The sequence below is a fragment of the Onychostoma macrolepis genome, chromosome 22 (genome assembly GCF_012432095.1).
Source record: "Onychostoma macrolepis isolate SWU-2019 chromosome 22, ASM1243209v1, whole genome shotgun sequence".
Lineage (NCBI taxonomy): Eukaryota > Metazoa > Chordata > Actinopteri > Cypriniformes > Cyprinidae > Onychostoma > Onychostoma macrolepis.
In genome coordinates, this window is record NC_081176.1 from 34943354 (window position 1) to 35015442 (window position 72089).

General features: G+C 36.3%; 2 protein-coding genes across 2 annotated transcripts; one reads left to right on the plus strand and one right to left on the minus strand.

Moving 5' to 3' along the window:
- Nucleotides 1–8846: 8846 nt before the first annotated feature.
- Nucleotides 8847–14426, minus strand: LOC131530795 (hemicentin-1-like). The gene is made up of 6 exons (XM_058761262.1): nucleotides 14178–14426; nucleotides 13526–13849; nucleotides 9941–10234; nucleotides 9746–9865; nucleotides 9532–9599; nucleotides 8847–9355 (listed from the first exon to the last, which is right to left on the minus strand). The coding sequence occupies exons 1-6, from the start codon at nucleotides 14230–14232 to the stop codon at nucleotides 9302–9304; spliced, it is 915 nt and encodes a 304-aa protein (XP_058617245.1). The 5' UTR covers nucleotides 14233–14426; the 3' UTR covers nucleotides 8847–9301.
- Nucleotides 14427–22315: 7889 nt separating this feature from the next.
- Nucleotides 22316–43514, plus strand: LOC131530797 (uncharacterized). The gene is made up of 4 exons (XM_058761265.1): nucleotides 22316–22485; nucleotides 37275–37598; nucleotides 42946–43251; nucleotides 43333–43514. Exons 1-4 carry the CDS (start codon nucleotides 22431–22433, stop codon nucleotides 43485–43487), a joined length of 840 nt encoding a protein of 279 aa, XP_058617248.1. The 5' UTR covers nucleotides 22316–22430; the 3' UTR covers nucleotides 43488–43514.
- The last annotated feature ends 28575 nt before the right edge of the window (nucleotides 43515–72089 follow it).

Below are 72089 nucleotides of genomic sequence, written 5' to 3' on the forward strand. Positions count from 1 at the left end.
AAAACATTATAATTACTTTGGCTGCCGTAACTGTGCGTTTGTTTAGACGTGTTAATTATGGTACCAAAAAAAAAAAAAAGCCAAAATGTGATCAGGTGTTGGTTATGTTTCAATAAAGACATAATCAGCATATAGTGGCTTGAGTAACTGGTTTAATTTGGAGTGTACCCACTGATAGATTTATTATGTAATCCTGTTATTGATCTTATGATATACATAGTTTAAGATCTGACAGTTTTAAGAGTAATCTGAAAGACTTTTGAAACTTATTCTGCACTGAAAGTTTTGCTTTTCTTCATCAAACAGACTTCAAGAATCAGCGAATGAATCAACGAAGCTCCTTGTTGCAGTGCATTCTGGGAGCACCAATCAAAACTCATCCATGACTCCCAGCATGCAATGACATTATGCAGCTGTTTTAGTATTTTCTTTTATTCTTACTATTTCCTTTTGTTTTGCTATTTTGTGACTTTTAGTAGTGTGTTTTGTGATGTTCACAGTTGATCTGTTTATCTTAGACACAGAATGAGTCAATACTTACTTTCAATGAGATCAGATCACTAATAGATGACTGTTATGAAAAGCACACAACCAACTACTGATCATTTTCTCTGGGTTTTTGAGTTATAACAAACATGTTTGAGAAACACATGATTAGAACAGCCAGAGAAAAAGAACAAAGTAAAAAAACAACTAACACAGACCTCAAGGGTCAAGAGCCCAACTAAAGCAGACACTGATCTCTAACATGGTTACTTCAAATGAAACAATAAATCAACATCTAAACCTTAGTTAATTCTCAATAAGATCTTCTGTAGATGTCTGACAGAAATAAAGTCAGTCTGGTTATTAATAAGTGGAGCTGGTGATGCTGTTTGTGGGGTTGTTTAATCAGGTTTTGAGAGATTTAATGTATTTTATTTCAGTTGATTTCATCTAAGGCTGTGTCTGAAGTCAGTTGTAGTAGTTCTTGTGTTTCTCTTTTCTTCAGTGATTCTGTTCGTTAACAGCAGGTGTTCATCACTAATGCTCAATCAGCACTTAATTAATCACGTAACTGAACTCAACTGAAATATGTTCAGAGCACTCATAATTGTTAGTTTTAAAAACTTAAATGTTTTAAGGCGAGACACTGCAGGTGAATAGGGTACATTTTTTTACTAATAGTTATCATCTTACTTGCCTAGTTGATTGATTACATTGATAATTGTAAACATTTTTTGTATTCCATGTTTTCTAAAATGTTAGGTTTAAATATGCAAATGAGGCATTATTTAATGAAATATGCACTAATTTGCATACATTTCTAGTACAAAAATCTAAACACTGGATGAAGTCAGTTTCAAAATTCTTGTTTAATTTTTTGACATATTACAGTCAAAAGTTTTACAGAGGAATTTTGGGTATATCATTTTGTCACTCCATAATTCAGAAAATACTTAGAACAGACAGAAAACACTATATTTTGACAATTTTGGGGATTAAAATGTTGTATATAATCAAGCAAATTATATATGAACAAATCCTCTGTAAAACCTTCAGGATATAGACATGAATAAAAATGTAAAGTTTGGTGTGTGTAAGTGCTACTGAAGTGGAGATTTATGGCTCAGTGTAGGAGAAAAACTCATTTTGAGAAAACGGCCTTTAAAAATATGTATTGTAATTGAAATCTATTGACACAAATAGATAAAGTGCTATAAAAGAAACACTTAACAGTGTCTTTTGGATGTTTTCGTTCTCCTAGTCTGAAAAAACACCATGAAAAACCAAAAAGCCCAAAATCTCAAAATTGACAGGTGCATGAAAAAACAGTGTTTTTGCCTGTAGTGTCTCCCCTTAAGGCAATCGGTTTACTCAAACGGTTTGAGTTACCCTAAATTGTCGGGTTTTACAGTGTGCAGTGAAATGTGCGCTATTAGGCGCATATCCAATTGTTTGTGCAGAGAGTGGAAGCTGAAGCGCGCTTCAGGACATCAGTGGAAACAAATTAAATACGCCGTAATTGTTGCTCATAAAGGTAATAATAATACATTGTTCGGAACTGTAAAGGGTATATTTTTATTTGTGTGCACTCACAATATCAAGAAAACGTGCTTTTCTAAAATAAAGAAAACTAAAAGGATGCGCTTCCCGTCAAAAATGAACCGTAACTCAGTGAATATTTTCCTTACAGACATGATGAATATATCTATAGAAAGCTTTGAATTACTACAAAACAAAATAAATCATATCCAAAACAAAAACTCTTTCATTATAATCCGTAAAGATACATTTCTTTCTAAAGGCGCGTCCAATGAGGAGATGGCGAGTCAGGATTTTTAACTTCATCTTTGTGACACTGACTCAGAAAACACTAGTTTATTAATAAATAATTCAAATATCTCCTTACTATTTCCCCTAGACACATTCATTGTAACTTTTGCTGGGGCTTTGCGGCAAGCTTTAGCCTAATTAGTGCGCTCATGTCATGCTGCTGTGGGCGCTATGGTCACGAGTGTTGCACGCGTTTTTAACCATTGCAGTTTGAAAACAAGTGATTTAAGCGATTGAAATGTAAGCAACAGCACTATATGCGCGAGCTGTGTGTTTTCTGAGCGTGCTTTCTGCAGTTGGATCGGATCAAGGCCGGTTCATATTCACACCTTAAACAAACCGTACCAGAGTTCATTTGGAAGCAGACAGAGACCACCTCTTCAGCTGGGTCTCGGTACGCTTGTTTGGTCCACTATTGGTGCACACCCGAGTGCGATTGCTGCATTTTCACCTGCCCAAACGAACCACACCAAGAGGGAAAACGAACTCTAGTGCGATTCAACCGAACTAAATGAGGCAGGTGTGAAAGCACCCTTAATTATGGTGTGTACTTACAAAAGTGTACTTACAACTTACATATTTAAGTACACTATTATAACTACAGATTGAACATGCATGTACTTTAAATGTAAGTACAATGTAAGCAGGGGCGTCATGCACTCATTATTTTTGAGGGGGCACGACTTGGGGGGGGCATTTATGTTTTATTTATTTTTTTCCTTTTTATTCGAAACATTCCCAAACGCATTAACTATATCATGAAATATCTTGATTCTCACCTTTTATAGATTATGTTAGTTGATCTAGTGGGCTATGGTCAAAGTAACCTAATAATGTAATCTATTAACTATGCATAAAAACCTGTCTGTTTACTTAATTAACAGATATGGGTGTCATGCCATAACATATTTTAATACGACTGACTTTATATTTAACGTGAATTTAACATTGAAATTTAATGTGAATAAAACATTGTAAGTTAGGCTACTAATCATAAAAAGCAAAGAACATTTTTACTGACAGCTCAAGTACTCTCAAAAACTCCCATTAAAATCACTGAAGCTGTTTACACTATGAAATGAATATCTTACTTACAGATTCGTACACAGATTTGCACTTTGTTGTTTCTGATGAGAGTATTCGCCAGAAAGAGGTATTCAGTCAGCAAGCGAGTGAAGAAAACAACAGCATTTTAGCGATCTGAAGGCCTCTGATTGGTCATTGCATTCATAAGCTCAACAGAATCGTGTGTGATTGGTTTTAATGCGCAGTGCTGTAAAAATGCGTCTGTATCTGTCTCAGCACCAGCAAGCAAATGCATATTTGAATTTAACAGCTGATGATATGACGCGCTGAACGATTTAATCACGCCGGTGTGATTGTATTACATTTTTTGTCTTTTGGAAGCTGCATTCAAAATCCACTTGGCTCAGAAATCTGAGGGGGCACGTGCCCTCTCACTTTGAATGGGCATGACGCCTCTGAATGTAAGTACATTGTATTAAGTGCTTAATGTGACATATACAGGTGCTGGTCATCTAATTAGAATATCATCAAAAAGTTGATTTATTTCACTAATTCCATTCAAAAAGTGAAACTTGTATATTATATTCATTCATTACACACAGACTGATATATTTCAAATGTTTATTTCTTTTAATTTTGATGATTAGAGCTTACAGCTCATGAAAGTCAAAAATCAGTATCTCAAAATATTAGAATATTTACATTTGAGTTTGAATAAATGACCATCCCTACAGTATAAATTCTGGGTATCTCTTGTTTTTTGAAACCACAATAATGGGGAAGACTGCTGACTTGGCAATGATCCAGAAGACGAATATTGACACCCTCCACAAAGAGGGTAAGTCACAGAAGGTCATTACTGAAAGGTGTGGCTGTTTACAGAGTGCTGTATCAAAGCATATTAAATGCAAAGTTGACTGGAAAGAAGAATTTGGGTAGGAAAAGGTGCACAAGCAACAGGGATGACCGCAAGCTTGAGAATACAGTCAAGCAAAGCCGATTCAAACACTCGGGAGAGCTTCACAAGGAGAGAACTGAAGCTGGAGTCAGTGCATCATGAGTCACCACGCTCAGACGTCTTCAGGAAAAGGGCTACCAAGCCACTTCTGAACCAGAGACAACGTCAGAAGCGTCTTACCTGGGCTGTGGAGAAAAAGAACTGGACTGTTGCTCAGTGGTCCAAAGTCCTCTTTTCAGATGAAAGTAAATTTTACATTTAATTTGGAAATCAAGGTCCCAGAGTCTGAAGGAAGAGTGGAGAGGAACAGAATCCATGTTGCTTGAAGTCCAGTGTGAAGTTTCCACAGTCAGTGATGATTTGGGCTGCCATGTCATCTGCTGGTGTTGGTCCACTGTGTTTTCTGATGTCCACAGTCAACGCAGCCATCTACCAGGAGATTTTAGAGCACTTCATGCTTCCTTCTGTTGACAAGCTTTATGGAGATGCTGATTTCATTTTCCAGCAGGACTTGGCACCTGCCCACACTGCCAAAGGTACCAAAAGCTGGTTCAATGACCATAGTGTTACTGTGCTTGATTGGCCAGCAAACTCGCCTGACCTGAACCCCATAGAGAATCTATGGGGTATTGTCAAGAGGAAGATGAGAGACACCAGACCCAACAATGCAGATGAGCTGAAGGCTACTATCAGAGCAACCTGGGCTTCCATACCACCTCAGCAGTGCCACAGACTGATCGACTCCATGCCACGCCGCATTGCTGCAGTAATTCAGGCAAAAGGAGCCCCAACTAAGTATTGAGTGCTGTACATGCTCATACTTTTCATTTTCATACTTTTCAGTTGGCCAAGATTTCTAAAAATCCTTTCTTTGTATTGGTCTTAAGTAATATTCTAATATTTTGAGATACTGATTTTTGACTTTCATGAGCTGTAAGCTCTAATCATCAAAATTAAAAGAAATAAACATTTGAAATATATCAGTCTGTGTGTAATGAATGAATATAATATACAAGTTTCACTTTTTGAATGGAATTAGTGAAATAAATCAACTTTTTGATGATATTCTAATTATATGACCAGTACCTGTAAGTACATAGTTGTTAAGGCCACCTAATATAAAGTGGGATCATCTTTCCTTTGTGTGAAGACCCTTTCTTTCCCTCTTCTGCCTGCTGGTGGCAGTGTAGCATCAATGTGTGTTGTCACTACTAATTAGAGACGTTATGGGCGGAGCTTATAAAAGGTATTCTTGATCTGCTCAAAGATACTTCCTCTGGAGAAACGTGTTCTCCAGAGAAGTCTTTTGCTCCAACTCTTTTGTTGTTTATTTCTTTGTCAATGTTCTTTACCCCACTTGATTATTGTTTTGTTTATATTTATTTAAATCCCTAGACTTTGGTGTTTTTTTTGTTTGTTTTTGTTTCTGTAACCAATAACTTTTTACTTAATAAATAATCTTGCAACTGAAATATTCCTTCACGTCTGCTGCGTTCTCAAAACTCTGGCCCAGAGGTGTAAATTCCAGGTTCAGAAAGTAAAAGGCCTCCCCAGTTTTGTTCCAGTCACCTGGATTTGCTAATTAGCACAGTTTTTTAGCCAGGAGGTCAGAGATGGGACCAAGTCATTCCTTTCAAGTCATAAGCAAGTCTCAAGTCAAATATCAAGTCCTCAAAGAGTTCAAATTAATGAGGTAATTAAGAGACTAATCAAATTATGATTGTGCATTAGTGATGAACACCTGCTGTTAACAATCAGCATCACTGAAGAAAAGAGAAACACAAAAACTACAATTGACTCTAGCCATAACCTTAGATGAAATCAACTGAAACGAAACACATTAAACTTCTCAAGATCTGATTTAGCAATCCCACAAACAACCCCACCAGCTCCACTTATTAATAATAAGTAAAACAATAAATAAAGGCCGATATTAACTCAGGCATTTAGACATGAACACTTATCATACAATCCTCAACAGTGGTGACAATAATTATTCATACTGCAGTGCATAATGGGAGTTTTTACTATGGTACCCAGCATGCATTGCGGCATAAAGCATTTTGTTGATTGTCACCATTTTTGAGATTCATATGCTGGTTCTTGATGTCTGTGTGTTTCTAGATAATATAGGAGTTCAAGTTTTCATATGCGTTATGTAGATTTAATTTTCTTTTAGCTATAACTATGCAAAATCTAAATATGTAAATGAATAAAAGAAAACAAAAAGTTATTATGGATGTAACTGTGCTAGCTCGTTGTCTCATCATATATAAACAGTTAATACCTGCTCACTGTACAGCGCTGATCTCTCTGTTTCACCACACCACATGCAGTGTTACAGAGAGAGATCTAACACAAGAAGTCAAGGCTCAGCGCACGCAGCAGTGGGCAGCCATTTATGCTGCAGTGCCCAGGGAGCAGTTGGGGGTTCAGTGCCTTTCTCAAGGGCACCTCAGTCATGGTATTGAGGGTGGAGAGAGCACTGTACATTCACTCCCCCCACCTACAATCCCTGCCGGACCTGAGACTCAAACCCACAACCTTTGAATTACAAGTCCGACACTCAAACCATTAGGCCACAACTTGTAGTAGTCAATGATTGCTTATATTCCTCTATTGTAAGTCAGTTTGGATAAAGGCCTTTGCTGAATGCAACAATGTAAAAGTAAACAAAATCTAATTAACAATGAGTAATACAAGCCCAGGACTGAACTATTTTGTCCCAGATCACAATAATGAGACTGAAGAATACACATTCACGCACGCACACACATACCCACACACACACCTCTGGTTTGCTATCCTTGTGGGGACTCGCCATAGGCGTAATGCTTTTTCTACTGTACAGACCGTATATTCTATTGCCCTACACCAACCCTACACCTAAACCTACCCCTTACAGGAAACTACAGGCATTTTTAGATTTTCAAAAAACTTAATTCTGTGTGATTTATTAGCTTGTTTACCGTGACACGAGTCCCCATGAGTCTGTGTGTGTTCAGGTTTAAGTCCCCACCTGAATAGAAAAACAGGTACACACACACAGTCATGCACATGGCGGTGTAAACAAGATGCATGAAAGCAATAGTCCACAGGAGAATAATTTCAATCAACAAATAGAAGATACATAACACAATAACCCCATAAAGTGATGAATGCAGACAACTAACAAAACAGGGAGTATACTGTAAATACACGGGATTAACAAGCTTACTTAATGATATGCAGGTGAATAACTAAGGAAACAAACTAAGGCAAGATAAAGACTAATCTGAATGGGTAAAACATGAAACCAAGAAACAAACACAAAACAAGACACGATCTTGACACACACACACACACACACACACACACAAGCAACAATGCAACATACACAAAAAGTCCTGGATAGAAATTAATATCAGTTTATTATTAAATATTTTAGTAATATTCATAAACCCAACAATCCATTTTTTGAATTATGTCAACAGGATTGTGTTAGGGTCAGGTTTAATCATCACCATAATAATAATAACAATAATAATAATGGTCAAACTTTATATTAGGTGGCTTTAACTACTACACAGCAAAACATCCAGAGTGAAATTAACTCTCCTGGGAGCACATGTGAGACCACACTCAAGAGTGTGAAAGTGTTCAAATAAGAGTGTTAAATTAACACTGAAGCAGAGTTAAGGTTAATGAGATAATTAAGTGATTAATTAAGTGATGATTGACCATTATTGAAGACACCTGATGTTAACAAGCAGAATCACCAAAGACGAAAATTTAAATTTTCATGTCACCATTATAGTGCTCAGCGTTTGCTTTAGTTGGGCTCTTGACCCTTACATTTTTAAAGTTAGATTTAGTTTGGCTACTGTAGTGGAGTTATAACAGACAGACAAGCAAAGAGCAAAAGTGGTCATGTGATGTTAGTTTTGTTTTTACATAGCGATCTTTTGATCTGAAACACCAAACTCATTTAGAGCCTAAACCTAAAAAAGTAAGATTTACCTTGATTATAATAGCCCTGTGATTCTACAGTATCCAATTATTAAAATTATTGCACTGCAACATGCTTTTTTGATTGTCACCATTGTTGTGATTCACAGGTTGATTCTTGATGTTTGTGTGTCTAAAGAAAATGCTCTTTTCAAAGATTTTTGAACAAACACCTATTAAGAAATCTCTCTGATTGTATTGAACATGCTGGAAATTCTATGCTAATAAATCACAGGACTGCTATAATCAACAATATAAATCTAACTCAGAGATTTAGGAAAAACAATATACATATATTTAATTTTTCCTTTTTCTCATTGCTTGTCTGCATGTTATAATTCAGTTACAGCAACCAAATGAAACTTTGTATTAAAAAGTCAAGGGTCAAGAGCCCATCTAAAGCAAACGCTGAGCACTATAATGGTGACATACAAATTGTGATTTTCATCTTTGGTGATTCTGCTCGTTAACATCAGGTGTCTTCAATAATGGCCAATCATCACTACAATGAATCACTTAATTATCTCATTAACTTTAACTCTGCTTCAGTGTTAATTTAACACTTATTTTAACACTTTCACACTTTTGAGTGTGGTCTTACATGGAGAGTTCTTTTCACTCTGTATGTACTTGCATCAAAAAATAAGTACAATGTACTCATTGTGGTCATATTGTATTGAAAAACACCTTTGCTGCTACTGAGGTGGGATACGGGTAAGGTTAGGAACAGGTTGGGTGGGGTGGGGTGGGGTGGGGTGGGTTGGGTAGGTTTAAGGGATGGGTCAACAATGTAATTATAGAAATTAATTACAGATGTAATTACATATAGGTATTTTTAAAATTATAAGTACTATGTAAAAACATGTATGTACACAGTAAGTGCATTGTACCAAATGATTCATTTAAATGTGAGTACACAGTAGTTAAGGCCACCTAATATAAAGTGGGACCATAATAATAATAACACAAAGTTGGCAGCCCTTAAACAGAATCAGAGTTTGATCAGGAGTTTGATCAGCGTCTCATGGTGACTCCTGCATACACCACCTCGTCCTCCTCTTGAACTCTCTGAAAGAAACACAAACACACGTTCACATCACACATGTGTTTATCAAAAGCATTACTGGCCATGATCATCACACACAAACACAAACAGAAGCACAAATATCTACACTCAAACACACACCTAAATCTGACTCACTGCTTAAATAATACAGAGACAAAAATACTGTAAATGATCTTACCGTTTTCTGTGTTTTTCTTTTGTAGAATGTTGGATCAGCGTAAGTGATCTCCTCTGAATGAGTCTGAACTGTTTCGACATTAATGACATGTTAAAACAACAAAATCAATTAAATGTATGAGAATTATTGTGGTGTTTTCTCTGGAATAGTTTTTCCACATTATTGTGATGTTAATAAAATTGTTTTAGTAGTATCAGTAGTAGGTAGCACTTGCCTTCTTTGTCTGTTTTTCTGTGTTTACTGCAGATGCAGAATACCCCAAATGCTACAATCATCAGAGATCCAACAGCAGCAGCAGCAGCAGAGATCAACACTATCAGAGAGACTGAGTTATCTGGAAGATGTGAAGGAGACAACCATCAGTGTGAGTGAATGTGTATATAAATACAAAATATTATGATAGACATACATGCACATGGCTGACAGAGTTCAGTGCTGTTGAGAAGCTTAGTCTGGTTGCTGATGGGATTGTTGATCACACAGCTGTAGGTGTTTTTATCCTGATATTCCATCTCCAGAGGTAGAGAGAGACTGATGCTGAGATCAGACGCACTGATGCTGGACAATAAACTGTGTCCTTTGAACCAGGAGAGAGTCACATGACTCACATTCACAGCTGAACACAACAATGAACAATTCTGCTCTGATGATGATGATGAACATTGTGAAGAGTCTCTGTTGATGGCAGGAATGGGCGGACGAGCTAAGAAGAGATATAAGAGAACAAATATCTAGTTGAGTCATGAAATTTGAAATGGCAAGGCTGATTGGTCTTTTACATGCAATCTGCTGGCAATCACATCAATTAGTACAAGTCACAAGCTGACTGGCTCTGGTGATTCTGCAGATAAATAACCATTTGATGCATATTGTATAGCCTACTGTGTAGCATGTATTTGTCTGAAATTCTAGAATTGTCAGTGCATGCAAAGTTAGACCCTTCAGATGGTGAATAATTTCATATGGTTTGGGACTTTGGGACTTTTGGACTGGCCTGTCTGTGCATGCACTTAAAAGAACAGAACAAAACAAAACAAAACAAAATAAAATAAGTGACAGCGTTTTAGTGCCACGTTAAAAAAAAAAAAAAAAATTCTAAGATTACGAGATTAAAGTCGAAATGTTTCGAGAATAAAGTCAAAATATTATGAGAATAAAGTCTAATGCTCTCTTATTTAACCCTTTTTTAATACACTACAAATATATGTGGGTTCATTAGCAGAAATCATACCATGTGTCATACTCGCGGGACAGTATGCTTGGAAATAATATTTCATGTCTTCTATTGCATTTGTTATTTGTAGTGCACCAGCCACCCAATAGCAATAGCTTAAGCTTGTGCTTTTAGTGCTTTTAATATAAAACAAAGTCAAAATCGGTTTTATAGCAAAACACAAATTATGTATCAGATTTGTTAACACACATTATATTGTTGTCTTTTCTGCTGTAAACGTTAAGTGATTATTCACTAACTGTTTTATTCATGGTATACTGTAAATGAGGACATAATATTTAACGTCTTCCATTCATTATTTGTAGCGCACCAGCCAACCAGTAATCGCAACAATTTTGTGCTTTATAACGAAATACAAATTATAAATGTGTTTTTGCTCTTTATTTCAAGTTTATAGCAAGATATAAAGTGAAGGAACATCATAAGGCATGAAAAAAAAAAAACAGTTAAGCCTAATTTATAATGAAAATAATGTCTCATCGTTCATTACTGTAATCGGAAAGATGATTGACCCACATGCCGCTTGACACACACATTATTGCAATATAGCCTACATATTGTTTGTATTTCGCTATAAAACTGACAGATTTTGAAAACTGAGATTTGGAATATCTCCCGGTGCTCCCAATCCGGGCCATTTGCATGCGCAAAAGGCAAGAATAGCCTATCTCAAAATATTATAACTATATAATCTTTATTCTCGAAACATTTCAACTTTATTCTTAAAACATTTTGACTTTATCCTCATAATATTTCAACTTTATTCTCGTAATATTTCAACTTTATTCTCATAATTTTGACTTTATTCTCGAAATATTACGACTTTATTCTCGAAATATTACGACTTTAATCTCGTAATTTTAGATTTTTTTTTCTTTTTTAAGGTGGCACTAAAATGCCGTTGTACATAACATATAAAATAAAATAAAATAAAATAAAATAAAATAAAATAAAATAAAATAAAATAAAATAAAATAAAATAAAATAAAATAAAATAAAATAAAATAAAATAAAATAAAGGCTTCTCTTTCTCATCTAGCTTGCGACATGATATAGTTTTTGTTACAGTCACACACATAGTGCAACTAGGTTCAGGCACACTTTTGGGTCCATTAGCCAAAAGCAGAGGCGGACAAAGTACACAACTTCCTTACTTGAGTGAAAGTACAGATACCACTGGTCAAATACTACTCCACTACAAGTGAAAGTTGTAAAGACAGATTTTTACTCAAGTAAAAGTATGGAAGTACATGTTTCTAAAAGTACTTAAGTATCAAAAGTAAAAAGTAAATGCATTGTTTTATTGTTGCATTATTGTAACTTATACCACAAATGCAACCTACTGAATACACTGATTAGCTTGTATTATCTTTGGAATTAAGAGCTTTTATGTTACAAAACCTATTGAAATGGAACAACTCAATGAAGATAATCATCTTTATTTTTTATTTAATACTCCTACAACTACATTGAACTCATTTTAATACTTGTTTAAAAGTTACAAAGTTCTTTTTTCAAAGAGATATTGAAGTCTATGATATGGTTCATTTTAGGCAAACAAAGCAAACATTGAAAAGAAAACAAACCTTTAGTCTCTTCAGAAAACTGGATCATACTCTCTCAGTATGGCCATGGGTGTGCAGGATGCACCAAAGAACCGTCTTTTTGAATTTTGCCATCAACTGATCAGTGTTCAGAAAATGCTCAGAAATCAGTGAACTTCACAACATGTGGCTAGTGTTGGGTATTGTTTGAATTTTATTCATTCCGATTCTGATTCTGCTTGATTTCAATTCTTATCAATTCCCAGTTTAGGTTCTAAAGTTGTAAAAAAAAAACATTTTGACCTGTATGATCATTTAGCCTACTTATTGATCATTTGTTTGCAAAAATACATGTTTATATATATATATATATATATATATATATATATATATATATATAGTAAAGTGTAGCAGCCATTTTTGATGGATATATTAGCCAACCATTTGTATTGCCGTAGTTTAACTACAAAAAATAAACTATAGTTACTATAATGAATTTAATTAATATAATGAATTTTGTGGTTACTGAAGTTTTACTACAAATAGCATAATTATGGTTACTATAATGAGATAATAGTAAATTTGTGGATACTGTTATTTTACTGCAAATACCATAGTTATGGTTACTATAGTAAAAACATGGTTTAACTACAATGGGCTTTAATGAGTTAACGCATGCCTTTTTGTTTTTTGTTTTTTTGGTTGTTTTTTTTAAAGCGCTTTTAGCTGTGCAGTAGCGCAGACATTTAGATTAGTTTAGCGGGTAAGGTCCCGAGGTTGCCAGATTTGTGTAAAAAAAAAATCATTCAAATGTACATTCAAAGCTCGGCCGAAAACTGCAGGCTTAGAAATACTGTAAGACTTGGCAACACAGGAAGGTCCTGGCAGATCACAGGCCGGATATTCGCAGAAAAAAAAAGTTAAGTGAATCTGAAAGTGCACAGGAAAAACTGCTACATATAACGACTTTTGACTTGGGGACCTTGATATAAATGTAGTTGAGTAAAAACTACGATATTTGTCTTTCAAATGTAGTGAAGTTAATGTCGCAAGTTTCCAGAAAAAATAATACTCAAGTAAAGTACAGATACTCAGAAAGTGTACTTAAGTACAATACTCAAGTAAATTTACTTTGTTACTGTCCACCTCTGGCCAAAAGTGACTGTAACTGAAGAAACAAGCACACATCAAACAGGTGAAGTAAAGCTCTTCTCACCATAGACAGTAAGACTGAATTTGTAGAGTGGGATATTGCTGCTGTTCCTGCTGTATACTTCATAAAGTCCAGTGTGTTCAGTTGTGGTGCTTGTGATGCTCAAAGATCCAGTCTGATCCAGCTCCAGTCTGCCTCTGAATCTCCCACCAGCACTATCATTATGATATGTCCTTTCATTGTTCTCTGTGTTGATTTTAGCTATGAGAAACTGTTCAAACTTCCACTTTAGATCACCTTTCTGTATGTGAGTGAGATCAGGGTTTAGAGTGACAGAATCTCCCTCCAACACTGACACTGACTTCACTTCATCAGCACCAAACACACCTGATCAACAAACACAAACAGTTACAGCAGAAGACTTGGAATTGTAGTTGTTTTGAAACAATCTATCAGCTTTTCACTCCGCACTGATTTAAATGTAGACTTTCATAGTTCTGGAATTTGCAACAAATTAAACTTTCCATTTGACATGAGGGGAAAATCTGAAAGTTCAGAGCAGCAGCATGAACAGAAATGAATATATTAAGCTGATAAAAGTTGAAAATATTATAAACAAAATGGATGATGGAAAAAATAAAGAATAGAGTGATGTATGGGAACAAATGATAGTATACACAGAACTGAAGCTTGATAATAAAATAATGAAACTTACCAGACATGCTCCACAAGCAGAAGAAAATAAACATGTCAAACCTTTTCTTCAGCATTTCACTGAATAGTTCCAAATAAAAACAGTCCTTAATTGTCCTTAAAAAATAAAAAATAAAAAAGGCTACATGTAAAACTAACCAAACATAAATACAGTGAATGTTTCTTAAACTGACAGAAGAGCTGAAGAGAAGAGCGGTTTAGTGAAGCTCTACAGTCGATGTGAATAAACTCCTCTAGTAGGCGTCTCACTTAAGAGATCATATATGCCTTCTTAAACAAGACTGTTTGATCCATGACAAAAGAAGAGAAAGCAAACTTTTTTCTGAAGACATGATTTAAATATTGGCTTCACTGTAAAAAAAAAAAAAAAAAATGCGCTGTAAAATAATGGTAAAATGCTGGGAGCTGTGGTTGGCAGCATTGTACTGTTAATTTACAGTTCTTCATTTTTACAGTATGTTACCATCATTATACGATGTGGTAACTCATTTCATTTTGGAAACCAGTTGCTTCAAACCATTCGAGTTTTAAAAAACTAGTGTTTATATGCCGTTAGCACACTGACCTTATTTCATTTGAGTTCACTAAGAACAAATATTTCTTAATGTATAACAGCAAACACTTAAAGTGTAATAAAAAAGCAGCCAAAACATAACTTTTACCCAAATCTTTGTAGACCATTATTAACCAGCAATAGTACACATTTATGTACTAAAATGCTTAATAAAGAGATCATCACTGTATCAGCAACTCTACAGTTACTGTCTTTAAATAAAACAGCAGAACGTCAGTGTTTGTGGCTCATCATTGACTGAAGCACAGGCTCTACTCTCCAGCACAATGGTGACCCACAAAACTACATTAAACTAACAGATCTCTCTTGTACAAAAACACATTAATACAGTTCAGTTAAATATTTACTCTTCTTATCAGTTCATGACTTTGCATAACTGTTTTCTATGAACATTCACTAATATTTTAGTGAAATGAACTTGTTTTGTTTGGTAAATCTGACTGTTATGTTTTAAAGTATATTGCTGTTTTTTTCCTTGAATTAACGGTATACTGGCAGCTCTGGTTGCCAGCATGTTACTGTTTTTCTACAGTGTGTTGCTATAAATTAATTACAGTATATTAATGTTAAATTACACTTCATGCTGTTTTTTCTTCATCTTACCCTTTAAACCCCACAGCAAAATCCTCAGTTTTAAATGAACACTTATACCCCCGGTTTCACAGACAAGGCTTAAGCCTAGTCCTAGACTAAAATGTGTAAGTCTGAGCTGTTTCAACTGAAATAAACTTGCACTGACTGATCATAAAATATATCAGTGCATTTGCTTTGTCTCAAAATTCACCACATTAAAGTTTTTTTTTTTTTTTTTCAAAGGCATATTTATAAAAATTACTTAAATGTCCTAATTGAACTATGGCTTAATCCTGGCTTAGTCTAAGCCCTGTCTGTGAAACCAGGCCATAATGTGTCCACACTACAGAGTGTTAGAGTAACACTGAAGCAGTGAAGTTAATGAGATAATTCTGTGATTAATTAAATGATGATTAGTGATGAACACCTGCTGTTAACAAGCAGAATCACAGAAGGAAAGAGAAATACAAGAACTACAACTGACTCCAGCCACAGCCTTATATGAAATCAACTAAAATAAAAGACAAAATCTCTCAAGATCTGATTGAACAACTCCTAAAACAGCTACACCAGCTTCAGATTATTAACCAGACTTTATTTCTACAGAAGATCCAGGGGTCAGAAAGTAAAGGTCCTGCCATGTGTTTATTCCACCCATGAACTCAGCAGCTGATTTCACCAGAGGAGGAACCAAGTCATTCCTTTCAAGACACAAGTGTTGTAGAATTTTCCTTGTTCAAAATAAATTGCCAGAGAGGTTTTGAAGCAGTAGACTTTATTGACCATACAACAAATTCGAGTTACGGTTTGCAAAGGTAACTCCAGAATGTTTGTTTTACACTCGTGTATATGCCTGAAGCTGTTCCACAGTATTCCATATATGCTCCATTGTATTTTGGGACAGGTATCTTTTACCATATATGTGTTCTTGATGGTGATTAATAACTTGTATTTCTAGCTCCTGAACAAAGTCTTTTCCATCTATGGGTTTTTCAAACTTTAAATAGTTCACTCAGTTTGCAGTCTCACTGCAATCCTTAACGCACACCTGTTTCACACAGTCAGACTAATAATAAAGACTAATAATAGTAGATAATAATAAAATAGTTTCTTCTAAATAGGCATAATTCTATGTATTATATTTCAAGATTAATAAAAATCTTCTACACAAGCAAGTCTCAAGTCATATCCCAAGTCCTTAAAGAGTTGAAGTTAATGAGATAATTAAGTGACTAATTAAATGATGATTGTGCATTAGTGATGAACACCTGCTGTTATTGAGAATTACAGAGGATCAGATGTTGATGTTTTATTGGTTAAAATGATGCCACCATCATGGAGAGAAGTGTTTGCTTTAGTTGGGCTCTTGACCCTTGACTAGTGGTGGACAGAGTGAGGTTTCGTGAAACACTGAAGTAGTTGAAGCAAATTTGTTGAGGCTTCTAAACACTTTGATATCTGTCTCTATGGTGACTCTTAGTGGTCATTTTCAAGTATTGCTCTGAAACAGCATCAACAAAGAAACAGTTAAGCGTTTTATAGTTTATGTGGTGTTAGTGGATTCACCAAGTGATTTGGGGGAGTGGTTAGTGTTTTCAACTGGCATGCTGTCACCTTGGTTTGAATTCTGGGTGACCAGTCATCTTGACAAAATTATAAAAAACAATTAAAATGTGTGCTTTTATTGTTCTGTTCTGTTCTGTTCTTGTTATGTGTTGAAACATCAGTCTGACGTCTGAATGAATTCTTTGTGAATAAGTAAGTGTTATTTTGGTAATGAAAAATATACAATAAAGTACATCGAGCCACTTTTTTTAAATATTAATTGTTCTGCTGTTGATAGACTTAGCCTACTTCTTTTTTACACATAATTTCTCCAGCCTTTGAAAAAATCCTCTCACAAGGGACATTTGTCACTGGCATGCACAGATATTTTTTAGCTAGAATGTACAGATTAGGAAAAATGACAGCTCTCTCCTTCAAGTACTTTAGGGGATCTTCCATTCTGGGCAGAAATGCATCTGTGAGGTACTTTTTTACTTCCACTGTGGCATCAGCTGTAGCACTTTGCGTTGTGTGGGATTCACGTACACGATTAGCAAAAAGTTCCCATAAACAGTTCTGGCTTTCTGCTGCTGTTGTTGATGATGATGATGGACCTGATGCTGACCATTGTGGCTCTGATTGAAAAAGTGAAAATAGCAATTACTTACAAAGCCTAAACTCATCTCATATATGAAGTTACATAATTATACAGCTGATATAACTCCATAAAATTAGATGAAGATTGAAAGTGCTCACCATGAGTTGGTGGGTTTGAACGCATCAACGAAGCACACTCCAGTGTGAGGTGCTTTTCAGCCTCCTGGCCTTTGGCAGGATTTCCAAAAGCCACAATTTTGAATCTTGGGTCCAGCAGTGTAGCCAATGCCAAGGCTCTGAATGACTCGTACCCTCCACATCTGGACTGCAGACCTTCTTGCAGGTGTGAGCCTGTGCAAAACAGGAGCAAAGCATATTAATTATATTAATGACAACAATATGACACTTATGGCCAATGACATTGGCAGTATGGCCATTGTGAATTACCTAATTGAACAGCTGAATCCTGCTTTGCAAGGCCTTTTTTCTCTACAAGCTTGTGCTGCAACATCTTGTAAAGCGGCATAAGTTTTGAGGCGGACACTCTGTTCCTCTGACAACTCTGTTGTTGCAAGTTTAAACGGTTGCAGTAATGACAATGATTCTTGAATAATGTCGTACTCAGAACTTGTCAGCAGAGCAGTATCACTGTTTAAACTGGAAATCGCAGCAGCCACTGGCTCTCGTTGCTCATATAAGCGTTTCAGCATGTCAAAATGCTGTTCCATCTCGTTTCAACCTCCTGTATCAGTTTCAGAGTTTGTCTGCCCATCAAGCCCTGCATCTCCACAAGTTTGTCCTTTGCTTTGCAGCTGGATCTAAACAACCCCACTATCTTTCTGGCTTTCTGGCGTATTTCATTGATGAGTGCGGTTTGATCTAGGGCCTTTTTCACAATCAAATTTAGGTTATGTGCAAAACATGGGATATGTCGAAGGTTGAGTAGCTGGGCACTTAAGATCATGTTGGATGCATTGTCAGTCACCATACACTGAACTTTGGAGGTAATTCCCCACTCAGACATGAGCAAGGTTTTAGCCTCCATGAGATGCTGGGCTGTGTGGGTTTGGTAAAACCTCCTTACACCCAACAGCTGTTGCCATCTTTGCTTCTGGTGTACTGTAGTGGCAAGTTACACCAAGGTATCCGTCCATATTAATGGATGACCACATATCAGCCGTAAGGCTAACAAATTCTGACTTTTGTAGGTCTCTCATTTACTTATCCTTGGTGCTGTTGTACTTTTCAGTGACCATCGTTTTAAGTGCCTTCCAGTGGGGAGCACATAGCTTGGATCAAGCTTGTTCACAAAGGCCCTGAAACCCATATCCTCCACAATAGTGAAGGGCTGCAAATCCTTCACCACCATGTCTACAAGAGCCTCATCCAATTCCTTTTGTCTGCCTTTTAAAAGAGAAGAATAAAACCTACTTTCAGTCAAATACATTTCAATTGTATAGATGGAAATGGTCCACAGCTATAAAGACTAATCTGTTGGTTCATTAGTTTGAAGCCTTCCTGAACAAAGAAGTGTGTGTACACACACACAGACATATACATACATACATACATACATTATATATATATATATATATATATATATATTAATATAGAACTATATTGAATACAGTGGCTAAGTTTGTGAGGTGTTATTTTTAAATATTCTCAGTGAAGCTATTTTGAACATGATTGTTAATTGTGATTGGGATGTTAAATTGTAGGACTTAGGTTGACATAGGCCTAAGTCTATTTAAAAATATGGATTTTCTAAACAGCGTCTCAACACTTTGTGATCTGAATTAGATTGCATACAATGCATACCTTGCTTAGATGGCCCAGCAGTGTCAATAGCAGGCCTAGGTACAGGGACAATGTTACCATCCTCTGCACCCCCCAAAAGGGCAGGATGAGCACTCCTCAAATGGCGCATCATGGATGATGTATTATTACAGTAGGCTAGCTATCTATCACAATACATACATCTCACTTTATTTTGTGTTTCCAAATGGAAATGCTCCCACACCACAGATGCACAACATCTCTTGCGTGGAGCTTCCATTATGTAATCTATCAATATGAAATAATCTATGTATCAACTAGCCTATGATATCCTATCTCTAACTTATTTGAATGTATATGTATGCCTATATGAATGTACCAGTATATTTATCCTAATTATCTGTCAATGTCTATAGCCTATCTATCAATATCTTAATAATAACTTTTAATGTAGCCTAAATATAAATAACCAAATTACACTATAAATATCACTATATCGCAAAATCTCTCTCCTTTCCCAAAAACCCACGAAGTGAAGATGCGTTAACTCCGCTTTTCTACTTTGTGGGAGTTAGGTTGAGACAGATGTGCGATTGTGTGATTTGTTACCGACCCTGTCAATCAAACGCAGATTCGGCAGGTATGCCACGTCTCGAAACACTTGTGACACGCCCTGATGCTTCGATCGCCTTAGTCACGTGACATGGGTGTTTCGAATCACGCTTCGGAAAAGTGTTTCGAAACATCTGCGCTTTGGGATCTCGACACCATGTCGAAACGTCAGTTTCGCGTCAGCCATCCCTACCCTTGACTCCTGTGTTAGATCACTCTCTGCAGCAATGCATGTTGTAAAGCAGAGAGCTAGTCATTAGGTGCTTGCCTGATTATGGCCAATATAGTCATCATCATCACCATAATAATAATATCAATAATAATCAACTCTGTGATACTACGGCATGCAAGGAAAGTGTCACTGTAGTTATAGTGATTTAATATGAAATCTACTGTATGTAATGTATATAAATATTTGAATTTCTGTGGTATTTAGACACGCACAGACATCACTGTGAGATTTGGAGAGAAGACGACTTATTTTACAATAATGCAACAGAATACATACTACTAATAATAATTTATTGATTGATTGTCAAATTAATCACAGTGTGTTTGTAGCCTAAGTTACTCTTTTTGGTAAAGCTTCTTTAGATTTATTAATGGTAACGCTTTAGATTACGACCCACAACGTACTGCGTAAGTAAACAGAATTTACAGTGTAACTTTTTTGTAATTATACACTCAGAAAAATGATTCGGTCTAAATTTACATTTTATGTAATTCAATTGCATAACAATTTTCCATCCATTTAGATTACATAGTTTTAACATAAACAAATCAATAGACTTAATGTGATTCATATGCATCAGTCATACGTGAATGAAACAGGTAAGATTTATGTAATAATTCACAGCAAAGTCCCCACACTGCTCAGTGTTCATGTGTTTCCACACTACAGAGTGTTAAAGTAGAATTGAAGCAGTGCTGGAGTTAAGAAGATAATTATGTGATGATTGATCATTAATGAAGAACAGCTGCTGTTATCAAGAAGAATCACCGAAGGAAAGAGAAACACAAGAACTACAACTGACTTCAGCCACAGCTGAAGATGAAATCAACTGAAATAAAAGAAGATTTAAGACATTAAATCTCTCAAGATCTGATTAAACAGCTTCACAAACAGCATCAGACTGACCAGATTGACTTTATTTCTGTCAGACTTCTAGAGAAGCTCTTATTGAGAATTAACAGAGGTTTAGATGCTTTATTGTTTTGTTTGAAATCACCATCAAAGAGACCAGTGTTTCCTTTTGTTGGGCTCTTGACCCTCGACATTTTAGTGTTAATATTACACTGGTTGGTTTAATTGTGTGTTTATATAAAATACGCTTAGATTAACCAGCAAGACCAAGCAAAAAAAAAGAGTTGTGGGCAAATAATCTACCGACCTCATTTCAAATCCAATTTCTGATTATATAGATGTTGTATCGCTTTAGATTTGTTTATAGCTTTAGATTTTGCAGTACTGTAAATAACAGATTAGAAAAATGTACAAATCACTTTGTGCACAGAAAGTTTTCATCTGTAGCATCACAAAGACCACAGACATCAAGAATCAGCGTATGAATCTCAACAATGGTGACAGTCAACAAAATATTCAGATAAAGCTCTGAACATCAACACAAGCTACTAAAAAGTAAAACTAAAACAGCAAACGTAAAATAAAATAGTAAGAATAAAAGAAAATAGTCAATTCAGCTGCAATGCATGCTGGGATACATGGGAGAGTCTTGAACTATGCTGGTACCCAGCATGCATGTGGAAATGCTGATTGTGTTTATGTTTAATTCAACATCTTCGCTGTTTCCCGTAGCCTACATATAAGCAGCTTTCTCTACCACAAAGGAGATTATAATGCAGAATATAACACTCTGAGTGTGGATTATATATACACTGGGGGTTTTACTGTGTTGTTGCACCAGTTGTTTGTAAGGTAGCATGTAGTTGGTAGTTTGTAAGCTCTCTGTAAAGTAATGCGTAGTTGCATAATATGATGTTTATACTAAATTATCAAATAGAAGCCCTCAAATGCATGACCAGAACTTGTTTAAATGCTGTGAATTTCAATTGATCCTTCTTTCTAACTTATTTTGCCTCATGTAACTAACGGTGAAAAAAAAAGTTTCCATTAGAAACGATACTACTAAATCATGAATTACATAATATATTTATATGTAAATAACATTAATAAACTGAATTGAAAAAGGATCAATAAATACTGAAAAAACATAAATAATGACATTTGATCACAATCATCATAAGAATTTGATGTTTCCCCATTCAAAGAGTAGAGTTAGGCTATGCTTCAACTAAGTGCAATGGTACAACGAATAAATATGGTGCAACCAGCCCACGGTGTTGTACCACTCTGTGCGCCTCCCCCACATGTTTTGTCGCCTGGAGGCGCTTCACACTTTGAAAACCCCCGAACTAAACTACTTGAGTGTAGACCAGCAGCACACTCCTCCTCAGCTCATCTATTGCTATATTAAACATATTTCTGCCCTATCTGTTTTACGTTAGGCTAATTTGGAAATTAAGGACTGTTTTTATTTGGAACTATTCAGTGAAATGCTGAAGAAAAGGTTTGACACGTATATTTTCTTCTGCTTGTGGAGCATGTCTGGTAAGTTTCATTATTTTATTATCAAGCTTCAGTTCTGTGTATACTATCATTTGTTCCCATACATCACTCTATTCTTTATTTTTTCCTTCATTCATTTGCTTATGAAATTTTCAACTTTTATAAGCTTACTATATTCATTTCTGTTCATGCTGCTGCTCTGAACTTTCAGTTTTTCCCCTCATGTCAAATGAAGGGTTTAATTTGTTGCAAATTCCTGAACTATGAAAGCAGGGCCTAAAACTAACTTTTTGCCACACCTGCCAATGGCCGGTGATGTGATAAAATTTACCAGCCAAAATATTTTTTTACCGGCCATGAAACTCTTTTTGCAAAAACAGGCAGTCATTACTACAACAATGACTAAACATATTTACAATGTTTTTAATTTGTCCTTTACTTTACTTACAAAAAAAAATCAAACAAGAGAACAGATTTATTGATTTATCTTTTTTTTTTTTCCCTAAAAACTTTTTAGATTCTTGTCCTTTGCATGTTTGGAGCAGGCCATCGTGTTACGCCTGTTTCACACATACTCAGTTTGCTGTGCATATGTGGTGTGTATTTTTTTTCTGCACACACGTTACCGTATTAGAGCAGGGCTATTCAGCTTCATTTGAGGGCCGGATTATTGAACTGAAAATTTTAAGGCAAGGCAAGTTTATTTATATAGCACATTTCATACACAGTGATAATTCAAAGTGCTTTACAAAAAGGAAGTGAAATAGTCATTAATAATAATAATAACAAGGAATTAAAAATAATAATAATCACAACAATAAAAACAAAGTGATTTAAAAATTGATTTAAAAAGAATTTAAAACATTTAAGAATAGAAAATGATTATACATAGTGCAATCAGTTGGGACGTAGCACAGTGCTCATTCAACAAATGCACAGCTAAACAGATGAGTTTTGAGTCTGGATTTAAATGTGGCTAATGTTTTAGCACATCTGATCTCTTCTGGAAGCTGCTTCCAACTGCGGGCGGCATAATAGCTAAAAGCAGACTCCCCTTGTTTTGTGTGAACCCTTGGTATTTCTAACTGACTCGATCCTAATGATCTGAGTGGTCTGTTAGGTTTATATTCAGTGAGCATATCTCCAATGTATTTAGGTCCTAGGCCATTTAGAGATTTATAAACGAGTAAAAGTACTTTAAAATCAATCCTAAATGTAACTGGAAGCCAGTGTAAGGACCTGAGGACTGGTGTAATATGCTCAGATTTTCTGGTTCTAGTCAGAGTCCTGGCAGCAGCGTTCTGGATGAGCTGCAGCTGTCTAATGGTCTTCTTTGGAAGGCCGGTGAGGAGACCATTACAAGGGGGCCAAAGGGGTGGGGGCCGTCCCAATCTCTTTCAGGGGAGACCTATAATATTAGAAATTAAAACTGAAATCTAAAATCTACACAGTAAAACCTCCAGTGTTAAATCAACACTCCCAGTGTATATATAATCCACACTCAGAGTGTTAAAAAAGTAACACTGAAGCAGTGTTAAAGTTAATGAGATAATTAGTTTAGTAATTGAGTGATGATTGAGCATTAATGAAGAACACCTGCTGTTAACAAACTGAACCATCGAAAGAAAGAGAAAGAAGAACAGAAAAAAAGAGACGAGACGAGCAGAAATACAAGAACTACAACTGACTTCAGTCACAGCCTTAGATGAAATCAACACTAGATAAAAGCAATTAAATCTCTCAAGATCTCAGCAGAGGATGATTAAACAACTCCATAAACAGCATCACCAGCGTCACACGTTACTAACTAGACTGACTTTAGATTTTGATGTTTTAGTTTTGTTTGAATTACCATTATCGAGGTCAGTGTTTGCTTTAGTTGGGCTCTTGACCCTTGACTTAAAACTTTACAATTACTTTGGCTGCTGTAACTGCGTGTTTGTTTAGACATGTTAGTTATGGCGCAAAGAAAAAAAGGCAAGCGAAAATGTGATCAGGAGTTGGTTATGTTACTAAAGACATAATCAGTGTATAGTGGCTTGGATAACTGGTTTTACTCCGAGTGTAGTCACTGGTAGATTTATTAATTAATTTTGAGATTGTGTAGTTGAAGACCTGACAGTTTTAATATTAATCTAAAAGACTTGAAACTTATTCTGCACTGGAAGTTTACTTTTCTTCATCAAACAGACTTCAAGAATCAGCATATGAATCTCAACAATGGTGACAATCAACATAAAGCTCCATGTTGCAGTGCATTCTGGGAGCACCAATCAAAACTCATCCATGGCTCCCAGCATGCAATGCGACATGAATAAATTATGCAGCTGTCTTAGTATTTTCTTTTATTCTTACTATTTCCTTTTGTTTTGCTATTTTGTTGTGACTTTTAGTAGCGTGTTTTGTGATGTTCACAGATGATCTTTTTATCTGAATATGTTGATTATCACCATTGTTGAGATTCATACGCTGAGTCTTGATGCCTGTATGATAATGCAGTTTGGACTTTTAGTGCTGATTTACTTTTAAAAGTCTTTCAAATTAATCTTAAAACTGATGGATGAAGCTTCATATTTTATGCGATCAAAATAAAAAAAAGTAATCAATCAATGACATGCTCTGAATGAAATCAGTTACAGAAATCACTAAATGTTGGTGATTTCTTTATAGAAGTCTAACCATCAACACCCATCAACACCCGAATGCCATAACTAACATGTCTAAACAAACACGCAGTTATAACAGCCAAAGAAATTGTAATGTTTTAAGTCAAGGGTCGAGAGCCCAACTAAAGCAAACACTGACCTCGATAATGGTAATTTAAACAAAACTCAAGCATCAACATCTAAAGTCAATCTGGTTAGTAACGTGTGAAGCTGGTGATGCTGTTTATGGAGTTGTTTAATAATCCTCTGCTGAGATCTTGAGAGATTTAATTGCTTTTATCTAGTGTTGATTTCATCTGAGGCTGTGGCTGAAGTCAGTTGTAGTTCTTGTTTTTCTGCTCATCTCGTCTCTTTTTTTCTGTTCTTCTTTCTCTTTCTTTCGATGGTTCAGTTTGTTAACAGCAGGTGTTCTTCATTAATGCTCAATCATCACTCAATTACTAAACTAATTATCTCATTAACTTTAACACTGCTTCAGTGTTACTTTTTTAACACTCTGAGTGTGGATTATATATACACTGGGAGTGTTGATTTAACACTGGAGGTTTTACTGTGTATAAAAGGTTAACATAGTGCAGTCTGTCAATAGATTAAAAAAAATAATCACACATTTTTCTGTAATTAAGCATGATTAATCGCATATTTGTATTGTCATAATTTCACATTGAACCTCCAAATTATTGTAACAACGTAAATATAATATATTTTAAATATGTTTTTAATGGCATCTTTGTACTAAGTAGCCTATTATTAATGAAGTATTGATACCAATACTGCTACTGGTGTCTCTATTAAATGCATTTTCCCTATTAATTATAGACATTCAACATTACAGTATAATTGAAAGCCATTATTTTTAACATTTAATAAGCTCTGAAATAAAGTGATTTTAAAACAATCTTCACATAAACTATAAATTGTATATGCATAAACTATACAGATTAATCTTTATTAATCAGCGACTAGAGCAGTCGAGTGATTTATCTTTTTCTTTTGTTCTTTGAGTTACATCACTGACAGACTTCAGCAGGTGTTACTTTAAAACAGTGGTTCTCAACCTTTTTTGGGCCAGCGCCCCCCTACCCATTATCCAGGTCCCTTAATCCCCCAATCAAATAAAACAGTCTAATTGTCATCACTGAACATTACAGTTGATTATTATTGTGTTTATAATGAGAACTGTTATTTTTAAAGTACCATTCAAATGTATGGGGTCATTATGATTTTTAAGAAATTAAGTTAATTTAAGGATCCATTGAGTTACTTTTTTTACAGTGAAATATTTGAAAATAAGTGTAGTTTTTAAGCATGTTGGTGATTTTCATTACTACAGTTTCAATGATGTTGAGATCTGATATACCTTGCCCCAAATTTAAACAGACTTGATGAAAAAATAATAATAATAATATTTTGTTTAGATATGTATATATATATATATCCACTGAGGCATTTAAAATAATAAATAAATAAATACAAGATTTTAGTTTGTTCTTCTGTTCCTGGAAATCTTGAACACCCTTTTACTGCTGTAATATGGATGTTTTCAATAAGCTTTCAGTGAAAAATAACAATATTTATCCCTTAGTTTAAAAAAATTCCGCCCCCCCCCCCTTTTTTTTTAAGAATATATTGAATTTCCTTTTTTTTCTGACATAGTAGATATGGTAATTTTGGTGGGTAAATCACATTTACACTTGCGAATGGAAGAAATATAAACCCTCTTTTACTATATTTCATAAATTCTGTGACAATATTTCAAAGTTTGCTTTCAAATACTTCAAAGTACAACCCCGATTTCTGAAAAGTTGGAATGTTTTGTAAAATGCAATATAATCAAGAACCTGTGATTTGTTAATTATCTTTAACTTTTATTTAATTGACAGAAGTACAAAGAAAATATTTCCAATGTTTTTGCTGACCAACATAAATGCATTTGATAAATATAAACAAATTTCAATTTTGATGGCTGCAACACACTCCAATTAAGTTGGGACAGAGGGGAAATAAAAATGAAAAGACTATAGAATATCCAAATTAAACTATTTTGAAACAGTTCACAAGTAAGCAGGTGACCTAGGCCAGGGTATCACGTTTGAGTATAAAATCTCAGTCTCAGTCATGGCTCATCGCTTTGTGCACAGTAAAACCTCCAGTGTTAAATCAACACTCCCAGTGTATATATAATCCACACTCAGAGTGTTAAAAAAGTAACACTCAAGCAGTGTTAAAGTTAATGAGATAATTAGTTTAGTAATTGAGTGATGATTGAACATTAATGAAGAACACCTGCTGTTCACAAACTGAACCATTGAAAGAAAGGAAACAAGAACAGAAAAAGATGAGACGAGACGAGCAGAAATACAAAAACTGACTTCAGCCACAGCCTTAGATGAAATCAACCCAAGTTAAAAGAAGACATTAAATCTCTCAAGATCTCAGCAGAGGATGATTAAACAACTCCACGAACATCATCACCAGCTTCACACGTTACTAACCAGATTGGCTTTAGATGTTGATGTTTTAGTTACCATTATCGAGGTCAGTGTTTGCTTTAGCTGGGCTCTTGACCCTTGACTTAAAACACTACAATTTTTTTTTGGCTGTTATAACTGTGTTTGTTTAGATATGTTAGATATGGCAAAAAAAAGAAAAAAAAACAAAACAAGCAAAAGTGCGATCAGTGTATAGTGGCTTGAGCAATATAAACTCAATTACAAAATTAACTAATACATCTACCAGTATAATTCTATACTAAGTTAAGTCAGTTGACTTAAGTATAGTCACTGGTAGATTTATTAATTTTGTTATTGAGTTTATGACACACGTAGTTTAAGATCTGACAGTTTTAAAACTAATCTGAAAGACTTTTGAAACTTATTCTGCACTGAAAATTTTGCTTTTCTTCATCAAACAGACTTCAAGAATCAGCGAATGAATCTCAACAATGGTGACAATCACATATGCTCCATGTTGCAGTGCATTCTGGGAGCACCAATCAAAACTCATCCATGGCTCCCAGCATGCAATGCGACATGAATAAATTATGCAGCTGTCTTTTATTCTTACTATTTCCTTTTGTTTTGCTATTTTGTTTTGCTATTTTGTTTTGACTTTTAGTAGCGTGTTTTGTGATGTTCACAGTTGATCTGTTTATCTGAATATGTTGATTATCACCATTGTTGAGATTCATACACTGATTTTTGATGTCTGTATGATAATATAGTTTTAAGTTCTTAGTGCAGATTTACATTTTGAAAGTTTTTCAGATTAACCAGTGTAATTTTACTCTGTTTATTAATGTTTTTACTCCACATTTTGTAGTTTTTGGAGGATTTATGATATTTTTTTAAATTTATATAAATAAATTTGTTTTTATACAAAAAACAGCTTTTTATGTAAATTTCACTCAATAAAAGACCCACATTTCTAACTTTCATTCATGGGGATAACATGGATCATTTGACATGGTTTAGTGTAAAATTTTTGTCCATATTTTGGAAATTGCAGTTTCAAAAGTAAAAATTATAATTTTTACCACTAGATGGCTGCAGAGCTCCACTATTTACTATTTGTTATTTGACCAACTGAAAGATATCTTTTCACAAGTTTTTTTCAGTTGGATTCATATCTACATATTGTGAAATCACAATTATAACAATAAAAATGATTTTTGTCAAAGTTTTGCATTTTTAGAACTGAAAAAAAATCAAATTTTCAATAATGTTACATTATGATTCGAATCAAACCTGAACAAGATGTTACAAAGAGAAAAGTTGGAGTCTTTAGAGTTCATCATTTATTTCAATCATCTGTGTTTCATATAATTTTCAAAGTGTGTGTGTGTGTGGGGCGGGGGGGTGATTGTGTGTGTGTGCGCATTGTCGATGTGTCAGTATCACCAATTTATTTTTGTGGTGGCTCTGCATTTCGGATTATTTTATTTGACAAATTAGGGTTAGTTTTTAGTCTCACAAATTTATTCCTCTGTGTTTGTGTGTGTGACTGTATGTGTGTTCACAGCATGATCATTTTGCAATATTGGAAGTGTGACACTTCATTTCTGTCCATGTGTGTTCTGTGTTGTTTCTGATTTTGAGGATGAATTTTGTCCATTTTCTATGCGGGGTCTCTTCAAATAAAATAATCCAAAATGCAAAACCACCACAAAAATAAATTGGTGACACTGACACATCGACAATGCGCGCGCACACACACACACACACACACACACACAAACACAAATAAATTTGTGAGACCATAAAAACTGCTTTCTTATAATTTGTCAAATAAAATAATCCAAAATGCAGAACCACCACAAAAATAAATTGGTGACACTGACACATCAACAATGCACACGAACGCACGCACGCACACACACACACACACACACACACACACACACACTTAAAATTATATGAAAAACAGATGATTGAAATAAATGATAAACTCTAAAGACTCCAACCTTTCTCTTTGTAACATCTTGTTGAGGTTTGATTCAAATCATAATGTAACATTATTGAACATTTTATTTTTTTCAGTTCTAAAAATGCAAAACTTTGACAAAAATAATTTTTATTGTTATAATTGTGATTTCACAATATGTAGATATGAATCCAACTGAAAAAAACTTGTGAAAATATATCTTTCAGTTGGTCAAATGGCAAATAGTAAATAGTGGAGCTCTGCAGCCATCTAGTGCCATCTACTTTTGAAACTGTAATTTCCAAAATATGGGCAAAAATTTTACACTAAACCATGTGAAATGATCCATGTTATCCCCATGAATGAAAGTTAGAAATGTGGGTCTTTTATGAAGTGAATTTTACATAAAAAGCTGTTTTTTTGTATAAAAACCTATATAAAAATGTCTTTTAATTTAATTATATAAATTTAAAATATATCATAAGTCTTCCAAAAACTACACAAATGTGGAGTAAAAACATTAATAAACGAGTAAAGTTACATTTGTTTTAAAAAAAATATATATTTTGTTAAAAAATTACATTTTGTTGCCTGGGGCTTGTCTCTAGAGACCCCAAATACCATAAGTGTAACTTTTTTTTTCACACTAACATAAAATCAAGAAATCATTCCAATTTTATTTTTTATTTGTAGATCTAGAAAGTGTTGACGACCGTACAAAGTCTCATGCCATTTGGAAAAAGAGAACATTTTTTTTTAAATTTAGCAAACTTAATTTGCGGGTCAAAAAGACCCCGAAGAACGCACAAGGGTTAATCTTAAAACTGAGGAATCAAGCTTTATATTATATGTGAATAAAATTTAATCCAATCAATGATGATGCTCTGAAAGAAATCAGTCACAAACGTCACTAAATGCTGGTGGTATCTTTATTGAAAGCTAACCCTATTGCCATAAAAAGCATGTCTAAACAAACACACAGTTACGGCAGTCAAAGTAATTGTAATGTTTTAAGTCAAGGGCCAAGAGCCCAACTAAAGCAAACACTGACCTCGATAATGGTAACTCAAACAAAACTAAAACATCAACATCTAAAGTCAATCTGGTTAGTAACGTGTGAAGCTGGTGATGCTGTTTATGGAGTTGTTTAATCATCCGCTGCTGAGATCTTGAGAGATTTAATGTCTTCTTTTATCTTGTGTTGATTTCATCTAAGGCTGTGGCTGAAGTCAGTTGTAGTTCTTGTATTTCTGCTCGTCTCGTCTCTTTTTTTTCTGTTCTTGTTTCCTTTTTTTCAGTGATTCAGTTCGTTAACAGCAGGTGTTCTTCATTAATGCTCAATCATCACTCAATTACTAAACTAATTATCTCATTAACTTTAACACTGCTTAAGTGTTACTTTTTTAACACTCTGAGTGTGGATTATATATACACTGGGAGTGTTGATTTAACACTGGAGGTTATACTGTGTGCCAAACAAATCAAAAATCACATTTCTCAATGCAAAATCACAAATAATTTAGGCCTTTCACCAACTACCATAATGTGAAAAGATTCAGGGAATCCAGAGAAATCTCAGTGTGAATTTGCATGACCTTTGAGCCCTCAGATGGCATTGCATGAGAAAACATCATGCTGCAGTGTTAAATATAGCTACAAGGGCTCAGGAGTACTTCAGAAAACTGCTGTCACTTAACATAGTCTGCTGCATCAAGAAATGCAACTTGAATCTCTGTTACTCAAGGAGAAAGCTATCAATTTTATGCCGTGATAACACCAGATTCTCAGGACCAGAGCTCATCTCAGATAGTCAAAAAGACAGTGGAAATGTGTGCTGTGCTCAAATTATGTCCACATTTCAACTTGTTTCCTGGGAAAAATGGATGTTGAGTTTTCAGTCCCAAAGACCAAAGGGACCATCCAAATTTTCATCAGTGATGAATGCAAAAGCACACGTCTGTCATGGTATGGGGGTGCAGCAGAGAAAACAGCATGGGTGATTGGCTTATGTGTTAAGGTGCCATTGACATGGAGGCATTTACTGGGATCGTACAGAGATATATAGTGCCATCACGTCTTTCATGGGAAGTCCATGGTTATTAGATCAAGACAATGCCAGGTCTCATTCTGCATGTGCTACAACAACATGGTTTCATAGACACATGTGCATGTGACTGACTGGCCAGCAGATCTGTCTCCTAATGAACATGTATGGCATGAAAAGAAGAATCAGACAACGATGACCACAGACTGATGGGCATCTGAAGTCTTTTATCGTGTGAGATTGGGCAAAAGTTTGCTCACAAAACTTTTAAGAATTAGTATCCTCAATTCCCAAACAATTAAACATTGTAATTAAAGGAAAAGATGATGTGACAGTGTTAAACATGCCTCTGTCCCAACTCTTTTGGAGTGTGTTGCAGCCATCAAAATCAAAATTAGTTTATATTTACAAAATAAAATTTGGCCAGTAAAAACATTGGATATTTTTCTTTGCACTTCAGTCAATTAAATGTAGGTTAAAGAGAACATTTTCTTGATTGTATGGCATTTCACAAATGTCCAAACTTTCCTGGAATTGGGGTTGTAGAAAGATGGGAAACATATGCTTCTCATTTTCAAAATAGTTATTATTTTAGTGCAGTCCTGATTTATATCTGTCTTAAATAATAAAATTTATATTTTTGTTATTATCAATTAAATTGCAAATCTAGCTTTTTTTGTCGTTGTGGTTTGCCAGCTATAATAATAAAAAGAATAAAAATTTCTTGAGCAACAATCAGCATGATTTCTGAAGGATCATGTGACACTGAAAGCTGGAGTAATAGAGCTTTAGCATGAGAGGAAATAAAGTTCTTTTAAATAGTAGATTTACTGTTTTTACTGTATGTTCTATCAAATAAATGCAAACTTACTGCAGAAAGAATTTGTTTCATAACCATTACTGACCTTTTTTGAATGGTGGTATATAGGCTATATTTTATTTATAATATATATCTTGAAAGCATGTATTTTAACCCATATAACACTGAATGGCAAATGCCATTCATGACATATTTGATTTGACTGGACTTGAAATATTATCATACGTTTCCCAAGGGGAAAAAAAAAAGGCTTGTGAATATAAATTAGGCTATATTTTGTGCGTTGAATAAACTCTAAACTAGAGAATAAACTAGAAATCAGCAAACAAAAAGCATTTATATTATTTTTTTCTAAACAAGAAAAAGCATCTCATGCTTTATTGTGTCTAAATGTATATTGGTTTCACAGGAAGTTCATCAGAGCGCTACAGAAAGCCGAGCGAACACTGAAGTAAAGAGTCGTTGCTATGGAAATGATACACCGTCTAGTCTAGAAGCGGTACACCGGGCGCGAACGGCGCGACACGTTGCGTCAAAGCACATGGATCCCGTTATAATCAGTCGTTCAGTAACTGAGCGCAAGCGCTACAGTAAACGGATGCTGTGTTCTATTTCTATTTTATGACGCACTAAACAGGCTTGTTGCGCTACTGACAAGTTGACAAATAGATACAGAAAGTGCGCTTTGATGCATTCAGTGTAGAGACGGCGTTAGGATCCCAGCCAACAATCTTATGTGGGGCCCAGATGGGTGGCTCCTGGGCTCTCTAACTGGGCCCAGCCAGTTTTGTCCGCGGTTTCCATGAGGGCCCCACATGGGTCAGCCCAGATGAAACAATGAAATGAACTCTGCTCAGTATGCATACTACAGAGTGCTAAAATAAGACTGAAGCAGCACTGCAGTTCATTAGATAATTAAGTGATTAATCTAGTACTGATTGAGTATTAGTGACCAACACATGCTAAAGAAAAAAGAGACGAGCAAAAACACAACAACTACTATTGACTTCCAGCCACAGCCTGCAAAACAACTGCAAATAAAAGACATTAAATCTCTGAAGATCTCAGCAGAGGAGGATTAAACAACTCCACAAACAGCATTACTAGCATCATTATTACTAACCAGACTGACATTATTTCTGTCAGATTGTCTAGAGAAGCTCTTACTGATAAATACAGAGGTTCAGATGTTAATGTTTTATTGAAAGTAAGAGTTTGGTTTGAAGTCACCATTATGGAGAATAACGTTTGCTTTAATAGAGCTCTTGACTCTTATGCTTCTCTATATGCTTGTTTTCTTTGCCACAATGTATTTAGAAAACATGTTGTGTGCAAAGACAGTTAGACTCAAAGGTTATCAACTGATAATAGTTGTTCATTGATGGTAGTGTTGATTTTAACGTTATAAAGCAGTCTTTCTCATAGAGCTCATCACTGTTTGGAAATGGCTTGTTATGATCAACAAATTAAATTTTACTATTACTAACCCTGATGAAAAAAAAAAAAAAATGAAATTCAGAATTTGGATTTTTAACTGTCAACTCTTTCGGACACACAGACATCAAGAATCAGTGTACGAATCTCAACAACGGTGAGCAATGCATGCTGGGAGCCATGGTTGACTTTTGTGCTGCACCCAGAATGCATTGCAGCATGAATCATGTCACCGTTGTTGAGATTCATACACTGATTTGATGTGTGTGTGAGGAGCTCAAAGCATTTTGTGAAAAATATATTTTAATATTCTTCTGTATTGTTGAATGATGTATGTGTGCACTCACATGTCAAGTGTTATTAATGTGAAGTTATTATCGCATCATCTGTACCATTAGTAATCAGTCTCTAGAATCAGACCAATGCTTAACTATATCTTCATCATCACAGTTTTTCTTGATTGTCTTGCCATAAACACAGTTAAAGCAGCCAGAGAAAAACTAAAGTTGAAACTTTAAGGGACAACCACCCAACTAAAACAAACGCTATTCTCCATAATGGTGACAAATATACTTTTCAATAAAAACAACATCTGTACCTCTGTAATTCTCAAAAACTTTTGTAGAAGTCTGACAGAAATAAAGTCAGTCTGGTTAGTAATAATGATGCTAGTAATGCTGTTTGTGGAGTTGTTTAATCCTCCTCTGCTGAGATCTTCAGAGATTTAATGTCTTTTATTAGGCTGTGGCTGGAAGTCAATAGTAGTTGTTGTGTTTCGGCTCGTCTCTTTTTTCTTTAGCAGGTGTTGGTCACTAATGCTCAATCAGTACTAGTTTAATTACTTAATTATCTAATGAACTGCAGTGCTGCTTCAGTCTTATTTTTAGCACTCTGTAGTATGCATACTGAGCAGTGTTCATTTCATTGTTTCATCTGGGCTGACCCATGTGGGGCCCTCATGGAAACCGTGGACAAAACTGGCTGGGCCCAGTTAGAGAGCCCAGGAGCCACCCATCTGGGCCCCACATAAGATTGTTGGCTGGGATGTGGCAGACCATTTTCTTTTGCAAGGTTCAGCTCATACATCTTTGGTGTAAACTGCGTAAAACGCCCCCAAGAACAGCTTAGCGCTTTCAAAAATATTGCTTCCAGCGGCTCTCCGACGTGGGGCGGTAGCTGAAAACACTACTTTAAAAGCAGCACTGTCTCTTTAAAACCTGATGTACATGAAGCGGATCTGACACATATCCTATTTTCGCCAAACTCTTTACCGTCATTTAAGACTTTACTACTCATTTAAGACGTTAAGACAGGTAACTCGCTAAAACAGCGTATTTTGACATAATTGTGTTTCCGTCCCTTGAAGCGCTACTGAAGCGGTTCAGCGATGCATACAGCCGAAGCGCAGCCTTTCAAAACTCAGGGCTCTCAAGTTATAGCGAAAGTTTGGAGTGAGATTAGGGAGGGACCACACAAGGGAGTCACTCAAAGGGAGGGGCAAGTCAAAGGAGGAGCAACTCAAGGGGGAGGGGCAAGTCAAAGGGGAGGAGCAACTCAAATATTTGCAGCACCCAATTTTTGCTAGCAGTTCAATTTTACCTAATGTTCATAATTGACCAGCACAAATGAAGTTATAACATTTGGTAAATCTGATGAACAAATTCATTCTAATAAAATAAAAGATTTATGTATTTAAAAATACAAATGTATCAAAAATAAAATACATTTTGCATCAACGAGCCAACTGAACAGCAGTACTCAGTGTACATACTGTACACATTTTATATATGAGCATGTTAAACTGTGTGTGTGTGTGTGTGAGAGAGAGAGAGAGAACACATTTCAGCATGTTTCTTTTTCTGTTGTAAATGTTTGTTGCACATCTTGATGTCTGATGACAGAGGACTCCCACATAAAGCACTGTCATGATAATAGTTCCATCCAGAGCCAAACTGCTTCTAGTTTTGGTTTTGTTCAAACCCACCATGGAAAACACACTGCATCTGAATTTGAATTTGGGAAGCCTCAGTGCTTTATATGAGCTACCCTGTCATCAAGATGTGCAACAACAACAGAAAAAATAAAATCATAAGCTGAAATGTGTTCTCTCTCTCTCTCTTTCTCTCTCACACACACACACACACAAGAGAGAGAGAGAGAGCTTGACATACATGTTCAGGACAAGTTCTGTAATCCTACTGTGTGTACAGTATATACATTGAGCACTGCTGTTCAGTTGGCATTTTGCCAAATTTATTTGTATTTTTGATCCTTTAAATATGTAAAACTATTTATTTTTGGATGAATTTGTCTGTCATCAGATTCACCAACTGTTATAACATCTCTAATACTTTCCTTTCAGGAAGCCAAAGCTAAGTTAAAGCTTCTGGTTGCAAAGCAGTTGGAGGTTTTTTTTTTTTGTCTGCATCAATAATACTTTAGCGCGAATTTGGCTATATTCCCCAACATCAGCTCTCACTATTTTTTCACAGGCAAGTGATTTCGTAGAGGAATCTTAAAATCGAAAAAATAAATGAAGGGTTACCTACAGCATTCATCAGATCTTTCTCTTCCAATTTACACTCCATGTGTGCGCATCCATGTTGCTTAGTGAACCCGCTTGCTGCAGAATCGCATAATTTAAACGGAAACAACAACATCCTAATTTCTGATTGGCTGGTAGGTGGCATTTAACTCTATAGCTACAGAGTCAGAGAGCTATGAACTCGGCAGAAAACTTACCTCAGTATTCCTCATCTATTAATGGTATATTAATTGTATAGTAATTGTGACAAGTTATCCCTTCTCAGCGTGAGAAATACAAGGTGTGGCGTGAGAGCGTGTGAACTGGTTGAAATGCGTGAGTCTCACTCCGATTGCGTGAGACTTGAGAGCCCTGAAAACTATACTTTACTGCACCGTGGCGAAACCCCTGGTTATGAAGGGTTATGAACAATAAAGATGGGAAAAGTTAATCTTCCGAAATGAAGCAGCAATATCTTCTCAGGTAAAAGTTATTAGAACCGTGTCTAGGGACAAGCTGGCCATCACACTACTCTGACCTTATCAGCCCATTTGTATCCTATTATTTGATTTGCTCTTGTCGCTTATGACAGAACAGCTAATCACCATGGTCTTGTCTTCGGAAAATATTATTTTATTCGCTTACGTCAGAAACAGCGAATCCCTTCTAAAACGGCTGTTGTTCCCACTACATTGCATTGTTATATTTCGGAAAAGTTTTACCCGCCAACTGGCGACTGACACTGTTACATCTACTCGCCAACGTTGATTTTTACTCGCATTTGGCGTTTGGCAAGTGTTAATTTTAGGCCCTGTATTAAAGCCTACATTTAAATCAGTGCGGAGTGAAAAGCTGATAGATTGTTTCAAAACAACTACAATTCCAAGTCTTCTGCTGTAACTGTTTGTGTTTGTTGATCAGGTGTGTTTGGTGCTGATGAAGTGAAGTCAGTGTCAGTGTTGGAGGGAGATTCTGTCACTCTAAACCCTGATCTCACTCACATACAGAAAGGTGATCTAAAGTGGAAGTTTGAACAGTTTTTCATAGCTAAAATCAACATAGAGAACAATGAAAGGACATATCATAATGATAGTGCTGGTGGGAGATTCAGAGGCAGACTGGAGCTGGATCAGACTGGATCTTTGAGCATCACAAGCACCACAACTGAACACACTGGACTTTATGAAGTATACAGCAGGAAAAACAACAATATCCCACTCTACAAATTCAGTCTTACTGTCTATGGTGAGAAGAGCTTTACTTCACCTGTTTCATATATAAATCTTTGAAAAGCCCACATGACTACACAGTAAAACCTCCAGTGTTAAATCAACACTCCCAGTGTATACATAATCCACACTCAGAGTGTTAAAAAAGTAACACTGAAGCAGTGTTAAAGTTAATGAGATAATTAGTTTAGTAATTGAGTGATGATTGAGCATTAATGAAGAACACCTGCTGTTAACAAACTGAACCATGAAAAAGAGAAGAACAGAAAAAGAGACGAGCAGAAATACAAGAACTACAACTGACTTCAGCCACAGCCTTAGATGAAATCAACACAAGATAAAAGAAGACATTAAATCTCTCAAGATCTCAGCAGAGGATGATTAAACAACTCCATAAACAGCATCACCAGCTTCACGTTACTAACCAGATTGACTTTAGATGTTGATGTTTTAGTTTTGTTTGAATTACCATTATCGAGGTCAGTGTTTGCTTTAGTTGGGCTCTTGACCCTTGACTTAAAACATTCAATTACTTTGGCTGCCATAACTGTGTGTTTGTTTAGACATGTTAGTTATGGCATCGTGTTAATGGTTGACTTCAATAAAGAAATCACCAGCATTTAGTGATTTTTAACTGATTTCATTCAAAGCATCATCATTGATTGATTAAAATTTTTGTTTTTCACATATAAAAGTTTGATTCATCAGTTTTAAGATTAATCTGAAAGACTTTCAAAGTAAATCTCTAAAAGCTTAAAATGCATTATCATAGACATCAAGACTCAGCGTATGAATCTCAACAATGGTGACAATCAACATATTCAGATAAAAGATCCTGTGAACATCACAAAACACGCTACTAAAAGTCACAACAAAATAGCAAAACAAAAGGAAATAGTAAGAATAAAAGAAAATACTAAGACAGCTGCATAATTTATTCATGTCACATTGCATGCTGGGAGCCATGGATGAGTTTTGATTGGTGCTCCCAGAATGCACTGTAACATGGGGCTTTATGTTGATTGTCACCATTGTTGAGATTAATTCGCTGATTCTTGAAGTCTGTTTGATGAAGAAAAGCAAAATCTTCAGTGCAGAATAAGTTTCAAAAGTCTTTCAGATTAATCTTAAAACTGCCAGATCTTAAGCATGTATATCATAAACTCAATAACAAAATTAACTAATAAATCTACCAGTGGCTACACTAAATTAAGTCAGTTACTCAAGCCACAATACACTGAGATCACTGATTGCATCTTAATTGAAACGTAACCAGCCCTGATCACATTTTCTTTTGCCATAACTAACATGTCTAAACAAACACAGTTAAGGCAGCCAAAGAAATTGTAATGTTTTAAGTCAAGGGTCAAGAGCCCAACTAAAGCAAACACTGACCTCGATAATGGTAATTCAAACAAAACTAAAACATCAACATCTAAAGCCAATCTGGTTAGTAACGTGTGAAGCTGGTGATGCTGTTTATGGAATTGTTTAATCATCCTCTGCTGAGATCTTGAGATTTAATGGCTTCTTTTATCTTGTGTTGATTTCATCTAAGGCTGTGGTTGAAGTCAGTTGTAGTATCTTGTATTTTTCTGTTCTTGTTTCTTTCAGTGATTCAGTTTGTTAACAGCAGGTGTTCTTAATTAATGCTCAATCATCACGCAATTACTAAACTAATTATCTCATTAACTTTAACACTGCTTCAGTGTTACTTTTTAACACTCTGAGTGTGGATTATATATACACTGGGAGTGTTGATTTAACACTGGAGGTTTTACTGTGTAGATAAAGCAATTAAATCTCTCAAGATCTTAGCAATGATTAAACAACTCCATAAACAGCATCACCAGCGTCACATTTAACTAGATGACTTTAGATTTTGATGTTTTAGTTTTGTTTGAATTACCATTATCGAGGTCAGTGTTTGCTTTAGTTGGGCTCTTGACCCTTGATTTAAAACTTTACAATTACTTTGGCTGCTGTAACTGCGTGTTTGTTTAGACATGTTAGTTAAAAGAAAAAAAATATGATCATTGGTTATGTTATTAAAGACATAATCAGTGTATAGTGGCTTGATAACTGGTTTTGAGTATAGTCACTGGTAGATTTATTAATTAATTTTGAGATTGTGTAGTTGAAGACCACAGTTTAATATTAATCTAAGACTTGAAACTTATTCTGCACTGAAAGTTTACTTTCTTCATCAAACAGACTTCAGAATCAGCATATGAATCTCAACAATGGTGACAATCAACATAAAGCTCCATGTTGCAGTGCATTCTGGGAGCACCAATCAAAACTCATCCATGGCTCCCAGCATGCAATGCGACATGAATAAATTATGCAGCTGTCTTAGTATTTTCTTTTATTCTTACTATTTCCTTTTGTTTTGCTATTTTGTTGTGACTTTTAGTAGCGTGTTTTGTGATGTTCACAGATGATCTTTTATCTGAATATGTTGATTATCACCATTGTTGAGATTCATACGCTGAGTCTTGATGCCTGTGATAATGCAGTTTGGACCTTTTAGTGCTGATTTACTTTTAAAGTCTTTCAAATTAATCTTAAAACTGATGGATGAAGCTTCATATTTTATGCGATCAAAATAGTAATCAATCAATGACATGCTCTGAATGAAATCAGTTACAGAAATCACTAAATGCTGGTGATTTCTTTATAGAATCTAACCATCAACACCCGAATGCCATAACTAACATGTCTAAACAAACACAGTTATAACAGCCAAAGAAATTGTAATGTTTTAAGTCAGGTCGAAACTAAAGCAAACACTGACCTCGATAATGGTAATTTAAACAAACTAAAGCATCAACATCTAAAGTCAATCTGGTTAACGTGTGAAGCTGGTGATGCTGTTTATGGAGTTGTTTAATAATCTCTGCTGAGATCTTGAGAGATGCTTTTATCTAGTGTTGATTTCATCTAAGGCTGTGGCTGAAGTCAGTTGTAGTTCTTGTTTTTCTGCTCATCTCGTCTCTTTTTCTGTTCTTTCTCTTTCTTTCGATGGTTCAGTTTGTTAACAGGGTGTTCTTCATTAATGCTCAATCATCACTCAATTACTAAACTAATTATCTCATTAACTTTGCTTCAGTGTTACTTTTAACACTCTGAGTGTGGATTATATATACACTGGGGTGTTGATTTAACACTGGAGGTTTTACTGTGTACATAGTAAATTTACTATAGAAAATGTAGTTCTAATAGCTTACTGTATTCTTTTTCTATTCTATCTGTTTTTATTTATTATATAATAATAAATAAAAAACCTTATTATGTATTAAATCATATGATGCATTTCAAGTTTTTATTTCTCTTTGGAGTGTTCAAGCTGTTTGTGCATAGATGATCCTAAAGTTGCAAAGACTAAAAGCAGTTCTAATCAAATACACCTGCCTTTAATTTTCAGCGATCCTCAAGACCTTAATTAGTTGCTTCATGTGTTTGATTAGAGTTAGCTGAACTCTGCAGGACAGTTGATCGCCATAATTCATGGACTAAAGTGTCAAACCCAAAATAATCTTTATTAGTTAAGACTTGACCACGTCCTAAAACAGCTCATTAAACACAACATGTCTAGATTTGTAAATTTGCAAAACATCAAACATAAAGAAAGAAGGTGGAACTGTTATTCGCTGTAAATGTTGCCTACTTAGTAACTTTATCGCTGGATTTAATGATTTAGATTTAATGACTTTCAGACTTAGCGATTTAAAAAAGTGACTGGCAACAAATCTATAATTCTTGGACAAATTAGCAGTCTCTTTGACTGCCATGCAGTAGATCTTGCTTTTGTAAACATTCTTCTCTGCTCTGCTCTGTTCAAGTGGCTGAGACAGCACTTTCAATTAAAATAGATGATGTTGCTTCTAATTTTACATACAAATATAGCTGAAAATACAGGAATTGTCTTTGTCTTTGCTTATGTTATATGCATTTGATTTCATCAGACAACTGAGATTATAAATCAGGATTTTTGTGCTTAACATCTTGTAAAGAGCTGGTTAACACATTTCAGTCACTGTTTTTATACTTATGTAGACTGACAACAGAAACAGTAAATTCTATAATGAAAACAGTTTTATTGAGAATTCTAAATCAAAATACAAATGTGAGCACAGAGGCAAACAAATGTAAAGAATACAATGCGATACTCAAAAGAATATGCTAATTAGCATGAGTCATCTGTTACATCTTTCAACTGACTAGCTACTTTATTGTTGGCAACATTCTGTAGTATTGTTCTGACATCATGTCCTCGCTGTGTTTCATTGAAAGAAAAGTACTTTGTTTGTTAAAGAGGACACAACTGAAATCAGTGGTTAATTTGTATTTTGTTAGAACAGTTCAGAATATTAGAGTGTGTGCAGCGCATTTTATAACTATTTTGATCCTGGATAATCATACAATCTGGCTGTGCACAAAAACTGTTTCTATAAAGTCAATTAACTTTAACAGTCTGTTTCTGACTCACAGCTTAAGTATGTTCTGCTACTGACAATTCAACTGAGTTTTGAGCAGTGTAGTGTTTTTTGTCTTTCTGATCAAATGCAGACATGGTAATGTTTATACACATAAATGACACATAAAAAAAACAGTATAAGTCATTATAATCAGTGATCTGATGCAACAAAACCTTTATAATTTTTATTGTTTTTGTCTCGTGTTAAATCATCACAATAAGCATAACATTTTCATCTTGATATTTCAATCACAACAATATAATCAAACACTGTTTCAAAACGATGAAATGAAGAGCAACAATAATGTACAGTATGTAAAATAATGTGTTTTACTTTTACTGGGTTATATATCATTGATGTTGTGTTGTCTTGTTTTAATTATTTCCTTCTTCTTTTACATTATTCTATGATATGATGTACACTTTAGTTACTGTGTAGCCTGAAAATAAATAAAATCATTATTTAATTAGTCTTAATTATCTCATTAACTTTAACTCTTTGAGGACTTGTGGTTTCTAGACTCTTTGTGTCTTGAATACTTGTTCCTCCTCTGGTGAAATCAGCTGCTGAGTTCATTGAATAAACACATGGCAGGACTTTTCTCTGATGGACTTTCAGATTTAATGTTAACCTTAATATAGCTCAATAGCAGCAAGTGTGAATACAGTATGACCACAATAAATACATTACTTATTTTTGATGTAAATCACATAGTAGTTGACTAATATAAAGTGTGAAATGTTATGAAAGATATGTATAAAATCAGCATTATCATTTAATACAATAATTCATTTATACTTTAGTGAAATTTTTATTATCAACAAATGTCATAGCTCTCATCTGCTGTTGAGTTTTTCTCTTACTCTATTTTAATATTTTCAGCTCATCTGCCTGTTCCTGTCATCATCAGTGACTCTCCAAATAGTTCTTCATCATCATCATCTGAACGTTCATCAGTGTCCAAATGTTCATTGTTGTGTTCAGCTGTGAATGTGAGTCATGTGACTCTCTCCTGGTACAGAGGACACAGTTTATTGTCCAGCATCAGTGCGTCTGATCTCAGCATCAGTTTCTCTCTACCTCTGGAGATCAAGTGTGTGGATGATTCTTACAGCTGTGTGCTCAACAATCCCATCAGCAAGCAGACTAATCTTCTCAACAGCACTGAACTCTGTCAGCCTTGCCCAGGTATCTCAGTGGTGAGCAGGACACTAGTATTTAATCTGAATCCTGAATCCTGAATCACTCTTCTTCTGTTTCTGTCCTCAGAACCTCTCCACTGTTGTGGTTTTACTGAAGCTGTGATCCGATTGGTTCTCTCTACTCTGGTGGGCGTGACTGCTCTTGCTGTGCTGGTTTATGACATCAGATCCAGAAGTCTTCAGCAGAAGAGCCTGAAGACATCACAATCACACACTAATTAATGAGACAGTAGAGATGCTCATGATTGACTGGAACCATTTTATAATTAAAAGTTTGTAAATTAATTTTCAATTAATTTAAATTGTGAATTCCTGTAAAGAGACATGTTTCCTTGTGCTTGTTTGTCACTTTCACAATATTAATAATCGCTTTGATTACAACAGAAGGAACTACATACTGAATTTACATGTCTTTCTGTAATTATAAATTACCTATAAAACTCTGTAGGTATAAAACAATATGTTTGATTTGAATAAAAGGTGAATATGCAGCCTGCAAGAACTCAGTAAACTGAAGTTGCAGCGTCTTTTTGTAAATATAGTGTAGGTATATAATAATATGCAACATTTAATAAAGTAACAACCTGTAAAATTACAAATCACTTATACTGTAAGTATTTTGAAACTAAGTGGTGTTTTAATTTTCATTTTTATTTATAATAAACATCTCTGAGACCTGACTACACACACAGTTTTGTTCAATCAGACATACTGCAACTGTAAGTACATTTATTGTATTTAAATCTTCACATGTAAATTTAAAGTTAATCCCAATTGAGATTTAAATCTGAGTTTAAAGTTATAGCAACAATTAAAGTTAATCTATCTTAAATATAAATCAGGATCAGACTGATGGTTTAAATGTAAACCTCTTATTTTTAAACAAGTTGGTGCAACAGAATTATTAGATAAATGATTTAATCTATTTAAACTTAATCTTTGGTGCAACTCATTAAAATGCTAAAACTGTTAAATAAAAATGTTGCATTAATTATTTTTAATAACTAAGCTTTTGATTATTTATTACGTTTTATTACTATAGAAGATTTTCACAGAATGATTTTGGCAAAATGGCCAGTCAGGATTTAGATCGTATCATAGTACTGAGACTGCTCTCATTAGTTACAAATGACCTGCTTCTATCATCTGATCGTGGTTGTATCTCTTTATTAGTTCTACTGGATCTTAGCGCTGCGTTCGACACAACATTCTTTTGAATAGACTAGAAAACTTTGTTGGCATTAGTGAAAGTGCCTTAGCATGGTTCAAATCGTACTTATCTGACCGCCATCAGTTCGTAGCAGTGAATGAAGAGCTATCATATCGATCACAAGTGCAGTATGGAGTACCTCAAGGCTCAGTACTAGGGCCGTTACTTTTCACGCTTTATATGTTACCCTTGGGAGATATTATCAGGAGACATGGTGTTAGCTTTCACTGTTGTGCTGATGATACTCAGCTCTATATTTCTTTGTGGCCTGGTGAAACACACCAAATTGAGAAACTAACGGAATTCCAGAGGCGGACAATCCAGGGGTCAGAAAGTAAAAGTCCTGCCATATTTTTGTTCCACCCATGAACTCTGCAGCTGATTTCACCAGAGGAGGAACCAAGTCATTCCTTTCAAGTCACAAGCAAGTCTCAAGTCAAATCCCAAGTCCTCAAAGAGTTAAAGTTAATGAGATAATTAAGAGACTAATTAAATTATGATTGTGCATTATGATGAACACCTGCTATTATTGAGAATCACAGAGGATCAGATGTTGATGTTTTATTGGTTAAAATGATGCCACCATCATGGAGAGCAGTGTTTGCTTTAGTTGGGCTCTTGACCCTTTTAGTAAATCAAAGTAATTTGCTTTTAAGCAAGTGCAATATTGTTTCACAACAAACATTTGTGCATTGCTGAATCAAGAACTTGATGTAGCAGTTTAGTTTACACTTTCTGCTTTTAAATCATTTAAATGAGCATCATGAAGGTGTCTCGCTTTGGTTTATTGAGTGATATTCAGCTATTACTGAATTTCAGGAAAAAAAAAGTCCTACCAAACAAATGCTACTGTAGTGATTACATATGAGGAAGAACAGCATCAGCTCAGGCTTTTAGACATGAACACTTATCATATGATCCTCAACGGTGGTGACAATAATAATTCATACTGCAGTGCATGATGGGAGTTTTTACTATGGTCTTACCCAGCATACATTGCAGCATGAAGAATTTTGTTGGTTGTCACCATTGTTGAGATTCATATACTGGTTCATTATGTCTGCGTGCGTCTAAATACCAGAAGAGTTTAAGTGTTTACATGCATTAAATACAGTCGATTTCAAATGAATTCATCATAACTATTAGAACAACAAGTTCCTTGCACGCTATTTCACAAGATTGATTTTTCAAAACCTAAACATACAACACAAAGAATAAGAAAACAAACAATCAGTACAGCTGTAAAAGCATGGTTTCTCATTGTGCAGCCCTGATCTCTTTACTTTACAGCAACACATGTAATGCTGCAAAGAGAGATCTAACACAGGAGTCAAAGGCCAAGAGCCCAACTAAAGCAAACACTGATCTCCATGATGGTGGCATCATTTTAACCATTAAAACATCAATATCTGATCCTCTGTAATTCTCAATAACAGCAGGTGTTCATCACTAATGCACAATCATAATTTAATTAGACACTTAATTATCTCATTAACTTTAACTCTTTGAGGACTTGGGATTTGACTTGAGACTTGCTTGTGACTTGAAAGGAATGACTTGGTTCCTCCTCTGGTGAAATCAGCTGCAGAGTTCATGGGTGGAACAAAAATATGGCAGGACTTTTACTTTCTGACCCCTGGATTGTCCGCCTCTGCGGAATTCATAGTCGATATAAAAAACTGGATGACGAATAATTTTTTACTGCTAAATTCTGAAAAAACAGAGGTGTTAATTATCGGACCTAAAAACCCCACATGTAATAACCTAGAACATTATCTAACACTTGACGGCTGCTCTGTCAATTCTTCTTCATCAGTCAGGAACCTAGGTGTGCTGTTTGATAGCAATCTGTCATTTGAAAGCCATGTTTCTAGCATCTGTAAAACTGCATTTTTTCATCTCAAAAGCATATCTAAATTGCGACCAATGCTCTCAACGTCAAATGCAGAAATGTTAATTCATGCGTTTATGACCGCAAGGTTAGACTATTGTAATGCTTTATTAGGTGGTTGTTCTGCACGCTTGATCAACAAACTACAGTTAGTCCAAAATGCAGCAGCTAGAATCCTTACTAGAACCAGGAAATATGACCATATTAGCCCGGTTCTGTCAACACTGCACTGGCTCCCTATCAAGCATCGGATAGATTTTAAAATCTTGTTAATTACTTATAAAGCCCTGAATGGTTTAGCTCCTCAGTACTTGAGCGAGCTCTTATCGCATTATAGTCCTCCACGTCCGCTGCGTTCTCAAAACTTCGGCCGTTTGATAATACCTAGAATATCAAAATCAACTGCGGGCGGCAGATCCTATTCCTATTTAGCACCCAAACTCTGGAACAGTCTACCTAACACTGTTCGGGAGGCAGACACACTCTGTCAGTTTAAATCTAGATTAAAGACCCATCTCTTTAGCCTGGCGTACACATAACACACTAATACGCTTCTATTATTCAAATCCGTTAAAGTTGATTGTTAGGCTGCATTAATTAGATCAACCGGAACCAGGAACACTCCCATAACACACAATGTACTCGTTACATCGTAAGTAGAATGGCATCTACGCTAATATTTGTCTGTTTCTTTCCTAGTCTGTTTCTCAGTCCGTATCCGATCAGATGGTGGATCAGCACCAAGAGATGATGTCTGCAGCCCTGATCGTCAGCGGAGACCAGGACACCCAAATGACCCCCAGAGATATATCCCCAGATATATCAACCAAAAAATAACAAAATAACTAAAATATAATAAAATACCTAACTACATAATACTACTATTGTTAGAAATTGCAACAAAATTAAAATAGAAATATAAACTTTTGAACTGCGGGTTTCGTCTGGTCAGAGGAGAACTGGCCCCCCGACTGAGCCTGGTTTCTCCCGAGGTTTTTTTCTCCATTCTGTCACAGAGGGAGTTTTGGTTCCTTGCCGCTGTCGCCTCTGGCTTGCTCAGTTGGGGACACTTAATTTCTAGCGATTATCGCCGATTTGATTGCACAGATACTATTTAAACTAAACTGAGCTAGACAATGACATCTCTGAATTCAATAACGACATGCCTTTAACTGAAAATTGAAAATTGAGTGTTTAATCTTATCATTATACATTACTGACACTCTATCCTCCAATTTGATACTGTTAAGTGCTTTGACACAATCTGTATTGTAAAAGCGCTATATAAATAAAGGTGACTTGACTTGACTTACATACAGTGCCTTGTGAAAGAATTCAAACCCCTTTGTTTTTTTCACTTTTTGTTATGTTGTAGCCTTATGTTAAACTGCTTAAAATTACTTTTTTCCGCACATTAATCTACACTATATACACCATTACGACAAAGTAAATAACCGGTTTTTAACATCTTTGCAAATTCATTAAAGATAAAAAACTTAAAAGATTCCATTGCATGTGTATTCATACCCTTATCTGGGACAGTTGAAATTTAGTTTAGGAGTATTCATTTTGCTTGTAAATGTTACCACACTTTGAGTGAAGTTAACCTGTGGCAAATTCAATTGAATGGGAATGATTTGGAATGGCATACATGTCTTAATAAAAGGTCTAACAGCTGAAAATGCATATTAGAGCAAAGACCAAGCCCTGAAGTAAAAAAAATAAAATAAAAATGCCTGTATAGCTCAGAGACAGGACTGCATCAAACCACACATCTGGGGAAGAGTTCAGAAAAAAATTCTGCTGCATTGAAGTTTCACAGAAGTGTGTAGCCTCCATTATCCATAATGGAAGACATTTGGAACAACCAGGACTCTTCCTAGAACTGGCCTCCTGGCCAAACTGAGCAACTGATGGAGAAGGGCTTTGGTTAGAGTGGTGATCAACACCCTGATAGTCACTCTAGTCGAGCTCCATGATCATATGCAGATGGGAGAAACCTACAGAAGGACAAACATCACTGCAACACCCCACCGATCTGGGCTTTATGGCAGTGTGGCCAGACTCAATCCTCTCCTCAGTGAAGACACATGAAAACACACTTGGAATTTGCAAAAAAGCACCTAAAGGACCCTCAGACTGTGAGAAACAAGATTCTCTGGTCTGATTAACCTGAATTCCAAGCATCATGTTTGAAGGAAACCAGCTCTGCTCATCACCTGCAGAGTACCATGCCAAAAGTAAAGTGTGCTGGTAGCAGTCTCATGCTGTGGGGCTGTTTTTCAGCGGCAGGGACTGAGGGACTCGTCAGAGAAGAAGAAAAGCTCAATGCACCAAAATATTGAGATAGCCTTAATGAAAACCCAAGTCCAGAGCATCCACAACCTCAGACTGGGCAGAAGGTTCACCTTCCAACAGGACAATGGCCCTAAGCACAGCAAGAGTGGCTTATAGACAACTCTGTGAATGTCCTTGAGTGGCCCAACCACAGCCTGGGCTTGAACCCAATCAAATATTTCTGGAGAAACCTGAAAATGTGCATCTGCCCCAATCCAGCCTGACAGAGCTTAAGAGGTGAACAGGTGAGAAGAATGGCAGATAATTGCCAGATGATGATGATCAAAGCTTGTCGCATCAAACAAAAAAGACTTGAGGCTCTAAAGGTGCTTCAGCTAAGTACTGAGTTAAGGGTATGAATACGTATGCAATGTACTTATTTCAGTGTTTTATTTTTTTATAAATTTACAAAGTTGTGACAGTTCTGTTTTTGCTTTGCCATTATGGTGTATGGAGTGTAGATTGATGTGGAAAAAAAGTAATTTAAAGCAGTTTAACATAAGGTTGCAACATAAAATGTGGAACAAAAAAAAAATGAAGGGGTTTGAATACTTTCGCAAGGCACTGTATGACATAACAGAAGGGTGAATCTAAATGTGTTTGAAATTTTAGTAATTGATTAAACTGATCTACAACAGCTGCAGAAGTGGCAGATGTGGAAACCCAGTATGGCACTAAAGGTTCTGAGGATCCTCAAATGCAAACTGTTCATTTATTCATTCATTTATAATCATTTATTCATATAATCATTAGTCATTAGACATTTATATAATTTATCATTTGATTATTTTTATCATTTATCATTTAAATCATTAAGCCTTTTAACATTTATTCACTTATTAATTTTATTATGCTTCTATATTTCATATTTATTTTTATTTTTCTTGCTTATGCATTTCTGTGGGAAAGGATTAATTTTGACTGTATGTGCACTAGTTCAGTTGGGGTTGTGTTCGCACTGGTGTGTCGGTAAGGACATCTGAGGCAGGATTCAGTTCCAGATTTTAATAAGAAAATTAAGAATTGACAACACAGTCAGATCACAGGGCATTGCTTGCTCAGAAGTCTTTGACAATGGACATTTGTCTAGATGTGGTCTGAAAATAACAAAGATAACAATGAGTAAACAGTAATAACATTAACTCGTCCTAATTAGAAATAAGCAATCATATTCTTCATGTATTTAACATATAATGACAGTAAACATTATTGTAGTACTATGTAGTGCCTCTAGATGGCGCGTGAAGCTCACGGAGAAAAGTAGGTAGAAGGTCATTATATTTTGCTGCGTCATTAAGTCGAACGGTAAATGCAAAGAACAATATATAACTGCCAAATCAAAGGCAATACGGCAGATGAACTTAGACACGTGAATTGCTATCCCTGCTTGAGTGGATACAGGCGCTAGCGGTAATATACTAGTAAAGTAATGCAATCACATGCTAAACATAAATAAAGCGTCTCCTGGGCAAATACAGCAAAGCACACTTACATTGTTTCAATCACACACGTATATAAATGCCCGCTTTGGAAATTATCGTTCTTGTCCAGCCTCAGAGCACTTCTTGCTCCTCTCTCTTTGCGATCGATCACAGGATGACGTCACCCACACTGTAAAGAATTGCTGTAACTTACTGGCAATTTTGGTTGCCAGTAAGACTGTAAATTTACAAGAGTACTGTAAATCAATAATTACAATTGTATTGTAAAAAATACAGCAAACTCTTGCATGCTGTAAAATTGTTATGATGGTGTGTAAACATTTGGTAAACTTGTTTCATTTGATTCTATTAAGTAGGAACATTTCTTAATATAAAACTGCAAACACTTAATTTGTAGTAATAAAGTTACTAAAAACACGACTTTAACTCAAATCGTTGCAGTTTATCATCAGCTATAGCACACATGCATGTGGTAAAGCACTTAACAAAGAGATCATCACTGTATCAGCAACTCTACAGTTACTGTCTTTAAATAAAGCAGCAGAACATCAGTGTTTGTGGCTCATCATTGACTGAAGCACAGGCTCTACTCTCCACCACAATGGTGACCCACAAAACTAAATTAAACTAACAGATCTCTCTTGTGCAAAATAATACAGTTCAGTTAAATATTTACTCTCCTTATAGATAACACCTGCTGTTAACAAGCAGAATCACTGAATGAAAGAGAAACAAGAACTACAACTGACTTCAGCCACAGCCTTAGATGAACTCAACTGAAATACAAGACATCATTAACTCTCAAGATCTGATTAAACAACTCCACAAACAGCATTACCAGCTTCACACATTACAATTTGACTTTATTTCTGTCATATGTCTATGAAAATCATTTGAGAATGAAGTGTCGTCCGCCTCAGTTCAAAGAACAAAACGCAGTGCCAGAGTTTGATTCCAGAGTAGGTTTTATTTTTTAATGGGATAAAACCTGAAAACTCGTTTGCAAAGGAGTTCTCCCGAAAACTCGTTGTCTCTCGTATATATACTCAAAAATTAACAAAAGGGAGGGGGTCTCTATACATTGAACCCCACGTGTACCATCCTATATTTTACTAGTGTACGTAATTCTATCTGTCCCATAGGAGAGAAGACCATCCTGACTTTGTTATGGTAAAGGGGAAAAAAGCCCCCTCCTCACTTCTTCCAGATGTGCTTTGCCACGTACCCATTTTGACAAAAAGGCCTTCAGAACATATTGGAAGATTCAACAGATACATTTTTGGCAAAATTCACTTTCATTAAGTCTAAATAATTCTGATTAATATCAATAAAAATCTTCTTCATTCCTCCCTTTGAGACTTCATTAAGTCTCACAATTTGTTTACGTCTACCCAGAGTGCTACTTCATAATTCAGTCCTTTCAGCTAACACTATCTAGTGACTAAGTAAGTCACGCAGGTTTACCATCAACGACTAAATGATGCGGCAGCACTCTAGAGGAGAATCAAGATCAAACATCTCTCCTTTTAACTTAAAGAGAGTAAAAGATCCTGTCTCCTTTCCCCCTTTATAGTAAAATACAATGTTAAAAGCATGAGCGTGCAATTGGTTCAGCGCTTGCCTGTGGTTGTCACAGTTATGTATATCAAACACATAAAAACACATTCAAAACATAATACATTGAATATTCCAAGAAACAATAGTTCGGATCCGTTGATCTTCAGCCCAGATACTTTGCGCATCGTAGAGGGCCATCCTTGGGCAGAGGTTAGGCTAGCACTTACACCCAGGATATGGCTCATCCTTACATCTCTTTTTCATAGTCATCAGAGTTGCTGGATCCATCATCCGAAGTTTGCTCATTTAAGATCAGCTTGTTTAGCAATCCTTCATAATACTCATCCAAGTTTCTTTCTGTGATTATGCGTTGGTTGTTTGGGACCTTTATCATCTCCATTTGTTTCACAGTAGCATTGACGACCAATGTTCTTAGTATAGGTAACACACAACAAAATAATAAACCTCCTATCATTATGGCAACTCCTAAAAACATTCCTAGTTTAGCAAACCATGCTCCCCAAGCTCCCAACCTTAGATCAAACCAATCCCACATTTTCCCGTCTGTCCCAGCATTAGTTTTAAGTTCAACTCTTAAATTTTTCAATTTGGTCATTACTTCTGTGAATGCTCCTTCTGGAGCAGTATTATTTGGTATAAAAGTACAGCATTGATCCCCAAACATAACACAGACTCCTCCCTTTTCAGCTAACAAATAGTCCAAAGCTATTCTGTTTTGCCATGTCATTCGGCTTGTTGCATCTAATTGTTCTCCTAAAAGTGATAAGGCGTCATCAGTGTAATTAATAAATCTTTGCTGGTTGTAATAGATATAATTGATCCATTCTGTATTTTTATTTTGCGCAATCCAAATGAATATTGATTCAAATCCTGATTTAACTTCGTCTCTTGCTTTAAATTCATAAGGTATACCTCTCGGTTGACCAATTGAATCTATATAAACTGCAGGGTCTTTTTCATAAGCTCTTCTCGATCTAGATTTCTCTTCCTTTGTTTCTCCTTCGTCTAAAGAGATGTGACTCATTTTATGTGTCAACATAACCCTAGTGCATAATCCTGACCATTTTTTCTGGCAATGTTGTCAAAAGGCCATATTCTAATCCACACATCCACCATATGTCTGCCAGTGGAATATCAATGTCATCAAATATAGGTGGTGGGCCCTCTTTTACCACTAAATAGTTTTGACAGTCCTGGACATGTCTTAAACCATTCATCATGAAATATTTTGCAACTAGAACTGTGTATAGGTATTGGTACAATATATAAAGTCGGTCTCGCTTCAAGGCAAACTATGCAGTTTTCCCATTCTTCTTTTTCAGCTGTGTAATTTACCCATTTATACCAACTATTATATTCTGCCTTTTCCCATAATATATCTGAATTGCTTTTAATAGTGATGTTATAATTGTCATCTGCAATGTGTCTATTTTGTCTAGATATTTTTTCCTCCTCAACCTGTGCTTGTTCATTTTGGATTAAGTTAAAGTCACTGCTAGATTCATTTGAGGGCTGAAAAGTCAATTCTTGGGAAGTCTGGTTGCTGTTGGTTACCTCTTGTGTTTGTACCTGAAGGGAAGTCTGATTGCTCTCTGTTGGTGGAGCTTGGATTTGCATTTGTTGAGAAGTTTGGTTGTTTTCTATTATTGGAGCTTGGGGTTGCATTTGGAGAGAAGTCTGGTTGTTTTCTATGGGTTGAGCTTGGAGTTGCATTATTAGATACATTAAGCATAAGAGGATCTCCAAACACATTGTCTGTTTCGTTCCCTTCCCTCTCCTGTTCCTCTGACAGGACGACTGGAACTCCTTGTGAAACCTTTTCTGTGCTGTCTTTTGTTTGCACTTCATCCTGTGTTTCAGGTTCTTCCTTGTCACTCTCTGTCGCATTGTCCACCTGTCTGTTTTCCTCCCTTTCAGTCTTTCTCTTGGGAACTCTCGTGCAGTGGTTTAGATGATACCAAGTTGTACTTCCTTCCACTTGCACTGCTGTCGGAGTTGCTCTCACCACTGTGTGGTCTTTTTTCCTGTAAATAGATAGCTTTATGTATGGCAGTTAGTTTCTTCATATATGAACGAAGTTCCATTCGTAACTGCTCTAGAGGCGGTCCTTTGTAGGGACCTCTACAATGTGGCACTGGCATAGGCCGACCTGTAAGCATTTCATGAGGTGTTAAATGCGTGGTGCGGTTAGTTTGCATGCGATAGCTCATTAGTGCTAGAGGCAAAGCATCAATCCAATTAAGTTTAGTACTTTCACATATTTTGTTTATTTTGGCCTTGATAATTCCATTCATTTTCTACCTGTCCTTGACTTTGAGGATGGTAAATGCAACCTAGTCTTTGTTTTATTCTCAATTGTTGCAACACTTGTTTTACAGTTTTTGAATGAAAGCGAACCATTATCTGAACTTATTTCTGATGGTATCCCAAATCTAGGAATTACTTCTCTTGTTAGAAATTTGATTACTGTCCCTGCTCCTAAATCTGCTGGACGGTACTGCCTCCACCCATTTGCTAAATCTGTCAACGATCACCAACATGCATCTTTTACCTTGTGCCCGCTTTATCATGTCCACGTAGTCTATGACCAGATGTTTAAAAGGTCCGTCCGGTACCGGTATATGCCCTATGGGTGTCGTTATCCCTTTTCTCACATTATACTTCGCACAAATTTCGCATTTAGACAAGAATTCATCTACTGTTGCATACAAATAAGGAGACCAATATCCTTGCTTTTTAATTTTTCTTACCACTTCCCCCCTTGCGCAATGGTCAAAACCATGCGCATCTGCGATAAGAATATTCAAAAGTGAAATTGGCGCCACCATGTGTCCTTCATGTGTACTCCAAATGTCTTGTGAGTCTTTTTTGGCCCCCCTCTGGTGCCACATTGACTGTTCGTAAGGACCTGCTTGTTGCTGAATTCAAATTATGTCATCCAATTGAGGTTGAGGTTCTATAAGTACCACAGGTGTTAATACTGCTATTTGACATCCAGCAGCCTTTTTAGCCTGTAGATCTGCTGCATTGTTTCCCTTAATGACATAATCATTTCCTTTTTTGTGTGCTTGACATTTGATTATTGCTAATCTTTTTGGTAGCATCATAGCAGAAATTAATTGCCCTATTTGATCACCGTGTTGGATGGGAGTCCCATCACTCTTTTTGAAACCTCTTTGTTTCCACACGGCACCAAATAGGTGACATACACCGTGAGCATATGCTGAATCTGTGAAAATGTTAGCAGTTTGTCCCTCTGCTAACTGACATGCAGCTGCCCAGTCAACACGTGAGATCACGCGATGATCACAGTGACATCACACCATTCTCATCTGGTGATACTCACAGTGTGAGTAATATGTGAGCTCATTGTGAACTCAAAATGTTGAACAGGAGGGAGGGGGGGGGGGGGGGGGGGATTTTGTTTAGAATGAACAGAGATTTAGATGATGATGTTTTATTGTTTTGTTTCACGTTACCATCGTGGTGAGTAGTGTTTGCTTTAGTTGGGCTCTTGACCCTTGACTTTATAACATTATATTTTTTGGGGCTGCTGTAACTGTGTTTGTAAAGCACATTTGTTATGGCAAGAAAAACCAAAAGGAGACTGCAACCAGGTGATATTGGTTTGTTACTGACGATAACAGCGCAACCATCACCTAGATTCATTATGTAGTCTTTGTGAGGAGTCATTAATCTAAAGCTTTATAATAGCTTTGTGATTATACAGTGTAGGACCCAGCAGTGACATAATCGCATGAAAGATTTTAAAAGCATGATAAGACACAAATATTTTGAACTACTGTGTCATCAAGACATCAAGAATCAGTGTATGAATCTCAACAACGGTGACGATCAAAACCTTTGTGCTGCAATGCATGCTGGGTACCTAGTCTCTGTGCAGTGAGTGCACTTTGACCTCAGATTAGTATGAGCACACAGTGAGGGCGCTGTGAGGTTACACTTTTAGCTCACTGTTACCTCACATTGTGACCTCATCACGAGTATCCTGTGAGCTCATGGTGACATCACTGTGAGATCAAATTGTTGACTGGGTGTAAGAGCTTTCAGTTCAGCTAATTGAGCAGAACAAGGTTGTACACATTGCTGTGATATTACTGGTACAAATTCTTTCTTATCCTTCTTCATCACTGAATATCCTGTATGATTTCCTTCATGGTCTCTAAAGCTAGATCCATCTACAAAGTAAGTGACTTCTGCTTCAGGAATGGGTGTCGACTCAAGATCTGGTCGTAATCTGGTAAATGCCAATGACTCATTCACACAATCATGAGGTATTCCTTCAAAAGACAAAGGGATCAAGTCTGCTGGATTGACTGTATGACATCGCTTAATAGTTACGTCTGGATACGTAAGTAATGAGGAATATGCCAAAATTCGAGCTTGTGTTAGAACACATTTTCCCTGTTCTAATAATTCCACAGTTTTGTGATGAGTGTAAATAGTTACTGGGTACCCCATAGTTATTGTGGATGCTTTTTCATAAGCATAATATACTGCCGCTAGGCCCTGTTGGTAGCATGGAGGGTATCCCTGCGCAACATTATCCAGTTTTGTGCTGTAATAAGCTACAGGCTGTTTTTTCTTCCCACTGCAAGTTTCCTGCATTAGTATAGCTGATGCATACCCATCAGCTCTGTTAGACACATAGAGGTGAAACATTTTATTATAATTGGCTGTTCCTAGGGCAGGTGCCTGTTGTAATTCTTTTTTTATTGTTTCAAATGCCAGTATTGCATCTGTGTTCCATATTAATGTATTACTTAAATGCTGAATCCCTGCCTGTTTCATAATTTCTCTCAATGGTCCTGTTTTTACTGCATAGTCTTCTATCCAGTCTGAACTTAAGCCAGTCATTCCTAAAAAAGTCATCATTTGTCCTACTGTTTGAGGCATCGGTGTTTTACTTATACCTTCTAATTGAGAGGATGCTATAGCTCGTGTGTCATAGGCAATCAATCTTCCTAAGTATTCAACTTGAGGTTGACAATACTGTATTTTGTCTTTGGACACTTTGTGTCCTCCCTTAGCCAACTTTGTTAAGACTTTAATTGAGTCTCTGTGATATTGTTCTAACGAAGAACTACAAACGAGTAAATCATCTACGTACTGTATTAACGTTCCATCTATTTCAAGATCTTCTAGATCGGCTTTTAACACTTGATTGAATATATGTGCCGAATGCTTAAATCCTTGAGGTATTCTTGCATAACTATACTTTTTTCCTGCATAGGTAAACGCAAACAGGTATCTACTCTCCTCTGCTAATGGCACGCTGAAATAGGCGGAGCAGAGATCAATTACGGTAAAGTATTTAGCGTCAGGAGGGACGTTCGTTAGTAACGTGTGTGGGTTTGGCACATCAGCTGGCAAATCTTCAACTATTTCGTTGATTGCTCGTAAATCATGAACAAAACGCCATCGGTTTTTGTCTGCTTTTAGTATAGGCATAATTGGAGTGTTACAGTAACTAGATGTTTCTATTAAAACTCCTGCCTTCACTAAACCTTCAATATTGTCTTTTATGCCTGCCTCAGCCTCTGGTTTCAAAGGATATTGTGCTTTTCTGGGTAGACGTGCATTTGGTTTAAGTTGGACTCTTACTGGATTAGCTGATTTTATTAATCCTACATCAGTATCATGTTGTGACCACAATTCAGTTGGTACCTGTCTCTCCATTTCCCTAAACAATTCAGTCTCAGTATTGTTTAGTAATTCAGATGTTGTGGTCATCTGTGTTAAATTCTTTTGACTGATTTCTACTTCCTGTGGAATACCCAGCAAACTGGTTGCACACAAAATTTTGATGTAATTTTTGTCAGCTGAATGAAAAATCAACGGATGTTCTGTTGATTCCCATTTGCTCTTTCCTGCTTCTCTCATCATTGGTCCTAAATCTTTTGTTTCCCAGTTTTTTCCTACATATATCGCAATATGTGGGACAGAATCAGTTACATTGAACCATTTTTCTACAAATTCGCTGTTTGGAATATTTAAAGCCGCTCCTTGTTTACCTATTATGATATACTCAGAGACTGTTTCGACTTTTTGATGTTTAGTTTCTTCCTGCCATTTCTGTTCTATTTTTCCATCTCTGTCCTGATCATAGATCATTGTACAATGAAATTCTGATTTTGTTAATCGTGCTTCAGGAATCTGTGCTTCAATAAACTTTCCCCATTTGTTTACTGTCTGTCTCACATCTTGTTCTATCTGTCCTATCCAATAGACATTTGCTTTTGGCTCCGTAATTACCATTTGCATTTCTGTTCCTATTGCATCGATAAATATTCCTTCTGGAGAACACCAAATTTGTAACCCCAATCTGCATAATGCATCTCTTCCTAACAAGTTGATAGGAGTTTGATTTGACACAAGAATGGGCATTGTTATACTTTGATTTTTTGTTTGTAGACACACTGGAGCTGTCATCGGAATTAATTGCATTTGTCCCGAGAATCCTACTTTCTTTGTGAATTTTCCAGACAAGGGGAGATGTGAAGCATATTTTGTAAATAAGTAAAAATTGCTCCTGTGTCTAACATCATGGGTGTGTCTTTACCCTCTATTTTAATTTGCATAATAGGCTCTTGATCTGCTTTAGTTGTTAACATTGGTAACTGGTTCTCCCCTGTAGGATTCTCTGGGCACCCCTAGTATCCCTGATTTGGTCCCCTCCACGGATTAACAGGGCCCTCTCCTGTACCTCGAATGGACTGCTGCCAACCTTCTCCTCTGCCCCCTTGAGGGTACTGCTGGTATGACAAAGTGGGACAATTATATCGGATATGTCCTGGCTGATTGCAGATCCAGCATAAATCTGGAAGGCCAGTATAAGGTCTGCCTCTTCCTCTCTGCATTGGTCTTTTTCTCCACCCCAGTGGAGCTGGCTGTTGAGGGTAAACATTAATTATAGGCACAGGAAGCTGGTGTGTGTTCGGAGAGCCTGCAGTAGAAGTGCTTGGTTGAATAGTTGGTTGCGGAGCACTTACAGGAGACATAACTGTCATTTGTTCCTCTCCTTCTTTCATCATTGGAGCTTGAATCTTTCGTTTATTTTTCTTTGTCAGCTCTTCAAGCTGTAGTTGAGTTAGCTTGCGCTGTAGCTCTTTCTCTTGGGTCTTGAGTTTTATTTCATTCTTTCTGTGTTGCTCCACTGCATGTGTCACATGATCACAAAATTCTTTATGAGTTTTTGAGTTCAAGCCAACAACATCTTCTAGCCTGCTCTTTACGGCTAGAGGCATGGCATCAATTACAGCTTGTCTGAATAAAGTAGCCATCAGAGGATCCCCCTCGGGATTTATTTCAGTCTCTTGTTTCCAGTTTTTCAACTGTCTCTGGATATACACGGCTGGATTTTCAGTATCTCCCAGTGGAGTTCCTCTAAGCATTTTAGGATCCAGCCAATTCGGGTACTCCAGTCGCAATGCTTGCCATACTGCTGGACGAAATGCATCAAAAACAATTCCATCCATATTGTGAGAGTTCACTGCTCTATCTAGAGCGGCTGTTTGCAATATTTCATCCAGCTTTGCCCCTCCTATGATTTTTGCCAGCAATGCTTTAATGTCCCCCACAGCCAAAAGCTTGCCCATAGTTTCCTCCTCAAAAACTTTGATCCACCTGCCAGCCCCGTCATTTATTTCCGGAAGGCGCGTCACCAGTCCCTCTAGGTCCTGAGAGGCCCAAGGGACGTATTGTCCCTGCGCACCTTTAATCAAAATCGGAAGTTGTGCAGCCCGCGGTCTAAGTGTTCCCTTTTCCCTACCTTGTTCCCAATTTCTTATATCAAATATTTCTCCTTCAACACTAATTTCCTCATTGCTGTCAAACAGCTTACTTCTCTGTCTCTCCAACTTATTTTCCATTTGAATTTTTTTGCCTGATTCTCTGATTTTTTGACCCAACTCTTGTTCAATCATTTCTACTTGTGCTTTAATTTCGCGATCTTTTCTCCTTAATCTTTCTAACACTTCCTCATATCTTGTTTTATCTTCCTGGTCTGATTTCATCTGGTTCAAAGCCAAACGGGCTTGCTCATAACAGTCCATGGGTAAATACCCCTCCTTCTCCTTTTTCTGCTCTCTGCTCCCTGCTTTTACATCTGGTTCTAATTCAACTTGACCTTCGACCTCCATCTCCCACTTCACATCTACCTTCCCCTTGAGGAGCGGTAGTAGCCTTTCTCCTGACATATAAGGAGGAGGTTGAGAAAATAGCATCTCTTTTTTGCATGTTTCTTTATCTGCCTCCTTTAAAATTTTCCTGGCCTGCTTTATATTTTTTAAGGTGTTCTCACCTTCCTTTTTAAACATAGCCAACACTTCTTGTTCTTTTTCTCTCTTATTCTCTCTTTTTTCACGCTTTTTACTGATACATTTCGGTTTGTAGTTTTTTACCAGAGTTTCCATTTCCTCACACAACGCTACATTGTAGAAGATTTTTATTGATATTAATCAGAATTATTTAGCCTTAATCAAGGTGAATCTTGCCAAAAATGTATCTATTGAATCTACCAATATGTTCTGAAGGCCTTTTTGTCAAAATGTGTACGTGGCAAAGCACATCTGGAAGAAATGAGGAGGGGCTTTTTCCCTTTACCATAACAAAGTCAGGATGGTCTTCTCTCCTATGGGACAGATAGAATTACATACACTAGTAAAATATAGGATGGTACACGTGGGGTTCAATGTATAGAGACCCCTCCCTTTTGTTAATTTTTTGAGTATATATACGAGAGACGACAAGTCCTCGGGAGAACTCCTTTGCAAACGAGTTTTCAGGTTTTATGACATTAAAAATAAAACCTACTCTGGAATCAAACTCTGGCACTGCGTCTTGTTCTTTGAATTGCGGACGACACTTCAATTGGCGTCACGAACAGGATCTGGAAAAGAGCAACGGAGAGGACAGCCACTCTGAGCAGATTCTGACGAACAACACATAAAAAGTGGCCACTAATTAATCAGGTAAGCGTTTTGCTTATATAGTTATGTGTTGTTTGCAAAATCTGTTCTTAGTGGTAAGGTCACTTAAATTTTGCTCTTCCAAAAATTACCAAATTTAAAAAGAAGTGTAAAAGAGTAAAAAGGAGTTTTATTCCAGAGGAAATAACTGCATGCATTATCTGGTTTATTGTTTGAGGCCTTGATAAAGAACTTAAACTGAAATTAGGAGGTGCAAGCAGATTTTACATTGCTAGCAATGATCTGTGGTTATTTAGTCTGAGCCTGAAGGGACAGAAAAAATTAGAAACAGATGTGAGGAAGAGAGCGCGCAAGACCTACGATACCGCCCTGATTAAATTAAAAAAGACAAAAAAAAAATTTTTGTAAGGTCACAGGGGACTGCTTGGGTAGGTAAAATTCCTGACAAAATCTTATTCTTTTACTGCGAAGAGAGAAAGGAGAGATTTATTTCGGTGAGAGAACAAGTATTTTGGAGCAGGTGGAGACTCGAGGAAAAAAAGCTTTGTTTTGTTGTTTTGGTGTTTTGGGGAATGTTTGAAACTGTGTCCGTGTCCGAATGTGTGTGGGTGTGAAAAACTGAGAGTGAATGAAAAACGAATAAATTCCGATTGGGTTTGAGGAGAGAAGTGTGCCTTTTCCCAAGTGGAGGGGGGCCGCAGCTCTCGTTTTGCCCAAGAGGTTTGAATGAAAGAATAAGCCCTTTAAATATAAAGGGATAAAAGTATGATTGATAAGCCCTATAAATGAAGGGATAAAGTGTGAAAGTATGAGCCCTTAATACATAAATGAATTAACAGAAATAAAGGGACTTAGTGGTATGAGTGTTTATAGGAATAGGGTCAATAAAGATTGGATCCAGATGTGTTATAAGATCTTATGGTGGGTGTCTGTGTAAAGAAAAATTTCAAAAATTATTTAAAAAGAAATTTCTGAGAGCAGTGTTGGTGAAGAAGAGATATTAAGATAGGATATTGAATAAAGAACATTAAAAATAATAAGTGCGCACTAACGTGAACAGAAGAGGCAATAGATAATAGGAAAAATAAATAAATAAAAAATTATTGAAAGTTTTATGAATACTGTGAGATCATAAAATAAAGATGAAAAGAAAAATATAGAGAAGGAGTATATATATCTGATAGAATACAAGACTGAAGTAAAAAGAGCAAGTCATTGAATAAAGGATAAGATTAATTGAAAAATAGTGACAACATTTTTATCTAAAATAAAAAGAATAAAACGAATAAAACTAAACAGATTGAAAGAGAAAATATGGCTGCTACTCGGTAGAAATATTAGGATTAAAATATCCTTTGTGTAAAGATATGATAAATAAAATCTCAGACAAATGGCAAAAGAGAACAAAAAATAAAATGACAAAGTGGCCAAAGGAAGGGACGTTTGATGTAGCGTTGTGTGAGGAAATGGAAACTCTGGTAAAAACTACAAACCGAAATGTGTCAGTAAAAACGTGAAAAGAGAGAAAGTAAGAGAGAAAAGAACAAGAAGTGTTGGCTATGTTTAAAAAGGAAGGTGAGAACACCTTAAAAATATAAAGCAGGCCAGGAAAATTTTAAAGGAGGCAGATAAAGAAACATGCAAAAAAGAGATGCTATTTTCTCAACCTCCTCCTTATATGTCAGGAGAAAGGCTACTACCGCTCCTCAAGGGGAAGGTAGATGTGAAGGGGAGATGGAGGTCGAAGGTCAAGTTGACTTAGAAACAGATGTAAAAGCAGGGAGCAGAGAACAGAATAAGGAGAAGGAGGGGTATTTACCCATGGACTGTTATGAGCAAGCCCGTTTGGCTTTGAACCAGATGAAATCAGACCAGGAAGATAAAACAAGATGTGAGGAAGTGTTAGAAAGATTAAGGAGAAAAGATAGTGAAATTAAAGCACAAGTAGAAATGATTGAACAGGAGTTGGGTCAAAAATCAGAGAATCAGGCAAAAAATTCAAATGGAAAATAAGTTGGAGAGACAGAGAAGTAAGCTGTTTGACAGCAATGAGGAAATTAGTGTTGAAGGAAATATTTGATATAAGAAATTGGGAGCAAGGTAGGGAAAAAGGAACACTTAGACCGCGGGCTGCACAACTTCCGATTTTGATTAAAGGTGCGCAGGGACAATACGTCCCTTGGGCCTCTCAGGACCTAGAGGGACTGGTGACGCGCCTTCCGGAAATAAATGACGGGGCTGGCAGGTGGATCAAAGTTTTGAGGAGGAAACTATGGGCAAACTTTTGGCTGTGGGGACATTAAAGCATTGCTGGCAAAAATCATAGGAGGGCAAAGCTGGATGAAATATTGCAAACAGCCGCTCTAGACAGAGCAGTGAACTCTCACAATATGGATGGAATTGTTTTTGATGCATTTCGTCCAGCAGTATGGCAAGCATTGTGACTGGAGTACCCGAATAGGCTGGATCCTAAAATGCTTAGAGGAACTCCACTGGGAGATACTGAAAATCCAGCCGTGTATATCCAGAGACAGTTGAAAACTGGAAACAAGAGACTGAAATAAATCCTGAGGGGATCCTCTGATGGCTACTTTATTCAGACAAGCTGTAATTGATGCCATGCCTCTAGCCGTAAAGAGCAGGCTAGAAGATGTTGTTGGCTTGAACTCAAAAACTCATAAAGAATTTTGTGATCATGTGACACATGCAGTGGAGCAACACAGAAAGAATGAACTAAAGCTCAAGACCCAAGAGAAAGAGCTACAGCGCAAGCTAACTCAACTACAGCTTGAAGAGCTGACAAAGAAAAATAAACGAAAGGTTCAAGCTCCAATGATGAAAGAAGGAGAAGTACAAATGACAGTTATGTCTCCTATAAGTGCTCCGCAACCAACTATTCAACCAAGCACTTCTACTGCAGGCCCTCCAACACACACCAGCTTCCTGTGCCTATAATTAATGTTTACCCTCAACAGCCAGCTCCAGTGGGGTGGAGAAAAAGACCAATGCAGAGAGGCCAGAGAGGAAGAGGCAGACCTTATACTGGCCTTCCAGATTTATGCTGGATCTGCAATCAGCCAGGACATATCCGATATAATTGTCCCACTTTGTCATACCAGCAGTACCCTCAAGGGGCAGAGGAGAAGGTTGGCAGCAGTCCATTCGAGGTACAGGAGAGGGCCCTGTTAATCCGTGGAGGGACCAAATCAGGGATACTAGGGGTGCCCAGAGAATCCTACAGGGGAGAACCAGTTACCAATGTTAACAACTAAAGCAGATCAAGAGCCTATTATGCAAATTAAAATAGAGGGTAAAGACACACCCATGATGTTAGACACAGGAGCAATTTTACTTGCTTAAATTCAAAATATGCTTCACATCTCCCTTGTCTGGAAAATTCACAAAGACAGTAGGATTCTCGGGACAAATGCAATTAATTCCGATGACAGCTCCAGTGTGTCTACAAACAAAAAATCAAAGTATAACAATGCCCATTCTTGTATCAAATCAAACTCCTATCAACTTGTTAGGAAGAGACGCATTATGCAGATTGGGGTTACAAATTTGGTGTTCTCCAGAAGGAATATTTATCGATGCAATAGGAACAGAAATGCAAATGGTAATTACAGAGCCAAAAGCAAATGTCTATTGGATAGGACAGATAGAACAAGATGTGAGACAGACAGTAAACAAATGGGGAAAGTTTATTGAAGCACAGATTCCTGAAGCACGATTAACAAAATCAGAATTTCATTGTACAATGATCTATGATCAGGACAGAGATGAAAAAATAGAACAAAAATGGCAGGAAGAAACAAAAGGTCAAAAAGTCGAGACAGTCTCTGAGTATATCATAATAGGTAAACAAGGAGCAGCTTTAAATATTCCAAACAGTGAATTTGTAGAAAAATGGTTCAATGTAACTGATTCTGTCCCACATATTGCGATATATGTAGGAAAAACTGGGAAACAAAAGATTTAGGACCAATGATGAGAGAAGCAGGAAAGAGCAAATGGGAATCAACAGAACATCCGTTGATTTTTCATTCAGCTGACAAAAATTACATCAAAATTTTGTGTACAACCAGTTTGCTGGGTATTCCACAGGAAGTAGAAATCAGTCAAAAGAATTTAACACAGATGACCACAACATCTGAATTACTAAACAATACTGAGACTGAATTGTTTAGGGAAATGGAGAGACAGGTACCAACTGAATTGTGGTCACAACATGATACCGATGTAGGATTAATAAAATCAGCTAATCCAGTAAGAGTCCAACTTAAACCAAATGCACGTCTGCCCAGAAAAGCACAATATCCTTTGAAACCAGAGGCTGAGGCAGGCATAAAAGACAATATTGAAGGTTTAGTGAAGGCAGGAGTTTTAATAGAAACATCTAGTTACTGTAACACTCCAATTATGCCTATACTAAAAGCAGACAAAAACCGATGGCGTCTTGTTCATGATTTGCGAGCAATCAATGAAATAGTTGAAGATTTACCAGCTGATGTGCCAAACCCACACACGTTATTAACGAACGTCCCTCCTGATGCTAAATACTTTACTGTAATTGATCTCTGCTCCGCCTACTTCAGCGTGCCATTAGCAGAGGAGAGTAGATACCTGTTTGCGTTTACCTATGCAGGAAAAAAGTATAGTTATGCAAGAATTCCTCAAGGATTTAAGCATTCGGCACATATATTCAATCAAGTGCTAAAAGACGATTTAGAAGATCTTGAAATAGACGGAACGCTAATACAATACGTAGATGATTTACTCGTTTGTAGTTCTTCGTTAGAACAATGTCACAGAGACTCAATTAAAGTCTTAACAAAGTTGGCTAAGGGAGGACACAAAGTATCCAAAGATAAAATACAGTATTGTCAACCTCAAGTTGAATACTTAGGAAGATTGATTGCCTATGGCACACAAGCTATAGCATCCTCTCAATTAGAAGGCATAAGTAAAACACCGATGCCTCAAACAGTAGGACAAATGATGACTTTTTTAGGAATGACTGGCTTTAGTTCAGACTGGATAGAAGACTATGCAGTAAAAACAGGACCATTAAGAGAAATGATGAAACAGGCAGGGATCCAGCATCTAAGTAATCCATTAATATGGAACACAGATGCAATACTGGCATTTCAAACAATAAAAAAAGAATTACAACAGGCACCTGCCCTAGGAACAGCCAATTATAATAAAATGTTTCACCTCTATGTGTCTAATAGAGCTGATGGGTATGCATCAGCTATACTAATGCAGGAAACTTGCAGTGGGAAGAAAAAACAGCCTGTAGCTTATTACATCACAAAACTGGATAATGTTGCTCAGGGATACCCTCCATGCTACCAACAGGGCCTAGCGGCAGTATATTATGCTTATGAAAAAGCATCCACAATAACTATGGGGTACCCAGTAACTATTTACACTCATCACAAAACTGTGGAATTATTAGAACAGGGAAAATTTGTTCTAACACAGGCTCGAATTTTGGCATATTCCTCATTACTTACGTATCCAGACGTAATTATTAAGCGATGTCATACAGTCAATCCAGCAGACTTGATCCCTTTGTCTTTTGAAGGAAAATCTCATGATTGTATGAATGAGTCGTTGGCATTTACCAGATTACGACCAGATCTTGAGTCGACACCCATTTTTGAAGCAGAAGTCACTTACTTTGTAGATGGATCTAGCTTTAGAGACCACGAAGGAAATCATACAGGATATTCAGTGATGAAAAAGGACTAGAAAGAATTTGTACCAGTAATATCACAGCAATGTGTACAACCTTGTTCTGCTCAATTAGCTGAACTGAAAGCTCTTACAGCTGCATGTCAGTTAGCAGAGGGACAAACTGCTAACATTTTCACTGATTCAGCATATGCTCACGGTGTATGTCACCTATTTGGTGCCGTGTGGAAACAAAGAGGTTTCAAAAAGAGTGATGGGACTCCCATCCAACACGGTGATCAAATAGGGCAATTAATTTATACCAAAAAGATTAGCAATAATCAAATGTCAAGCACACAAAAAAGGAAATGATTATGTCATTAAGGGAAACAATGCAGCAGATCTACAGGCTAAAAAGGCTGCTGGATGTCAAATAGCAGTATTAACACCTGTGGTACTTATAGAACCTCAACCTCAATTGGATGACATAATTCGAATTCAGCAACAAGCAGGTCCTTACGAACAGTCAATGTGGCACCAGAGGGGGGCCAAAAAAGACTCACAAGACATTTGGCGTACACATGAAGGACACATGGTGGCGCCAATTTCACTTTTAAATATTCTTATCGCAGATGCGCATGGTTTTGACCATTGCGCAAGGGGGGAAGTGGTAAGAAAAATTAAAAAACAAGGATATTGGTCTCCTTATTTGTATGCAACAGTAGATGAATTCTTGTCTACATGCGAAATTTGTGCGAAGTACAATGTGAGAAAAGGGATAACGACACCCATAGGGCATATACCGGTACCGGACGGACCTTTTAAACATCTGGTCATAGACTACGTGGACATGATAAAGCGGGTACAAGGTAAAAGATACATGTTGGTGATCGTTGACAGATTTAGCAAATGGGTGGAGGCAGTACCGTCAGCAGATTTAGGAGCAGGGACAGTAATCAAATTTCTAACAAGAGAAGTAATTCCTAGATTTGGGATACCATCAGAAATAAGTTCAGATAATGGTTTGGCTTTCATTCAAAAAACTGTAAAACAAGTGTTGCAACAATTGAGAATAAAACAAAGACTAGGTTGCATTTACCATCCTCAAAGTCAAGGACAGGTAGAGAAAATGAATGGAATTATCAAGGCCAAAATAAACAAAATATGTGAAAGTACTAAACTTAACTGGATTGATGCTTTGCCTCTAGCACTAATGAGCTATCGCATGCAAACTAACCGCACCACGCATTTAACACCTCATGAAATGCTTACAGGTCGGCCTATGCCAGTGCCACATTGTAGAGGTCCCTACAAAGGACCACCTCTAGAGCAGTTACAAATGGAACTTCGTTCATATATGAAGAAACTAACTGCCATACATAAAGCTATCTATTTACAGGAAAAAAGAAAGGAGCCCAGCGAGGAAACGGAGACAACGTGTCCAGTTGTTCCAGGTGACCAAGTATATCTGAGGGTGTTCCGAAGGAAATGGAATGAGCCGAGGAGAGAAGGCCCGTACACAGTGGTGAGAGCAACTCCGACAGCAGTGCAAGTGGAGGGCAGTACAACTTGGTATCATCTAAACCACTGCACGAGAGTTCCCAAGAGAAAGACAGAAAGGGAGGAAAACAGACAGGTGGACAATGCGACAGAGAGTGACAAGGGGGAACCAGAAACACCGGATGAAGTGCAAACAAAAGACAGCACAGAAAAGGTTTCACAAGGAGTTCCAATCGTCCTGTCAGAGGAACAGGAGAGGGAAGGGAACGAAACAGACAATGTGTTTGAAGAGCCTCTTATGCTTAATGTATCTAATAATGCAACTCCAAACTCAACCCATAGAAAACAACCAGACTTCTCTCCAAATGCAACCCCAAGCTCCAATAATAGAAAACAACCAAACTTCTCAACAAATGCAAATCCAGGCTCCACCAACAGAGAGCAATCAGACTTCCCTTCAGTTACAAACACAAGAGGTAACCAACAGCAACCAGACTTCCCAAGAATTGACTTTTCAGCCCGCAAATGAATCTAGCAGTGACTTTAACTTAATCCAAAACGAACAAGCACAAGTAGAGGAGGGAAAAATATATAGACAAAATAGACACATTGCAGATGACAATCATAACATCACTATTAAAAGCAATTCAGATATATTATGGGAAAAGGCAGAAGATAATAGTTGGTATAAATGGGTAAATTACACAGCCGAAAAAGAAGAATGGGAAAACTGCATAGTTTGCCTTCACTGTAAAAAATAAAAAGTTGAGTTAACTTAAAAAAATAAAGCAACCAGCTGCAAAGCTTTTTTGAGTTTACTGAACTTCAGGCCTACACTGTTAAAAAAAAAAAGTTGAGCCAACTTAAATGTTTAAGGCAACAAACTTAAAATGCCTTAAAATGTCAAGTTATGTCGACTTAAATTGTGAAGTTGTCTTAACTGACAATAAAGTTGACAGGACTTACAAAAACAAGTGCAATAAACATAATTTACGTTTTGTGAACTTAAATTGTGAAGTTGTCTTAACTAAGAATAAAGCTGAATAGACTAAAGTGCAATGAACAATATCACTTTAAAAATGTAAAATGACAAGTTCACTGTAAAACCCGACTAGTCACGTTAACTCAAACCGTTTGGGTAAACCAATTCGCTTTGGCTTAAACCATGTAAGTTTTAAAACTTGCAGTTAAGTAATTAAGTGATTAATTAAGTGCTGATTGAGCGTTAGTGATGAACACCTGCTGTTAACAAACACAATCACTGACAGAAAGAGAAACACAACAACTGACTTTAGACACATGCTTAGATGAAATGAACTGAAATAAAATACATTAAATCTCTCAAGATCTGATTAAACAACCCCACAAACAGCATCACCAGCTCCACTTATTAATAACCAGACTGACTTTATTTCTGTCAGACATCTACAGAAGATCTTATTGAGAATTAATTAAGGTTTAGATGTTGATTTGTTTCATTTGAAGTAACCATGTTAGAGATCAGTGTCTGCTTTAGTTGGGCTCTTGACCCTTGACTTCTGTTTTAGCTGTTTTTTTCCCCCCTGGCTGTTATAACCATGTGTTCTTCCAACATATTTGTTACAAATCAAAGCCTAGAAAATGATCAGTAGTTGGTTGTTATTTGTTTATAATGACAATCATTTGTTAGTGAACTGATCTCATCTTAAGCGTTAACATGGACGTGTGTGTCTAATCTCTGACTCGATGGATGTTGTATTGATTATAGTAAGTGATTCTAAGAGCCACTGGTTCTGCGACAGTCAGTTGATAGAAAGGACTTTCCAAACAGTTTGTCCACAAAAAAGTTTTAATCTATGGGAGCAATAAGACTCACACAGACATCAAGAATCAGCTTAGAACCTCAACAATGGTGACTGTTACATTTTTTTTTTTAATCATGCTGCAATGCATGCTGGGATCCATGGATGAGTTTTGTACTATGCTAGTACCCAGCATGCATTGCAGCATGATTTAAAATGTAAAAAAAAAAATGTAATAGTCACCATTGTTGAGGTTCAAGCTGATTCTTGATGTCTGTGTGAGTCTAATTGCTCATAGATTAAAACTTTTTGTGGACAAACTGTTTGGAAAGTCCTTTCTATCAACTAACTGTCGCAGAACCAGTGGCTCTTAGAATCACTTTTACTATAATCAATACAACATCCATTGAGTCAGAGATTAGACACACAATACATCCATGTTAACGCTAAGATGAGATCAGTTCACTAACAAATGATTGTCATTATAAACAAATAACAACCAACTACTGATTATTTTCTCTAGGCTTTTGATTTGTAACAAATATGTCGGAAGAACACATGGTTACAACAGCCAGAGAAAAAAAAAAACAGCTAACACAGAAGTCAAGGGTCAAGAGCCCAACTAAAGCAGACACTGATCTCTAACATGGTTACTTCAAATGAAACAAATCAACATATAAACCTTAGTTAATTCTCAATAAGATCTTCTGTAGATGTCTGACAGAAATAAAGTCAGTCTGGTTATTAATAAGTGGAGCTGGTGATACTGTTTGTGGGGTTGTTTAATCAGATTTTGAGAGATTTAATGTATTTTATTTCAGTTGATTTCATCTAAGCATGTGTCTAAAGTCAGTTGTTGTGTTTCTCTTTCTGTCAGTGATTGTGTTTGTTAACAGCAGGTGTTCATCACTAATGCTCAATCAGCACTTAATTAATCACTTAATTACTTAACTGCAAGTTTTAAAACTTACATGGTTTAAGCCAAAGGGAATTGGTTTACTCAAACGGTTTGAGTTAACATGACTAGTCGGGTTTTACAGTGAACTTGTCATTTTAAATTTTTAAAGTGATATTGTTCATTGCATTTTAGTCTATTCAGCTTTATTCTTAGTTAAGACAACTTCACAATTTAAGTTCGCAAAACTTGACATTTTAAGGCAGCATGAACACTTACTTTTTTAAGTTGAAACAACAACACATTTTTTTTACAGTGTTGAGCGAACTTACAAAAACATTTTTTACCAGCTTCAGCAGATTTTTGAGTTTGCTCAACTTTTTTTTGTGGGAGATTCTCAAATTTTTGTTGTATGAACTTAAAACAGCAAGTTGAGAAAACTCAAAAAATCTGCTGAAGTTTGTTGCCTTAAAATTTTAAGTTGGCTCAACTTCTTTCTTTTTTTTTACAGCACTGTAAGCCTATAGGCCTGAAGTTCAGTAAACTCAAAAAAGCTTTGCAGCTGGTTGCTTTATTTTTTTAAGTTAACTCAACTTTTATTTTTTACAGTGTTGAAGCGAGACCGACTTTATATATTGTACCAATACCTATACACAGTTCTAGTTGCAAAATATTTCATGATGAATGGTTTAAGACATGTCCAGGACTGTCAAACGTAATGGGCTTGGATGTATTAAAATCGGAGGTAAATGCTTTATTGAAAGAGGTAAAGCGATAAATGTCTTTAGAAACTGTACCCAAAAATGGCATTTTGCCCATATTGGTGCCAGTTTCTCCAATCCACAACGATTTACAGAGAAGCTACTGAATTGCAATGTGAACGTACCCGTAAATGGCCTATTACACAAGAAACAAAAATCCAAAATCCGCAAGGAAGAATACAATTAATGGCAGATCAGGAATTTGAATGTTATGAGAAAAAGGGAAATGTTAACGTAGGAAGATTTAAAGGAAAGTGTAGCAAAATATGGCAAATACCGCGATGCACAGTTGACTATTTAGTGGTAAAAGAGGGCCCACCACCTATATTTGATGACATTGATATTCCACTGGCAGACATATGGTGGATGTGTGGATTAGAATATGGCCTTTTGACAACATTGCCAGAAAAATGGTCAGGATTATGCACTAGGGTTATGTTGACACATAAAATGAGTCACATCTCTTTAGACGAAGGAGAAACAAAGGAAGAGAAATCTAGATCGAGAAGAGCTTATGAAAAAGACCCTGCAGTTTATATAGATTCAATTGGTCAACCGAGAGGTATACCTTATGAATTTAAAGCAAGAGACGAAGTTAAATCAGGATTTGAATCAATATTCATTTGGATTGCGCAAAATAAAAATACAGAATGGATCAATTATATATATTACAACCAGCAAAGATTTATTAATTACACTGATGACGCCTTATCACTTTTAGGAGAACAATTAGATGCAACAAGCCGAATGACATGGCAAAATAGAATAGCTTTGGACTATTTGCTAGCTGAAAAGG

Excerpts from the sequence above, each read along its gene's own strand:
- LOC131530795 (XM_058761262.1), bottom strand. The coding sequence starts at position 14,232 with ATGCTGAAGAAAAGGTTTGACATGTTTATTTTCTTCTGCTTGTGGAGC. Across the intron at positions 13,850-14,177 it reads CTGCTTGTGGAGCATGTCTG|GTGTGTTTGGTGCTGATGAA; the intron begins GTAAGTTTCATT and ends TTTGTTGATCAG. Across the intron at positions 9,866-9,940 it reads ACTCTGTCAGCCATGTGCAT|ATAACTCAGTCTCTCTGATA; the intron begins GTATGTCTATCA and ends CACATCTTCCAG.
- LOC131530797 (XM_058761265.1), top strand. The coding sequence starts at position 22,431 with ATGCTGAAGAAAAGGTTTGACACGTATATTTTCTTCTGCTTGTGGAGC. Across the intron at positions 22,486-37,274 it reads CTGCTTGTGGAGCATGTCTG|GTGTGTTTGGTGCTGATGAA; the intron begins GTAAGTTTCATT and ends TTTGTTGATCAG. Across the intron at positions 43,252-43,332 it reads ACTCTGTCAGCCTTGCCCAG|AACCTCTCCACTGTTGTGGT; the intron begins GTATCTCAGTGG and ends TTCTGTCCTCAG.